The 71,144-nt window shown below is 43.7% G+C and overlaps 3 protein-coding genes across 4 annotated transcripts in view; 1 reads left to right on the forward strand and 2 right to left on the reverse strand.

Moving 5' to 3' along the window:
• Positions 1 to 11,790: 11,790 nt before the first annotated feature.
• LOC124326052 (discoidin domain-containing receptor 2-like) lies at positions 11,791 to 45,189 on the forward strand. Its single transcript, XM_046784649.1, has 16 exons — positions 11,791 to 12,649; positions 29,121 to 29,326; positions 30,264 to 30,369; positions 31,885 to 32,006; positions 32,271 to 32,380; positions 37,291 to 37,433; positions 37,633 to 37,817; positions 37,930 to 38,057; positions 38,253 to 38,619; positions 39,882 to 40,370; positions 40,591 to 40,892; positions 43,177 to 43,406; positions 43,502 to 43,738; positions 43,805 to 43,897; positions 43,968 to 44,112; positions 44,198 to 45,189. Exons 2-16 carry the CDS (start codon positions 29,203 to 29,205, stop codon positions 44,507 to 44,509), a joined length of 3,093 nt encoding a protein of 1,030 aa, XP_046640605.1. The 5' UTR covers positions 11,791 to 12,649; positions 29,121 to 29,202; the 3' UTR covers positions 44,510 to 45,189.
• Positions 45,190 to 45,528: 339 nt separating this feature from the next.
• On the reverse strand, positions 45,529 to 47,539 carry LOC124326540 (mpv17-like protein 2). The gene is made up of 5 exons (XM_046785441.1): positions 47,369 to 47,539; positions 47,127 to 47,231; positions 46,801 to 47,039; positions 45,736 to 45,864; positions 45,529 to 45,656 (listed from the first exon to the last, which is right to left on the reverse strand). The coding sequence occupies exons 1-5, from the start codon at positions 47,439 to 47,441 to the stop codon at positions 45,600 to 45,602; spliced, it is 603 nt and encodes a 200-aa protein (XP_046641397.1). The 5' UTR covers positions 47,442 to 47,539; the 3' UTR covers positions 45,529 to 45,599.
• Positions 47,540 to 49,759: 2,220 nt separating this feature from the next.
• LOC124326053 (discoidin domain-containing receptor 2-like) overlaps positions 49,760 to 71,144 on the reverse strand; it is a 33,187-nt gene continuing 11,802 nt past the window's right edge. Inside the window, exons 2-16 of one of the 2 annotated variants that reach the window (XM_046784650.1) lie at positions 65,481 to 65,686; positions 64,437 to 64,542; positions 62,795 to 62,916; positions 62,422 to 62,531; positions 57,433 to 57,575; positions 57,049 to 57,233; positions 56,809 to 56,936; positions 56,247 to 56,613; positions 54,472 to 54,960; positions 53,951 to 54,252; positions 51,469 to 51,698; positions 51,140 to 51,376; positions 50,981 to 51,073; positions 50,767 to 50,911; positions 49,760 to 50,681 (exon numbers count right to left, since the gene is read on the reverse strand). In XM_046784650.1, the coding sequence (XP_046640606.1) occupies positions 50,370 to 50,681; positions 50,767 to 50,911; positions 50,981 to 51,073; positions 51,140 to 51,376; positions 51,469 to 51,698; positions 53,951 to 54,252; positions 54,472 to 54,960; positions 56,247 to 56,613; positions 56,809 to 56,936; positions 57,049 to 57,233; positions 57,433 to 57,575; positions 62,422 to 62,531; positions 62,795 to 62,916; positions 64,437 to 64,542; positions 65,481 to 65,604 (3,093 nt within the window). In that variant the 5' untranslated portion in view covers positions 65,605 to 65,686 and the 3' untranslated portion in view covers positions 49,760 to 50,369. Of the gene's footprint in view, positions 50,682 to 50,766; positions 50,912 to 50,980; positions 51,074 to 51,139; positions 51,377 to 51,468; positions 51,699 to 53,950; positions 54,253 to 54,471; positions 54,961 to 56,246; positions 56,614 to 56,808; positions 56,937 to 57,048; positions 57,234 to 57,432; positions 57,576 to 62,421; positions 62,532 to 62,794; positions 62,917 to 64,436; positions 64,543 to 65,480; positions 65,695 to 71,144 lie in introns of both variants that reach the window. The other variant, XM_046784652.1, reaches the window with a different exon arrangement.

Raw genomic sequence — 71,144 nt, forward strand, 5'->3', positions numbered from 1 at the left:
AGCAAAAGGCAAAAGAGAAAAGGTTTCCCATTTTCTATTTCATCAAATAACAAATGACCGGGATCATCTCCAGTCTGAACTTTGGACTGGAATGACAAGAAGCTGATGCCTGCCACGTCAACCGAAAGAAAAAAGGGAAGCAAATTCTTTTCTTCCCAGATACAAAAACAAAAGACAAAGACAAAAGAAATAAAAAATTCAATATCCCAACTGCCTTTCAGACTAAAGAATATCATTCTGCTTTGCATATATAGGACGCGCCTTATCCAAACAAAGTAGAATATCAAATTACCGCTTATGGGAAAACAATCAATAGCATTATTATCTGTAAATGTGTTGCATTAGAATGACAATTTATTAGATGCACTTCTTTTAGGCACAAATAAAGTACGGTATGCGAGTTCTGTTCAGCAGAAAACAACGAAATAAGTAAACTTTCATTTTATCAACGATGAATATTTTATTTCGGAAAACGGGCCTGTCTTCTTACTGGGCTTGCAGCTTGCACGACGGACATAAGTTTTTAATGGGAAAAGAGACGGAAATAACTGGCGCTCGACTTTGGGAAAAGAGAAGAGCGTCGAGACTTTTGTGACGTGCGAGGCTGCGGGATCATTTCTGACTTCCAGGACACACTAGTCTTTCCCCTACTTCTCCTCTTTCTCTTTTCCTCCCATCATCTTTCTTGTCATTTCTTGTTGTCGTCTCTCTGCTGTTTGTTTGCGTTCATTCTTTCAATGCAGATGATGTGTGTCAAGTCGCTACTTATCCTGTGGGGTCAAACACCCTTTAACTTGTAACCTCCCCAGCAGCAGCTATACTCTTTCAATTTCGTGACAGACCCCGCCGGTTGTATCGGAGCTCTTCCTCTTTTCTGGTCGGAATGCCGGCAAAACATTTGGATTCAATTCACCGTTTCGTGATTCTGAATCATCTGTTCAACGTGAGCGGCATGACTTGTATTACAGTCTGAATATGCCGTATACGTCGAGTGAAAATGCACGTACTGATATTATACGATGCTGCCGCCATGAATAAATCAGCCAGAAGTGAAGCATATGGTCGCCGTCAACATCTCGTCTCGCTCGGCTGTTGCTTATTTCCTTTTTTCTTTTTCTCCCGACAGGTTTTGATGAAATAAAGAACTTGACACCTCATTGAATTCACGGCGTCGTTAGCCTCCAACACCTTACGAGTATTATGTACTATAGTCTGCTGGGCTATTACTGTATTATAAATTTCGTCAATTGACATAAATCAGATCAAGTTGAGACAACAGGATTTCCGCCTTTTGCTCCCGCCACGTAACTTTACACAGAACTGGCACCAGGTGAGAGATATTTCCCTCCCACCGTCTTCTTTTCTTGCTCCCTTCTTTCAAAATACTTGGTCGATGTTAATGACTCGTACACGGGGCTGGCAACGTCAAAATAAAGAATCATAAATTATACAACAACACGCAGAACTGACATCCATTTGGACGGGGAGGAACATCAAAACCTAAAAAACCCTCGTCGCTGCCACAAGATTCTTCTAATGGCCGCACACGATTTTCGTCATCTTCATCTTCTTCATTCTCTTCATTTTCGTCAGCCCAAATTGGCCAGCACCAGGTGGCACTGACATATTTCGTTTCGCCCATATGCAAAAAAAAAAAAGGCGTCGCCGTTGCGGCTAACGTCCGCGGGAAATTGTCACAGTCGGTTAACAACAACCGGCAACAGCCAACAATAACAAGAAAATAACAACAGACCAGTCTCAGTAGCTAGGCTCGGTTCGACAGAAACGGCCGGCCGGCAGCTGTGGCGAGGTGTGTGTTCTCTTCTCGAAAAGACTTGATGGGGTTTTACTATGTAGCGTTATTGTACACGCGTGAAAAGTGCGTCTAGCGTGTTCTCAGCTTCGCTCATTCAACGTCGTTATGAGGGATCCTCAAAATGTTCAGGGGATGCGTTCATCGAACTTTGTAGGGCCACCCAAAACTGGGTAGCTATTCTATTGGCAATAACCCGAAGCGTTCCGTGATTCGTTACATTCCAAAAAAAGAGTTTGGCGTTGATGGTCATTTCGTTTTTTTCCATCGAAAAACTTTTCAAAAATCCTTTCCTTCCATTTGTCAAAGTGAAGGAGAAGAGGGCGCATAGTTTTCTCTTTTTAGCTTTTCTTTCTTTCCCTCAGTTTTTGTTTTTCTTATTTATTTATTCCTCCACTTCTCATTCCGTTCTTCTCCCTTTTCTTTAATGGCGCACGGAAACATCAGACACCTTGGCGGCTCTGTTGGCTGTTGCTGCCGCTGATGCACCGGGATTCCTCTTCATCTCCTTCCTTTCTTTCACGCTTCACGCCACGTTACGACATCCTCAATTGCATGTCGGGCACGGAAAATGGAAGGCCACAAAAAACGAAAACAAAACCCAAAAACTCCAAAAAGAATGGGGGAACCTTTTTTGGGGTGGACGGAGATCACGGAGGTTATGATCCAATACGACGACCACACAGCGCGTCGTACACGTTGAAAATATTTTTGGGCCGCCTAGGCCGTTTCAATTGTGTTTTCCACTTGGAAACAACATTCTTTCGCGGCCTCTTTTTCCATTCTCCATTCAGTCGACCAACACAACAAAATGAAATGATATTTATTCCCTTTTATTTTGAAAGTTATAGCCGCCGTCGCTCGTGGAACTAACTGGCCGCTGAGGAAAGTGGAAGAAGAAGAAGAAGAGGATGAACAAGTCGTTGAACATGCGAGTCCCATATCCAAGTGCTTCTCAACTGTTCCAGTAGGACAACAACAAGAAGAAGTAGCCGAGGTTCCATCCTCTTATCGCATTAGTCGCCGAACGCGGTCAGTGGTTAGCGTCAGTCTTGTTGGCTCACCTGTACCCACACGAGGCGGCAGGGGCATTTCATTGTTCTTTATGAGCCGATTCCAATTACGCAAGGCGAGAGTCTTTTTTTCTTTCTTTCTTTTATATCGGGGACGCGGGGCATTCATTTTCGGTCGGCGCTTTTTTCGTGGTCGATGCCGTTGCCCCTCAACTTCTTCTGTTTTATAAATAAACGAACCGGCGGATATTTTATGTTTCCTGGCACCGCCACCGCGGCCGTTATTACATTGCAACGACCAACTAAAAATGCCGCCATTCCAAAACACTTTGGTCCGTTCTATATTGGACGTGTATGTCTTATCGGTACTGTAGAATTATTTTCGTGTACATGCCGTCGTCGTAACTGCGCACGGCAACAATTAACCGCTGCGAACGTTCAAGTTGGGCCATATCCCTGCATGGGTTCCATTCGTCCTAGTTATTGGGTAGACTCTTTTCTTTTCGTTTGGTGCTGCTGGTCCACAGGATCGACGATAGTCAAGGAAAACATTGGAGCTGCTGCTGTTGCTGCTGCTGGGGAATCTGTTGAGAGAAAGGCGCCACCGTTTGATGATATCGAAATCCACCGCATCGGGGGAAAAACGTTCAACTGGAAAAGATCAAAGAGATTTACGTTGGGGAAAACTCGGCAGCACAGCGACGGAACAAAGAAGAAGAGGAGCGGCTTCATATCTCGACACGAGTCGACGCGGCCGTGATGAAACGGCCACACACACGGGAAAAGGTTCAAGAGGAATAAGAGGAAAAAGAGGGAAACGTTGGGTTTCAATATCTTATTTCCTCTCGAGTCTCTAACTCTCTACATGCGATAACCCTCTAATGTCTAATCGATGTTTATTGAACGTATCGGGTCTCATCTCGAATTCTCCAGGTCCAAGGTGGACTAGACTGCCATGGGCCGGAGTAATCGGACCCTCGTCAAGTTCCGTCTCGTAACTCGTATAGTTCCTTTTCTCTATGCGTCAATCCTGGTTCTCCAGGTCGATTGAAACGAGCGGCCTGAGAGCTGCAGGCCGCCCGGCAGCAGAGTGCCGAATGCTGTCGACGTATATATATAGTCACGCTTCGCCTCTTTTGCTTTCCATCACCGTCGAGTTCAAGTCGCATAGAGTCTCCCTTCCATTTTCTATTCTCTCTCTCCCTCCTTTTTTATGCAACTTTAGTCGATTCAATCTATCCTTCTTTTTCGACTCTTATTTTTTTATTATTATTTTTTCCTCATAGTGGCAGATAGAGGGGCAGCCGTTTGAGTCAGATTGATAACAGCCCAAAACTCATTTAGTTTCGGATCGGTTCTATTCAATCTGCGTTTGTGTGCGTTCGCGCGTGCGACCGTCGTGTGCGGAGTCGGCCATTGTGACGCAACGCGAATTCAAGTCGATGCCTTTTGTATGGAAACTGTCAATAGTTTCCGATTGGACTCCCATTTCGACACTCACAAAAGGAAACATTGGCGTTGGGTGGGGTCGCTGATCCCACGGTTTTCACCCCCTCCCAGCATCTCCTCTTTCCCCATCGCCCCTCCCTCTTTGTGATGTGAGTTATATCATCAGAATAAAACCGACGACAACGGCAACGGTAACATTTCTACGTTCTCACGATGATGGAAACGTCAGTTCTGAAACTCTTCAATGCCTGACATTTATCGCCCAAACGGAATCAACGTGAAATGTTGATACAGTCCAAGCCGCTTTGATCTGCGCTGGACTTTTTCAAAGAAGAAAAATAAAATTCAAAGAAGGCGCCCGAATTTGTTTGTGTTGGGGGACTCTTACTGTACGGCCTAGGCACCGGTCAATTGTTTATTTTAGTGAATAATCCTGAAAGAATGTGCGGTATGAGACGTGCTCGGGTGTAAAAGTATGAGACTTGTGTGGATAAACACGAAACCTCTTACGGCCTTATCTACCTGATGGACAATGACGAAGGGAAAAAAAGAATAAGGACAACCATTTGTTGATTTTAAGTCTCCACGCATGTTGGGATTGTGAATCACCAGAGTAGTGTATGTTTTCATTTCATCGGTATCTATACTTCATTTTCTACTCGGAAATTGAAATGAATGGATGCGATTTCGTGAAATGGCGTGGGAAAACGCAGAGAATTCGCGGCTCCATCATTAAAAAGAGACAAGTCAGAGCGGCTATATTGGCCTTATTTGGCAAACAAGCAGAGAGCAGAGAGCACAGCACGCAGCAAAGAAGTGGCCGAAAAAAGAAGAAAGATAAACAGAATCTAACAGACAGACAGCGACAGACAGACAGTAGTAAGTCGATGACCAAACATGGACCTACCTGTGATTTAATAGGAAAAGGGTTCTTTTGACCGCCTTCGTCCCGTCTCTTTGGCTTTTCCACCGAGAGCTTTTTTCTTTTCTTGAATCAAATGTCAACTCGGCCAGTGTTTCTCCTTTTTCTTCCTTCTGTCCTTATTTTATTTGGTATTTTTTGTATTTTTTGTCTCCCCTTTTTCTTTTGGGTCGCCCCGTTCGGCTTTTCTTGGATGCTGGACAAGTTTCTGTTGAGAGGAATTCCCGTTGATGTGAATTCAGTTCCATCCACGAGTCCCGCCCTTCTGTCGTCCCCTTGTATACATTTAATATTTTTGTATAGGAAAAGTAAGAGCGGCAGCAGTGCAGTCGCAGTGATGAATGACTTTGAAGTTGCCTGGCGTGCATGGCCGGTAGCCAGTCGACTGGTCGTCCAGCTCCTGCATGCTCATCGGTTTCCATGTTTGGAACTTGTTGTCGGGGATAACTGGGGATAACAGAAACGTCTTTTTGCTTTTCATTCTCTCCTGCGTGTCCCCTATCTATGCCTAAAGTTCTTTTTACTTCACCACACTCGTCTTCTTCTAGCTGTTACACATGCAGCACTCTCCATCTCCATCTCTCTCGTCGTCGTCGTCGTCGTCGTCCCTGATTTCTTTTCTTCGTCTTTTCACGGGGGAGGGGCTGGACGTGGACAAATGTCTCGCCATCATCTAGCTGACAATACCTAGCTCATCCCATCTGTAGACTACTCACAATACACACTCCTGTTCTTGTGTAATAATAAAACCAATGTCAATCTGTTCTGCTTTTCTAAATACATTTTCACTCGGTAGAGAATTTCTCTCCATCTTATCTCAGGCTGTTGCATTTCTCCTTTTTTGTTTGATTGCAATTAATTATTGCGGCACATCAAAATTTAAAAAACCGACACCAAGAATAAGGCAGAAAAAGGTGGTTAGACAGACACGGAGAAAAGGCATCGCTATTTCCGCTCCGTCACCAAAAATATTCAAACGAAATTACAGCTGTTTTCCTCTGACATTTCCCTTATGCTTGTAAAATAAATTTATAATTCCCTGCTGCTGATCTGCCCGTATTTGGTCAAGAGTCAAGTGCTTCTGCAGTGGCTGTCGTGTATTTTGTAACGACACGCCGTATAAATACCTCGGTAAATGTTTGATACACGCGTCCCGTTTGCGCTCTGTGCCGAGATTCTTTTTTCTTCTTCTCGATTCTTTTTCATTTCGTTTTTACGATCAAACATCTCGTTCCGTAGATTTTTCTCTCTGTATAGCGCGTACTTTTATTATTCTTCCTCCGGGCGTCCTCGTGACGGACGTAACAAATTGACCAAGTTATGTGCAATGACAAGCTCATCAAAAGAATGTCAGAGTTAAATTGTAAAATGCATTTTGATATTCTCTCCTAAGAACGAGGAAAAGAGAGACTCGCTCGGACTTGTTTTTAAAAGAGATTTCAAACTAGCAACTTTCGATTCAAATAAGCCAACTCGCAACAAGCGCCGTCGGTCGTTTGCGGTACAGTTGAATGGTCCCTGATAACAGGCGTCACACCGGCGCTGCTAACGAGTCGTTTACTCGTTGCCATTTCTAAACCTGAAATGAGCCGACCACCAAACTTTACAACCATTTTTAATATTCAAATTTTTTGAAGTAAGAGGGGGAAATGATACGGCAACTGGTGGTCGATATGAAACTAACTCGTAAACTTGTCTAAAAGACGAAAAATATTCTTCTTCGTTCATTTTTATGTTGGAAAATATAAAGTGGCAGAGTAAATTGATTCGACCTCGTCCAAGTCCTAGCCCGTCACCGCCAATTCTTCTCGCTGGTAAAAAGAAGAAGAGTGTAATCGGGTAATCCAGGTAGTCTTGCCCATCAAGCCCAAATATGGTCAGACTATATGCTAATGCGAACAAACGCACAAGTTCGTCTCCTTCTCTTTCATGCGGTTTAAAATTTAGCATCGGAGCGGAAGCCATCCAAGGAATCCCGTTACCAGTTGATGAAAAAAGGGTCCTTGTCTTATTCCCGCAAGAAGAAGAGAAAACAAACCCGAAATGATGGAGTCGTGCTGGGTCATCGTCGGACATTACCTTTATACAATGTCAAGACTTTGTTTTTCTCATTTCTCTGTCGTCTCTACAAGGAACTGGATTTTATTTTAATTTCGATATCCCAACTTTCAAAAATGTACGACGTGCTGTGGCATACGTAACAAGATCGGCTGCGCTCACCATGCACCATTCTGCTGATGTCGGAAGGTGTTGCTTTTCATGCCAAGTAATTCCTCCGACTTGGAACTAATCCATTTTTTATTATACGAACGAGTGAGCGAGCGAGTGACTGAGTGAGGGGAATAAAAGGTTGAAGAAGAAAAAGAAGAAGAAGAAGAAAGAAAAAAGAAGAAAGAATATAAGAAACACGCGTTTCATTTTGTTTTTGTTTTTTTTAGAGACGTGTTTCGAGGGGGGAATTAAGTTTTGGATGTCTCACAGGTGCTGACTGTTGGGGTCCTGCTGGCTTGCGTTCCAGCTCCTTTTGCTGGACAGGCGGACGATGGGAATGAAGTACAAGGTACGAAGGAGAAAGATTTCTTCTTTCACCCCTCTCATTTTTCTCGTGAATAAATTATGTATGAGCCATCAGGCAGCCAGGGTTGAAAAGTGAGCTTGATGTATGCCAATGTCGGCCGGCCGGCCAGTAATATTCTATATACTCGTGTGGCAGACTGGTAGTCAGTGAAAAGGAGTCGACGAGGTGCCCCATCTTGCGCGTGTCAGAATGCATGAACGCCCGAGCGCGTTCAGTCGGATAGATTTTTTTTTCTTTTTCTTGCCTTTGCCCCGTTACACCGGTACCTCCCCAAATGACTAGTGATTCATATAAGCAGTTGATTAATAGATATATGCAGCTGTATAAACATTTATTTCCTTGGCCTTAGTCCGCCTTAGTCTCTTTAGGTGGCTCGAGGGCTGGCTGACTGGGCAACAGCAACACACTCGTACACGCACAGTGAAGCCGACACGCACAGACGCGCGCGGAACTCATCAGACGGCAACCCAAAAGACTCGAGTCAAAATTTCTGATCAGTCAGAAACCAAACCGATGGTCTGAGCTCTGAGGGTACAAAGAAACTATGCAAATGTCATTCATTCCCATTCGGGGTTCGGTTCTTCTTGGCTGCAGAGGAACGTTGTATCATTTCCCCGACGAAATGAACATTCGTAAGCTGACATGATTGTTGCCTTGAACGGCGAATCGCAATGAATATTCAGCAGCGCATACAGGAAATCGGTGAAGACCCAAATTATGGATAAATTTTTAAAGATACCTGATTTCTGTAACCCCAAATTATTTTTAAAATATCGAAATTTTATTCAGTATTTTTTTTGGGGGGGGGGTCAGAATTAAATTTCGTTAAAACCTCGTCAGTTGAAAATTGTCAAACAATTCCCTTTGCAACATAGATAAAACTCGATGACCAAATTACAATAATACAACAAAGAAAGGATAAGTAAAGAACATGTCGAACACACGTACGGTGGAAGTGCTGCACTTGCCATCGACCAGGCATGGCGCGAGCCGATACACTCAGCCTCACTCGCCTCACCGACCAGCTGCTGGGCACGGGAGAAATGAAGGAGAGCGGAGCACTGCACTGCTTCCATCAAGTGATGGGAGACATCAGTCAAGTCGATGGAACAACATCCTGAGTGGAGATTTCTTGCGGGAGACCAGCACAGCCACCGCTCTGTCTCTTGTTCTTCCTTTTTGGCACGAGAGATGAGGAGAGAAGCGATGGACCGAAACGGTCGGCGGTCTCTTGCCAGTCAGTGCCGTGTAGCGGGGGCTAGACGCCCCGTCGACCCATCAACGAGGTCCCTGCCAAAAGTTTTGTTTTCTTTTTTTTCCAGTTTGGGAAGGAAAGAATATGAAAGAATGGTGAGTAGAAATGAGCAGAAGAAGAAGACTGGCTGCTGTCAAGACATTTTCTTTCGTATAAGGGAGGAAAACGAAACCGCGCCCCACCCAATATGGTTTGCCTTTTGCCTTCGCTTTTTTAAACGAAGGAGCGAGAAGATCTCCTTTTTTTCCGACCTGTCACAGCAGCACCGCAGCGGAGAGCCAAGCCGCAGCCCAAGAGAAACCCAAAAGACCCCCAAGTTAGACAAGAACTCTGCCGTGCAACACCTAACCGGCATATGCCCTGTAGTACGTGGCAGAACGGCAGATCGAATCGGGCAAGTCTTCGGGGGTGAGGGCCAGCAGCGAGTGTCAAGTGAACGAGGAAAGAAAGAAAAGAAAAATCCGCAGGGAAGCCATCAACACCTTCCGAGAAAGCAATAACATTCTTTTGACTTTTTCTCTTTTTATTCCATTCATTCCTCATTCTCTTTTTCCCTTTTTCCTTTTAACATTTACCCACCAGCAACTAACCCTCCGCCCCCCCACTTCCAACCAGAAATTTCGTTTCGTGGTGGTTCGTGGCAATGGGAGGACATTACACTTGAAAAAATTTCAGCATAACTTATACACAATATACACCTGCTGGTCTTGTCAGGTACTGTAAGAAGACGTACGTGACTGTACAACAGATCCCCCTCCCTCCCCCGAAAAAAAATGCATAAAAAGTCAAAATGGAAATAGGAATGAAAAGTAAAGGAGAGAAAATGACTTAAAGAACACAATAGGTTGAAAAACGGTCGTTGGACTAAATGGGCTATGTAACCCATCCATTGACGGGCACAAAACCACAGCAAGTGTGGCGTTGATTAGAGTTGCGGCAGAGGTTCACTTCATTCTCCGATTCTTCTTGACCCCCCGTGAAGGCGAAATATTGGGTCCTGGGTGATGAATGTCGTCGGTCTATCCCTGGTCCCTTCTTTTAGCACACGTGCCCTTATTGCGTCAGCCGGGCGCTTTGTCTCGTTGAAGGGCAGCACCTTCTCCCTTTCTTTTCCTTGGCTCTTTGCGATATGGAACCACGTCAATCGTCTCTTTTACGGAGAAATAAAAAAGAATGGGGTCGAAACCAAAAAAGAAAATAGGAAAAAGGGGGGCGAGAATTATTGGGGGAGAAGCCCGTCATTAATCAGCCGCGATGTCTCGGGCTCTCAGCGTCCACACCGAAATCTACTCACCTAATGAAAGCATTTGGCTGCAAATGGTTCGATCGTTGTTATTCTTTCCCCCTACAGTCTCGGTAACCGAAAGAAATGAAGATCGCCTCGATGGTTGGCTCGTTTCGGTTAGCGGCTCGGTGAGGCAGTCGATCACCGCTGATCCACGGCAGCAAACAGCGACGGACGCGGACCAAACGCCGAGGGGAGTCGTCGTCGATTACGAGCCCAAAATCACCGTGGCTCACCGAGTTCCAGCAGAAAGCCAAAGAAGAAGCAGAGGAAGAATCAAGCAACTCTTTTTCTCCATATGCTAGGCCGATTTTTTTGGTGTTGCACGATATCTATAATCGATCGGGCATGTCCTTTTTGTTTTTCTTGTATATAAGAGACGAGGCGAACAGCCGAGTCCACAAGTAAAGGAATCTGCCGTTATACCTGCTGCCTTTACCTGATAAAGGAAATAAAACGTTTGGTGGAGATGCCCAGGTATTTATATCGCCGTCTGACGTATTAAATCTACTGGGCCCCGACAGGTTTTATACACTTTGACTGTCAGTCATGTTTGCGTCGTCCAATGTTTCTCTTCTCCGCTTCTTTATTTGCGCCATGTTTAGATTTATTCCCCGACTGTATACATGCGAGCTTATAGTCGTCGAGGCATAAGGTTTACACAATCAACGGGAAGTTTTGGACATGAGCCCAATGCCCACAACACATGTGCAACTGGCCGTCTCTCTTATTTTCTTGTTTTCTTATTTTCTTATTTTCGGATCGCTTTGGGTTTCGGTCGTCCGTTCTGTTTGTTGTTCTTCTCTTCTTTTTTTCTTTCTTTCCTTTTTCTTATTGTTTTTTTCATTTCCTTTTGTTGTGAGTGGTGTCGTTTCCTTGACTTTTCATTCCCCCCCAATCGAACCGCTTCTGCTGGTAGACGTTGTACCAAGAGTCGGATCGAGTCCATCACATCGTCCATATCTGTACATCATCCAATAACGTTTAGGCGGGTAGACGTTATTTCTTTACGTGTAGGCCTATACATAACAAATGAAGAAGAAAGGAAGTCAAGAAGAGAACGAGAGAGAGAAAACTCGCCCGGTCTATGATGGCCGTCCAACCCACCCGGTGCAATCGATATCGAATAATACTTTTGCCCTTCTTTTCTTGTCTTGATATTTTCCCATAAGATTCCCTTACTCTTCTCTCGTCTCTCGGCGTCTCCCCGCTTATTCTCTCCCGGTCGTTTCGCTTTTCTCCGATGAGCTGCGCCCACTCTGGCGCACACAACGCGAGTCAACGACGGCGATATTTCTCCTCGATTATTATTATTATTATTATTTATATTTCTGGATTTTTTACGGGGCTCACTCGCTCATCGCTGCGGGCCATTGACGAAGGAGAGAAAACGACTCGAGCCCATGGCTTCCCTCTTCGACTATGCGAGTCCCGAGTCGATGCTGTGCGCGCACACACACAACACACACACAGGAGGCGCCCTCTCGTGTTGTTAACCCAACCGTCTGCACAGCAAAGGACGTCAGTAGGGCGGCAGCAGTCGAGCTGTTTACAACGTACGTCTCACGTCTCTCTGCTCGTATCTCGTCGTTTGCAAAGTTTTCCAAGTTTCGGGTTTTTTGGGGCCAAAACAAACAAAACAGACAGTCACTTTCTTTTTCTGTTGTCTTCGCGTTGAATATTTCGCCGTGTTTTGTGCCGTTTCGTATCAAAGTGCCGATCCGAGTGAGTGAAATCCGCCAGTGCAAATTGAAAAATTGGAAAGAGTTGCGCGACGGCTGTTGTGAGAAGAGAAAACCGAAAATCAAGGAAAGATAAAGAGAGTGTCCAAGTGACCCCGACTATCAATTAAATTTGATTGAATGGCTGATTTCGCAGCATGAAGAGAGAGAGTCCAAGTCAACTGTCAAACCAATTGAATCCTTTCCACTTGGCAGTCCAAGTTGAATGATCAATTGACAATCAATTCGAATTAAGGACACAGTCGAAAAAAGGGAAAACGAAGGTCTTGTTGTCCTTTTCCCGGTCTCTTGGCGGATCAATTTCGACCATCGTGTCGTTTTCCTGTTTCCCGCCCGTGTTTTTGCCCGTGTCCGGTTCCTCGCCAAATTGGTTCGTCGGTGCATCGACAGATCGGATTAACTAACATCAGTGTGTGTCGGACGTGATCTCTGGTTGGATTTACTGTCATCGAGTCTCCGGACCGGTCGACCGTCACACCCATCGTGATCACCTTGGTTTCCTTTTTGATTTGCCAAAAGACGTTGGAAATAATCGTCTCCAACTTCGGAACCAAATCAACTAGAACAACCGACTTAAGATTTTGAATAAAAGGTGAGTCACCAGGACTATTTTGTTACGTCGTCTTTCATTGTCAACTACAATGCTACGTGCTTAGAGAGAGAGAGAGAGTTGATGCAGCAGTCCCTGTCAGCTGATTTTCTAAATAAAAAAAACTAAAAATTCCAAGTGAAAACGAAAGAAACGAAAATGAGCTCAACAGTGTGATGGATTGTATAATGACCGTTTTGGTCAGTTGGGTTGTGTCCTGTTTTGTCCTTTTGTGGTTCTTGCCTGGAAAACAATTGCGCTGTCCGGCTCTGTCCAAATTTTTTATGATTTCCACTTTTCCAGGGACGCAACAAAAAATCGCTAATCTCTGCGTTAGGCAGTCGAAGGACTTTTAACCCAAGGAATTGTGTAGCCAACAACTTGCAACAATAAGAAGACCGACAATAGCAAACAAATGTCCCGCATTCTGTGGGAATGAAAGTATCCGATTTCTGATTGAGAGATGTCGCGGCCACGCGAAGGGCGCGCATGTGAAATGTAATGGCCATCGTCGGCTTCATTCTCTTCATCTTTTGTTTTCTTTGACGACGAGGTGTTAGTGCGACATAAAACCAAGAGACTGTCGTAAAAGCCGTGCGACTATGCAGCTGTCATGGCATTTGCTTCACAAAATAAAAAAAACTGAAAAGAGAGAAAAGACCGTGACACGTCGGAAAGGAGAAAAGGTGAGACTGTGAGAGGTACACTGGGAGGGAACCCTGTTTGTTGTACAAGAACCCAGGTAGTCTGTGGTGTTCCTCTTCTTCCAAATGAAAGGCGAGAGACCGTGCGAGGAGTAGGTTAGGGATTCGTACGAGTCAGAGGGTTACACCACCAATTTTAGAACCCATCGTCGTCTTCTACTTCTCATTCTAATAAGGAAAATCACATGAATTACGAGCTGGGGTGGGGGGCTGCGACTTGTGACGACATCGTCCGTATTTCTAGTTAAAACTTTGTAAATCAAAGTCAGCTTTCCATCGGCTGACACTTTTAAACCGTTTTCTTTTCCAAAAAAGCTGAAACATAAAACACAAAAAGAAACTGACGGAAAGAATCTGCTGTAAGCGCGGTTCGCCCTTGCGAGGCTCTGACGCCATCGGGACATGTGCTCCACATATTATCACTAGCCTTGTCGTCTGATTAGTCAGTCCTCCCCCCCCCCCCTCTCGCGTCAATGTGACTTGAGGATCTTTTCAAGAAAAGAGAAAGGGACAGCGCGTCTACATGCCTCGTTCAATTTTTATTTTTGAACCATTTTTTGAGAGCAACGAATTTTTTTCGTTTTGACTGGTTGTATAATTAATTTCCGTTCGCCGTCTTTCCCCGAGACTCTGGTGATTCCATGGTTTGTCGTGGCAGCGCCAACTACTTGCTTTTTTTTCTTGGTTGCAGCCATGCAGCCCAACTGCTTTGGTCTCCGTTCATTAAGGGCTCATCATCGCTTTCCTAATTCCCTTCTCTCGGTAACGAGCCCAAGACTGGGTCCCCAGCAGCACCGCTGATTGGAAATGAATGACCTTTTCTTCTTTTTCTCTTTTTTTATTTTCCCTTTCAAGTTTTTCTCTTTTCATCTTTTTTGTCTCCTAGCTGCTCTTGTTCTCTCGCTCCCCTTGACTTTTCTTTTGTTTAGTCGACTCGGGGTCGTTTCGTTGTCTGGTGATGATGGCCTTCCTATGCAATTGGTTACATCATCACCTACACAATCGCGGCAGTGTGTAAAAGACTTTTAGTTATATGTTATTCTATTCAACGAAAACTCAATAGAAATGCTTCGAAATTAATTAAATACAATTTTCTAGCTCATCCACAGAAAGGGAAATCTCCTGCGGTCAACAAGAAACGATGTGAATAATTAGCAGATAATAAAATTGTCTCTTATAAGTTTCCCCCTGTACATCAAAGAGGATTTTATGTCAGGGTCGACAATCGGTTAACTCATCTGATGTTGTTTGAAACGAACGAGCGGACAAAAGAAAAATATAAAGAAAAAAGTTTTGAAACCAAAACAAAAGAACAAAAATACGGAACCCATCTCGCACTCGGAGCTCACACTTTCTATATCCACAACAATTGTTGTTGTTGTTGCTGTTTGTCGTTTATATTTATATCTGCCATACGCGTTCCACACAGACAAAGTACAGACGGGCTCAGCGATGCCTGACCGCCAGAGCCGAGAGAGAAAAAGAGATGCGGTACACTGCGGGTCATTTCCAGTCGACTGATGGGCGATGGATGGTGTGTATATTGGTACACATGGTAGTTTTGTAGTACTAGTAGTAGTCAAAGTACCACTCTCTACTCTACCCTCTAGTCAGGGCTAGAAAAGAATTAGATTCCACAGCGAGGAGAAAAACAGAGAGAATGGGGGTTGTAGTGGGACAGACATTTCGCCGACCGACAGAGAAGAGGAACGTCAGGAACCGAAAAGAGGGAAAAAAGCCGATCCATCTTCGTCTTTTTTTCTTTTTCGTCTTCTATTCCACCGTGCCGACCGCGCGCGCCCGATGAACCTCTCGCTCTGTCCGTGTTTTCTCTTTTATTCTTTGATTCTTTGATTCTTTTTCCCCTCATCTTTCAGTCAAACTCCGATCTCGTGAGAGTGGGACCCTGGTGAGGAGAAATCAGTGCCCCATCAGACTCGACACATCACCGAAACAAGCTCTCCTCCTCCTCCTTCTCTTCTTCTTCTTTTTGAATCTTCTTTCATGAACACCCTCACACACAAGTACACGAAAATACTGGGAAATTCATTTCAACCTGAAAAGAAAGGAAGGAAGGAGAGGAAAAAAACAAATAGGGAAAACGAATGAAAATGCTGCGTGCAGTAAATGCACGTACGTATTGAGTCGGTGCAATGGAGGAGAAGAAGAAGAACCCGCCGTGTTTGTAACAAGATCCGATGAAAAACTTCCCCTTTTGCTTTTCTTTCTTTTCCTTTTGATTTGATGATGAAGGGAATTTTGTTTTTCAGTCTATGGAATTCAGGAGGGCCAGTTAGAAGCGGGTCGGAATCCATTACACCCACTACACACATTGGAATTGTATATGCGCGTTGTGAAATTAGATGAGTTTGACGCTGAGATCGTCACGTCTCGGAGAAAATATTTTCTTAGCATTTTGAAAAGCGGACGGAACATTTCATCTTTTAGTGTTTGGTTGAAATTAGCTGGAAGCTTTTGTTCTTTTCCCTTCGCCTTTGTTGGTTTTCCTTTTTCATGCAATCCGTGTTGATGTTTTTCGGTGGTGGAGCGGTCGTGTATTAATAGGCAGGAAGTAGCAGCAGCTTATGGATCTGCTGCACTCACACGGCGAGGGGAGACGAGAACTCCTCAAAAAGGAGAGACCCGCTGTTCTCTTATTTGATGTTTTACAGCTCGAAAGGTCCACTGTTCCGTCTAGCTGCTGCTGGTCTGTCGAGAGATGATGGAAAAATATCTTTTTTCATCGTTTTCTTCACCTCGCATTCATATTATTTCTCGCAATTTATTTGTTTTCGTGAGGATACGTTTTCCACACGGTCGTAATATATCTTCACATTTCCGAAAAATTTTAGTTTATTTTTATTTAAAAAAAAATATTAATTATTTAAATTTCAAAACGTTGATTTCGTTACTTTCATTCGGCCTATCAAACCGTTCCATAACGAAACCCAACCATTGCCGTGTAAAATCCAAGTCGATAATTTACACGACAAAATAATCACACAAAATGAAAATGTTTCCAAGTTACGATTTTACGGGGCTAAACCGCTAGAGAAATATCCCGTTGGTCCAAGCGTTGGTCGTCATCAACTTCTCCAGTCAAATGTATCAGCATCGAAACGCAGTGTCTCATTTCTTCCTTTATTGAATTTTCTTAAAAGTAACCAAAAGAATACAAAAAGAAATAAAAGAAAAGAACATGACGTCAAAGGGGTGACTGATCCTTCTCGAATAGCTCACGATAAAACAAATTTCTTTAAAAAAAAAAAAACCTTTTGTAACCGTGGCTCTCTGTTGAAACTCCAACGCGGGAATTTTAAAAACATTCTGAAAAAAAAAGAAAAAAGTAAAAGAAGAACTTTGGTGAAAGAGAACAGATATCGCAGAAGACATTCTTGGTTGGTTAGTCTCATAGCTCAACGGGTTCCAGAACGTCGACTTCAAACCGAAAAAATCTCCAACTGCAGCAGCCAGGCGCACTTGGCGGTACGAGCGACGCCACACGACGCCAATGTATTTAGTAAAGACTAAGGAACGAAAAACAAAAGAATAAGAGAAAAACCTGACCAAAAAAGTTGGCTAACGATAATACAATCTGAGATCTGACACACATGGTCAGCGTGTGTCCGTTTGTATGTGTTTAGCACAGGACACAACAGAGCGAGCCGAGGGATGGAAGCTGGAACTTGGAAGGGCGAAGAAGATCATGTCACTTTGGCTGGGCCATATGTGACTCCTCCCAGCAGTAGCTCTCCTCTTCCTTATTCCATTTCTCCTTTTCTTTGCCCCTCTGTTTCTCTCTTGAGCCTCGCCGTTGGTTTCGCGTGTCAAGTCGCCATGTAGTACGTGGATTGTCACAAGAAATGGAAAGAGGCGCGCAACCAAACAAACCGAAAAAGGGAAAGAAATAAAGAGAACCCATCTCCTACTCTATGGCTTGCACATGTTACGCGCATTCACCACCGCACACAGACAACACGACAACACGAATGCAAAGGCAGAGGCAAAAAAGTGGATGGAAGGAACAAAACCACAACGAGGTGGTCGACCGTTAATCCCGAAACCGCCCGACCGCTGCGCAATCATCACCGGCACAATGCAACAATCAAATATGGAAGAAAAAGAAACGAATCTGCTTGTACACACATTCAAGTACATCCGAGTACATCCATTAACAAAGGGGGAATATGAATAACGACACAACACGCATACGCCGCTCAGGTTCTTTCTGCTATTTTGCTCCTTTTCTACCTGAAATCGCATTCATCTTTGAACGGAACACAAACAGCGCGCCTGTGGCGGGGTTAGTCCAACCTTCTCATTTCGTTCGTTCGTTCTTTTTGTTGGCCGTGATGGACCTTTTCCATCTCTTGCGTTCAGTTGCTCTACTGTAATTTCCTCCTTGCTTCGTATAATTGAAACGGTTCAAATTAGAGGGTCTCTCCTTCTCCCTTTGACTCTTCTTATTTCTGGCTGGGATGTTCATTTTAATTGAGTGCGGTTGAATCACGAAGGAAAGAAACTCAAAATATTCACAAGACAATTTGATTACCGGTCTAGATATAGGATTTCTTGGTAGAACCAGCGGCCATTGGGAAACCGTTTGTCTTCATGTCAAATTCCAAATTGTGAACGAAGTGGGTCGACTGGGTGTTTCCTTTAATTTATTTTATATCGCGTTCACGCTAACCGCTAAAGAGCAACGTCCAGAGAGAAGCGTAAATAAATAATTCAGAGGAACTCAAAATCAGGTGAAACTCGTATTTCAGATCAATGGAATACGGAAAGTCATTAGCTCGAATTTGTGGATGGAGCAGTTGACCGCCCCGGTGAAGCGAAAACAAAAGAAAGAAAGAAAAAAACAACAAATAAAATAAAATCAATGAAAATCAAAGTCGATGGACACGTCACATCAGCCCTGGTGTGCCTGAAGAGGTTTCGTTTGGGTTCCTCCGCCCGTTCGTTAGCACTACCACGTGAGCGAGTCGTCCTGTGTGAATAGCGGCAATCAGGGCCGTGCCGAATTCGTCATCCCGTACTTGATCACGGCCAACCGCACGACAGATCCATCTGTGCGATAGCCATGTGAGGGGGAAACTGCCGTTGTCGTGGTGAACGGCCCGACTGTGTGATCATCCATCAGTCAACGGGTGAACGGTCACGGTGGCGTGAGCGGCGCAGAAAAAAACCCCAAAAACTCCGAGCGGCTATCATAAATCAAATTTCATCCATCTCTTTTCTTTCTTTCTCTTTCTCTTTCTCACTGTCTCATATCCCATTCCAATTCCATCTATCTCTCATTCCTTCATTCTTTGCCTCTCAAAACAGCTAGGCGTTAGGTGCGTAGAATAATGGATTTTTACATCTTGTTCGTGACATTGTCTTGTTTTTTGTTTGTCTGAGTGCCGTTTCTTTCTCCTTTCGGAATTTAATAAAAATAAAGTAAAAGCCGGTTCAAACATTTTTATCCATTTTACCTAGTAGTAGTAGTAGATGACGTTTTATAGGGAACGCCTCTAATGATAACAAAAATGGCAGATTTTTAAATCACTTTTTTTTTAAGGCTAAAGAGCAAAGGGATTTACATAATCCCTGCGCCACTTTACTCCGAGATTGACTTCGACGCAATCACTTTGCCTTAAAGAGCTCAATGTGCGCATCATAGATGAAGGCCGTCATGGCAGGGCCGTCAGATTGTCGCTGTCGTCGCTTGTTTCTTAAGAATAAGAGATCCATCGGCTATCCGGGGAGCAGATGGTACGTCTTTTTTGCTTTCAGATGCTGTGTCCTCTTTAGCGTCACATAGCCTCTTCTCTGTTCCCAGCAGCGAGACTCTACACGCCAGTCGTCTCTCATCAGTTAAATTCCGCCGCCCATCTTTGCGTCCTCTACCATTACCGTTAGGGACCCCTCGTTCTGATTTCTGACGTTGTTCTCTGTACTCTGGGGCGGCTGTTTGTGTTGTTGTTGTCTCACACGAACGGAGGCCACCGACATCGCCTCGTTCACCCCTCCAGTCTTCTGATACAACCGATTGGAATTGTTTACTAAATAATCCAATACCTCCCCAGAGTTTCAAAAGTCGTTGGATGGTAACTCGCAAGCCACAATCCAGTCACAAATATTTACACTACTTTTCCTGAACTCGGTTCAGAAACGCGGCAGGAATGATTATTTTTAAATGATCAAGAATTATTTTCATTTCCAGTCGGTTTTAATATAAGACCCCACTACTCTGGAACAAGAGAAGCCCATTTACCATAATTCTCATAGCAGGGCAGGTATAATAGAATGCAGCATAATTTTAAGTGTTATTCAATACCGTTTTCCCATTTTTTCTCCTTGTTTCACTTCTTCTCCCCGTTCTCCCCCCCCCCCTTTCACTTCATTATCCCTCGACCCCACCGACTATCGCCTCTCTCTCGTATGTGTTTGTGTGCGGGTCGGATGACGAGAGAGGATTCTCCGCTGTGGCTTTTATTGTTCGTCCGGTGCAACGTGAAGGTTTTGTCTCTGTGCTCCCTCACACCGACCAGACAGGCAGACACACAAACATCCTGCTGGTGTTGCCTTGTCTGGTCCCCCTTCTTCTTATTCTCTGTCCACTTTGAAACTGCAACACTAAGAAGGAGGAGTAGCCCAGCAGAGCCCCGAAAAGGTTTCCGAATATATGATTACTTTTTATCTGGTATTTCTGGTTCTCTTATAATTCCTCCTATATGGCTGGTTCGAACAACAACAACAAAAAACGACCTGCTGGTGAGGGTGGACATTTCATTTTGTATGGCTGCTTAATAAAATCCCACCTACGCAACCCATCAACTCCCTTCGTCCGCCATCGCTCTTGTGTTGCGCCTCGTCCTGTCCCGATGCGCACGTTCGTGACGCTCGTCGGTGCAAAATAACAAACACACGACGGGCAATGCCGGCAATGATTGTGAAGCCCAAACAGACAGAGATAGCGAAGGCAATATAATGTAGACAGAAAAAAAGACCCCACAAGAAGTTAACACCACCACCGAATGGGCAACGCGTTTAACACGATAATAATGTCCGAAGTTTGAAACTCTCCAACCCTACTGGATAGGAGGTCACTGCGCTTCTGGTCCGCTCCTTCTCGATTCTCATGTACACACTACACACACACAAGACACAGAAGACCGCCGAGGAGGTAAAACAAACATAACAAAAGAGAGATGATGAAGTTTCTGGGTGCAACCGCACCTTTAACGACTTTGCCTTCTCTTCTTTTCCCTCTGCAAGGAAAAAAGAAAAGATAAAAGTTGTCCTCTCTTATTTCGTCTCAAGACTCACTTGACTCCCCTTGGTGGACTAATCTCAAAAGTCCGGAAAAGTCGCAAGAAGCTGAGAGACACTATGCAAGAGAGGAATTTCCAGAGGAAGCGCAGCAGCAGCAGAAATGAGGACGTGGGTGTTTGTTTCATTCACCAACCTTAATTCTAAACTGAGCCTCGTCTTCTTTTGTTTTTGGAAACTTCAAACTCTCCTTCCCTTTCTTCAAACTTTCCTCTTCTTGATTTCAATTTTTTTCAAAAAGTAAAAACGTCCTCGACAATGAAAAGCTTTTGAATATTATTAATAGGTCTAAATTTGGGTTCGAATAAGTGTTCGCTCTATTCTGAGACTGTTGAAATATTAGGCCGCTCACGAGAAGGCGATCAATAGCGACTGCATCAATTAAAAAAAAGGCCTGAAAAAAGGAACTGAAGTCTTTAAAATGACGCAAGGTAGAAACAGCATTAAAAAGAATTAAAAGCGGATCTTTGCCTCCTGCATACTTATTAATGAGACTCGGTTGCATTTCCCCCCTCCCGGGTAGAAGCTTAATGAACCCTAAGCGAACTTCACTAGGGAAGAAGAGATGGACACACAATAGATTTAGAAAATTCATTCCAGCCGATGAAAAATGGGTCGTGGACCTTTTCTCCTTTATTTTATTTTTTGTGGGGGTTTTTCTCGCTCGGTTTCTGTTCGTTGGCTTCAGATCGACTCCGCCCCTTCGTTGTCTCCTGTTTCTATGTGTCGATCATTGCCGCCGCTCCTGCTGTTGCCGCCTCTTTCTCGATAGCAGTTGAAAACAGGAAAAGACCCAAAACTCGTCCGTGTACTATAAGCTTCTCTCCATCCATACCCGATCCTTTCCATAGACGGTACGGTATCATGCTACACACTGGATGGAATAATATATCGTTCCAGTTCCAGTTGCCTAATGAACCCTCTACGCCTTTTTGTTTCTGCCTCTCGCTCTCTTACGAAAAACAAAATCTTTTATTTATTTTTCCTTAAAGGAGGATATTACCAGGTCGTTGAGGAGGTTGTTCCATTTCTCCCTCTCTTGTTCGCTCCTTCTCGACTCGCAGTCGAATCAAAGTCTAATAAATTTCGATATGGACGTCATAAATCCTCACATTGAGAGAACCCCAAAAAGCCAAACATTTCTCTCTCTCTCTCAGTTTCACTTGCTCTCTGCTGAGTCTCCTCCCTCCCCCTTTTTTTCTTTTCCGTCTTCTTCCCGGCCAGAGCTGCTGTGTGTCTCCATCTCCTAGCACTTATACACGAAGAAACAACTCCCTTTCCATCTCTCATCTTGGCGACCTTAAAAGCTCTCTCTTCTCTTATTCTCTTTTCTTCCATGTCTCTGCCCTCTTCTGCTCTCTTATTTATTTCCCTACCAGCACCACAACATGGCCAGCGATGGCCAAGACTCTGCAGTCAGTCCACATAAAGCGCCCACGAAAGGTCGTGTATATTATTTCAAGACTTGTCTCTTCGTAGGGTCGGAATATAATATCTCATCGTTGGGGTCGGCTATTATCTCTCCTCTCCCAGAGTCTCCGCGTTGTTGTTACACGCTCCATTAAGCGACAGCCACATACCAGCAGCAGCACCACCGTCAATTCTTTTCTCCTCTTGGGTCTCTTGCTGGACAAGGGGGGAGCGGAGCTAGCCAGGATGACCATCATCTCTTCCCTAGTTCCCTGTGAAACTTATTTGAACCCCGCAGTTGTCGTGGTGACTTTGATTCATCAGGAGAAACAATGGCTCGATATGAAACTCGCTGACCGCCCCGTCTAGCAAACGACAACCCCAAATAGGGTGGCAGACTGACAGAAGAACTTGAGGATTCTAGGGCTGAAGTTTGTCACGACGTGGAATTGTGTATTAGACGGGCGCAGCTCCATCAACGTTTTCATCGCTCCAGCGATGTGGATGTATAACTGCCACCGGCCGGCGACTGTGATTTTAATACGGCGGTCGACGACGACAACATTCTCCGTTCGTTTTCAGGGGGCAACTGAGTATAAGGAAATTCAAACAAACAAAAATTGTCATAAAGGGAATCAATCGTGGCCGCGTCGGCGTTGAGTGGTGCCATCGAACCTTTTTAGGAGCGACCCCCTAATACTTACTCCGTTCTCTATACGCACACGTAAATGTTCTCTCTCTCTCCATGTGACTTTTTGTCGCATTGATCAATTTTCCAGTCGACTCGACACCATAAAGGATAATTTCAAAGAGAGTAGGAAAAAAAGGGGGAAAATAAAAAAGAGTCACAAAAACGCAGCAGATGTTAAACTCGTGATGACTCTTTACTTCTCTTTTCTCTTCTCTTTGACTCGAATCATGATGCCATATACACCGGAATACAATATCAAATGGGTTTTGAATGTTGAGATTCGTTTCCCGGCTGTCATTCGAGACCCATTCGACAGAGAAAATGGTGACGTTGATATGCGCTGCGCTGCGTGCACGTCAACCGAAACATCAAGTCTTGGCATCCGCACAGGCATCTCACAATTCTTATCAGCCGAATCAATCGCGACGAGTGCTGAGCCTCATGCGCGTGTGGCTTTCTCCTGATTTGATCCATCGCCGCTCTTTGTGGAAAGATAAAAATCAAGTAAAAGTTGAGAGACAGAGATTGACTTCAACCAAGTCTCGCATAACTGCTAAATTTGGCATTGGAGTGTAAATAAGATAGCTACAACGGCCAATGCACCAGTGCGAAGCTGACTTTTTCACAAAAAATACAAATATACGTGAAAGTGATAACTGCGGCAGGGGGGACTGAAGTAACTAAAAACCGCATGGGCCCGGTTCAATGTTGGTAATTTTCTATTCATTTATATTCTTGACGCATCCATTCATGGACCTATTGGACCCCTCAGTTTCTGTCTGCCGCACGTCCGAGTCCGCCAGTTCATCCGCGCTCGTCTGCCATGTGTGGGACTATGTGAACTGTGGAGGTATTTAATGTCGCGCTATAGATCTCTCTGAGAGGTTATATAGCGAGGCGAGAAGCGCACAGAAAAGACTCTAGAGGGAAATGTGGGGGCTGCAGCGCTCAAACAACTGGGAACTGCAATGGGAAGAGACGAGAAAAGGGAGAAAGGACGTCGACGAAATCATACGTGGAGGGAGACGAAGAGTCTTCCACTCTATTCCTCCATACAACAGCTAAAAGCATAAAAGTAGTCGTAGTATGTGTACATATATCTCATGTCTACGTGAATTATGATTCGAGTCAAAGGACTGAGAGTCCATCCGGGTTGAAATAGAGAAATTGTAGATTCAGTTAGACTGTGGGACTCGTGTGTGTGAGGGGCTTGAAAGAAAAATGAAATGGTTTTCACTCCTTTTCTTCTTTTTCTATTCCTTTCAGCTTCTCCTTTTTGTTGTGTTTGTGTCTGTGCATATTTTTACCTTTGCTCGTCGACACGAAAGGAAAAGAAAACGGGCCAGAAAAAGTCGTCGAGGGGGGAGCCAAAGTCAGTCGGAGAGAAAAGCGGAGAAAAGAAGAAGAGACTAGGCGATGAAAACGGAACAGAACAGAACGCTCTTGAAGCTCAATGCTGTTGTAGCCTGTCTACCCCGTCCGCCACTCTCTTTTCTGCCTCTCTATGGCCTATGCATATCCATATAAATAAATGGTGGATGTTGAAGGATGCGTCCATTTCTTTTGCTTCCGTCTCTCTCAAGAGAGTGAGAGAGGAAAAGGCGGAGAATGACAATTTCGCACTCGATGGACTCGATGGCTGCTGCTTCGGTGCCCTTTCGAAAATGGAATTGACGGAATAACAGCAGGGCAGAGTGGACGACCAGAACTTTTTTCAGGCCGAATAAATAAACGAGTACGCGCTTTCGTATTATTTTTTACCCTTTTCACCGCTTTTCACTGCTGCGCGTTTAATAGAGAAATGTTTCATACGATTAAAGCTGACCGCATCCAGCTCTTAACATCGTCAAACGGTTCGCGATAGGAGAGAGCGGAAGACAGCCGGAATACTTTGATGCTCTTGCGGATGCACAGACTCCCGGTGGGAAAACTTTGTTGCGCATTCATTAGTCGCTTGGTTTAACGACCTATTAAAATGAGGGAGGCTCGACTGTATAAGCGAAGGGAATAAAGGGCCACAGTGGAGCAAAGTTGCTGTACGTCTGTCCGGTACACGTCGGAGCGAAGGAGGGAAGGAGGGATGGAGGGAGCGGTTTTGAATCGACCATCTCTCTTCAGTCTCTTGACATCATGTCGATCAAGTTTAACGTCAAATGAGAGAGAAAACGACCGTCGTCGAGTGTTTCGACTGCGGGGGTTACGGAAAATGGGAACTGGAGACGCAGGGGGAAAACGGCCCAGGAGTAATAGCGACTGGCCGGTCATAGGCCAGGATCTAAACAGCCCAGGGAGGAAAGAAAAAAAGGGGGAATAACTTTACCGATTATGTAAAAAGTTTATGTATAAATGCTGGAATATTCATTGGCACGTCATCGAAAGATACGACGACACATGGTGGAAAAGTCGGACAAAAACCAAATAAAAATAAAATACCTCGCGGGTCACGGATCCATGGAGACGACCATGGCCCTCCTCTCCGTCTCTCCCTCGACCGCAAAAAGGGGTCCAGCCTCAGGAATGAAAGGAGAAAAGACGAGAAAAGACTAAGAAGACACGGCGACTATTTATCCCGACTGCATCTTTTAGCTGACACGGGTCGCGCGCGTTTCAATTTCCATCGACCGCCACCAAGGGCCGGCCAGGTAACAGCAACCGACGACGAAAATGAGGGGGGACAGATGCACCACCACCACCACCACCAAAAGGAGGGAGACTCTTTCTGGTCGAAGGTGCACAACACAAGGCCGTGCATAGACTTATAGATGCATATACGTGGAATAAATTATGAGAAGTCAGCCAAGGGAAACGATGAACAGGGACAGGCGATAGAAATCTCCGGCGACGTTCTCTTGTTCGGATTTTTCCAGGATTTTTCTTTCCCCTTTTCCCACTTTTATTGAAAAAAAAAGGGGCGATTGTGAGTTTCTGTGTGTTAAGGTGCGCGCGCGCGCGCATGGATCAATCAAGGGAGGCTCGACTCGTCCGAGTAACACGAGAATGTCCATCGTCTCTCCGCCTTGGCGTCAATAAATAATGACCAGCCAGAAAATTCTTGGCCCGTTGATGTTTTTCCAGAAAAGATTTTCAGAGATGACGAGGAATTTCAGAGAGAAACTGGACAATTACAATCGTGAAATCCGACCGCCGACAAGTTGTCGTTATTTGACAAAAAAAAAATTCCTCCTCCAATTCTTTGCCGAAATGATTAGGTTCATCTTATCGAAACTTATTCGTCTTTTTCTTTTCATTTCTTGAGTCGACTGATCCGCTCTCCCGCGGCTCTCACATTCTCCTTCGGCTAGAAATCGGATGTTATAGCCCATAATAGAAATAAGAAGGATCCCGTTGCTCCTTTGTACTATTCTAGTGAAACTACGTGAATAGGATTCCAACTAGTTTGGATTTTTTCTTCTATTCGTTTTTCATCTTTTTCTCGTGGTCGTCGGTTTGTTGTCGAGGATAAATGGCGAGATTCAGCACCTCGGGGATGGCTGTCGGTTGGGCAGCCCACTGTTATTTATTATGTCTGTGCTGTATTAGATCGCAAGAAACTCTCGTCCATTCCACGCACTGCATCCAGCGCGGCATAGTCGGTCCACCGTCACGTGGATGGCGCAATTGGTGCATATCCAGGGGGTGGGTGGGGGGATGGATGGAAAGGGACGTGGCGACAATAAGAGAATAAGCGGAGGGATTGCTGCTCTGCTGCTGTACGATCCATCTATAAAAATCGGGCTTTCCGCTTTCCCTGGCACGTCAGATGTCGTGGATCCCATGCGGGCTCTTTGGATTCTCGCCTCTTTATTTCCTTTCGTATTTTCTTATTTCTTTAACGCGAATGGATACGACCATACCCTATACATACGCACGTCTACTATCCAGAAATATACGGCACCTAAATCCATCCTCTCGAATAACACACGCAAGTAAACGTGCTGCGACGTATAGATCCAGGCAAAGGCCGTGCGATGAGGGGGGAGAGTACTACTGAACGGAGAACCTTTACACTCGTCTCTATTCAGCACAGTTCCCGTGTGTAACGAGGGATCAGTTCTTTTCGTCTTTTTCTCTACTTATTTTCAGAGAGGGAAAGATATCCTCGCGTTTCACCCATCAAGCCTCGTCGTATCTCTCATTTAAAATCGTAAAAAAGAGAAACCATAGACGCAAATTGTCAGCTGAAACAGACGGGGAAATTCAAGCCATAACCAACCGACGTCTGCTCCCCCGTTTCTCGAGTCTATCTGGATTCGATTGCGGCGGCGGATTCAATAATACACTCCGCCGCATATCTCTTTATCCGAAAACACACGGGCAATTAAAAGTTTGTTGGTCGCTGCTTCATCTTGGTTCTGTACAGGAAATACTAGTGCTTTTCATACTGGCTAATGACCTGGATGAATAGAAGACGAGACTAGTAGCGGACGGGTACTAGATGTAATCCGCTTCCTCCGTGGCCTCTTTCAGCGCTGCTACTCCGTGCTGTATGTGTTTGTTCACCGCCACCACAGTGCACATATATACATCGGCGGATGCATAATATATATGTAATTACGCATACATGTACCAGAAACGATCCAACCGTGTGCACACATCTCTCTCTCTCTCTCTTGAGAGGGAGCCCTTCTGCACCGCTTCTCTTTTCTTCTCTGGTGTACAAGTACAGAAGGTTCTTTGCGCCAGCGCACTATTGAAACGGACTTGTATCTTTGTGAATTCCCCTCTGCATCCGTCCGCATCTGCGACGACGAGAAAAAGCTGCTGCCATGTACATTGAGCTGTGCATCAGCCCCTTCAATTCTCCTTCAACTCTCGATCCTATTCAAAAGTCAGCGGTCCGCGTTTTCATGCAACCCGTTAAATGACCCGGTTGAGATGAAACCCTCTACACTTTTTTCTCCCGTTTAAGAGAATAGCCTAGGCGCCTTCTCCCCTCCGATTTTTTCCCCATTGATATTCTCCAAACTCAGCGCGATGAGAGTTTTGAAGTTCTCGTTCAGGCGTTCGCCCCCGTCCGTGATGGCGGTTCGATATAACACAAGGACTTGGGGACGGGAGTCAGGTCCTGTTCGTCTCGCTCTTGATATCGATATCAAAGTATAAATCAAAAGTGGAAAACTTCCAACTTGGCATAGGAGCCCTTCTGACAAAGTTGTTCTGTTCTGATGGAAGTTCTCCAACAAAAGAGACCCGAGAGAAAGACACAGCGAGAGGGTCTCAACAATACAGAATAAACACATCTGCCAGGCTGCGCTGCATGTGTGGTAGCACAAGGACACGAGTCCCAGCATCCAACTCCTATGGCAAACCCGACAGAGGCCAGTACCAACGAGTTTCTCTTGTGGTATTGTTTTACATGCAAACTGTGTGTAGTATATCAGACAGTGTAGGGATATTCCATTATTGATCCCGCCATGGGGTATATAACGACTATGTATTCCCGTCTTTCCTTTTTTTGATTCTAAATATTTTGTCTTAGCATAGACCTACCTAGTTTATTTGCATATGCAGAAAATCCAACGATGATTTCGTTTTTTTTTCCATTTCAAAATTGTATTATCATTTTCCTTTCTTTGTTCTGTGTCTTCTTCATTGTACGTTCCGAACCCGATGTAACTATCCGTTGTGATTGGGTCATAGCTGCAGGAGGAAGAAGGAGTCTGGGGGCTCCGGCTCCCCCATTGTGATTAGGATCGATTGTTCTGATGATGGTTGTAGCCCAGCAGCGGCAGCACATTGTTAGCTCAGCGGTGCGACGGGCAACTTGAGACCGGAGTTGACTATATAGGAAGAAGACGAAACGGCCAAAAGCAGCGGAAGCTGTGCGTGGCCCATCGACCAACAGGAGCGGCGATCTCACAGACTCACTTTTTTTTCCGCTTTTTCATATTCGTGTTTCTGTAGAACCCTGTTCATCTTTCTCACGGGCAGTACCTCTGCCAGCTGAGTCGTCTCTGCTCTATCTCGTCATCTGACTTTCTGTTTATTCTCTGTAAAGGCGCGCACTTTGAATTTCGATTCAGATCCGACTGCAAATCAGACGTGCACCGCCAACTTGATAATGAATGTCGTGGCATATAAATAGATCGTATTTGAAGTTAACGGCGGGAAACTCATTCTCGATTGCTCCGTCGGGCGGTTCCATCATAAAGCTCCTCCTATTCAAAGAAAAGATCAGAGGAGAGAGTTCCTTTTGCATACCGATTGCCTTTTGCGTTCGTTATGAATATACCTCTCGACGACTGCGATGGGCCTTCCTTTGCAAAGTTCATCCTGTTTGATGGAAACAACGGGACTAGCGTGCAGTAATTAATCTCAAAATCTTTTGTTCTCTTTTGTTTTAAATTTCCAGAAGCCGTTTGGGGCAGGAGAGACGTGCTCTGTCTACTTCGAGACTGACGACGGAAGAAAGTCGGTAGGCGTCGGACCAAGACATGGAGTGCGCCGCACCAACATCACGGCGTCGTCGAGATTGCAGAGTGGGAAGCGTCGCAGCGCTCGCCATAGTCGTAATGATGGCCACGACCGTCGTCCTTCCAGCAGCCGCACTCGACACGAGTACGTACAACACTTTGCAATTCAGACTCAACAAAGGATCCTCATTTTCGAAATTTGTTTAAATCTTATTATTTGATGCGTCAGTTGACTCGTCATGTAACACGGCAATTTACTTGTTAAAAGACCGTTTTTAAATGGCGCTTTGCCCTAATTTACTCGTGGAATCAGGAGAAGTTGGACGTGACAACTCAGTTTGACTTACGTCAAAGATTCAAGAGCAAGAAAAGATGAGGGGCTGTGTACAAAAACATATGCGACGAAGAAGAAAATAAAGAAGGGAAATAAAACACGTAAGAGAATGCAATGTGCTGTTGGATGGGTGTCTTTTTCATTAGATGAGGCGCTGTGTGTTGCCCATCTCTTGGGTGTCGATTAATTTGTACTCGGATCTTGACTCTCGAGTGCCGGACGAAGAGCCCGAGGAGGTCCAGTTGTACAACAGCGCAGACTCTCTCCCTTGTAGGCTGACAGACTCTTCTTGATGCTGGCTGTTGTATCAAGCTTTTTCAATTAACATTGATTGCGTTTTCCCTTGGACTATTTCGAGTGTGCCCCCGAGTGCCGGTACTCGACTCGACGAAAGAAATTTAATGAAATAGACACAACAAAATTTTGGAAAACAAAAGAAAAGCAACAACTACGTTCTATTGTGAGCGGAGGCTGAATTCTTAATGGGGCAGAATCCGGCTTTTGTTTTCATAAAAGAAAATGTGTCGGCCGCCTTTCTTTATGACACAAACTGTATAAAACATATCCACTAGTAAATTAGACTAGACTATACAATTTCTTCTTTAAACATTTGTTATTTCATGTTTCTTTTTCCTCTCTCTCTAGTCTCTACAGCGTCATAAATTTATTAATTCACTTCTTTTGTCTTTTGGTTGTCGTCGGGTTCCTGTCGTCTCCTTTTCGCATCTCGCACGAACGACTCAATTAGGTCAATGCGTCGGCGCCTTGGGCATGGAATCGGGAGCCATACGCGACGAAGACATCGCCGCCAGCTCGTCGTTTGACGGCGCCAGCGTCGGACCGCACAACGCCAGGTACTACATTTCACTTTTCAATGTGTGAATTTCTCCCTCTGCTGAATTGTTCATGGATCGGCCAAGTATCCTCCGAAGCTGAATGAATGAAATTCGCTAAGAGATGAGAGTGGAAAGATTTCAGATTTCAAATCTGTTTGAAATAAGACGAAAACGTTAGTAACTGGTCGAGTGAACGCGAATCTCATCTTACAATATTTCGTCTTCCATTTTGTCTTCAATACTGGTGACAGGATTCGTTCTGCTAGGAAATAAGCTCAAGCTGGAAAAAGTTGATGGGTGACAAGTAACTTCTTCGCTGTCATTTGAAGTCATCTCTCGAAGATTTGGAGGTTATTGGAATCGATCAAAACCGGAAGAATAAACAAGTAGAAGCAGTGTAGCGTTGCACATTCCACTACAGCCATGACAACATGTCAAACTCAATATCGTTCGACAGCGACCCACTCTCTACTTCATTCGACGCTGACGTTCAAGCTGTGAACAGATAGAGAAACGCTAATTTTGTATGACTATTCCAAAATTTCCGTTTTGACTCCATTTCCAACATTCAACTTTGAAAGACTCTTCTATATCTTCTTCGATATCATCTCGGTTTTTGCAAAGCTTTTACTCACTTTAAAATCGATTCTTGAAAAGGACGACGCTATTTATCGCTAATTGGCAGCTCACACTAACCAGATGTTGTGGGTCGAATAGTGAGTCTCGAGTTACGATCCTGCTCCAGGGACAAGAGCGACACAAACAAGCAAACATGTAACTCAGCCCCGTTGGAAGAAAACCGCTAAATTTAGTTTTCTCCTTTTCTTTTGAATGGAATTAAATTTAAAAAAATATATTTAACCAATTTTGTGGAAAAGGAAAATAACCCAAGTCGGAAAATTGTATAAAAGTAAACAATCAGCATGAGAGGAAAGCAGAAAAACTGGGAATGAACCGAGTCATGTAGCTAAAACCAACATCAGAGACACGTCGATGAAGAAGACGGGAATTCCAACAGAATTAATTCCATTGGCCTCCTGGTTTTTCTTGTCGCCATCGCATTCAACACCATCAGAATCAAGTGATGTTGCCCTTGCCGGTCTCACGATTCCATTCTATGGTCAAGCCAGCGCCTTTATTCCCGATCCTTTTATTCTTTCTCGAGTTTCGGCTGACTCGGCGCAATTTTCATCTGTGAACGATCACGAAAATGAAGTCATCGAAGCAGACCCCATTTTTTGTGTTGTACACATCATCGTGTAGACACGACGAAAGGACCAGAAAGTCTTGATAAATCGAGTGCATAGTGGTGGACCAGTGACTGGCGTCCATCAACAGGCAGAAATAAACTAGGAGGAATTCGTTAGACTGTTGGGCCGCCAACTGTTTTGATTTGCGATGATTCCCGTCACGATCAGTCGGCCATCACATGAAATAAATATCCAACAAAATATAAACAAACAAACACGACTAATGCCAATAATTTGTTTCTTTTTTCTCTTCTTTTCTTGTTGATTTCCTTATTATGTGCAGAGTGCGCGTGGAGAGGAACGGAGGCGCGTGGTGTCCTCGCCAACAGGCCACTCATCAGCCACGAGACTGGCTCGAGATCGACTTGAAGACGGACCACGTCATCACGGCTGTCGAGACCCAAGGTAAGGGCAAGGAGGGAATAATTAGAAGCTGCTGCTGGGAACTAGTAAACCTGAAAAGTTGGTTTGTACGAGTTTGTAATTTTGCAATGGGGCCACTGTTTTATTTTTACGGCAGCAGAACAATCACGAAAATCAAGGTATAGTGACTAAGTAGAGAAAGAGAGTAGGTGAAGGGGAAACAATCCTCACACAAATGAATGTTTGACGAGTCTTCTTTTTTTTATGTGGTTCCTTATTTAATTCGGTTTTCCTTTCTTTCGATAGGACGATTCGGCAACGGCCAAGGACAAGAATTCGCTGAACACTTTCTACTTGAATATTGGAGGGAATCGTTGGCCAAATGGGTTCGCTACAAGGACATTAAAGGCGAAGAGGTATGTTTCTTATTGCGCAGTCTGCTTTCCATTACTTTGCAGCCGTTCCTATTCTATTTCTTCTTTATTGCCAACCAACTTCCAAAGTCTGAACCAGGAGAGAAGTATAGGGGGGAAATTCAATTGAATTCAATGGAATATCAGACTATAAACTGATTTTTTAATAATCATTTATTATATACGGTACTAGCTTAAGTGCTGTAACATAAGGGCACGATATTCCCCGGCCACGCAGTGTCTAGATCGCAATCTATTTTTCTATATTTTATCTATAAATTTATTTTTGATCGTTACGGTCTGTATGTAAAGGGCCGCGTGGAACTTCCCCCCTCTCTCTTTACCGTCACATCTCCTCCCATTTCCTCTTTGACTAGTGGCAGTGGCACAGTACTCCGCCGAAACGGCCCTTTCTCCTTCCCGGCTGCTGCAACTCTCACAGACTGTGAGATGATAAAGGTCCACGATGACATAGAAGGACACAGAAGAAAGAAAAAAAAACGAATGAAAGAAAAGAAGAAATAGAAAGAGGAAAAGAGCAGAGAATCAGAATGGAGCACGAAGCCGCTACGTGATTATATAGATGAGAAGTCACGTCAAGTCAACACTACACAACACATGATGAGGGTGTGAGGAAATCTCGATTGGGAAGAGCCAAAAGGGCACCAACTCCTTTCTTTTCCATTTTCTCGCACAGACTCTCCTTCCGCCGTCGTATTCGTCGCCCTTTACTTGATTCTTCTTCTGCAATCTTGATTGTTATCCCTCGGCTCTCTCCCATTCGCGTGGAAAGAAAGAAAAGTTGGATGTCCTCGTTTGACTTCTTTGATTTCCAACGGATGACGCACAGAAGCAGCTGGCCCGAGTCCCTTCTTTATACGCCCGCTCTCTACGTATAACAACCCGTAATTATCTCACGCGGATTACACTGCAGACGCCGGGAGGAGATTGAAGATCGACGGGGGGGTTGCGAGTTAAACGGATGATGGTTTATCTACGTCCGTTGCAAGTTTGCCGGCACTTGCGTGTTCCATCGTCGCCATCCCATGGATTGCGTTCGTGCTTTCCCAACTTTTGATGGTTGTCTTGTTTTTCTTTCCAGTGTTGGGTTGTTAACTTGTTTTGTCTTTTATCTAAAGAGCCGATCCCTACGCTACTAAAAAAAGAGAGAAAAGTAGGGCGGGATCAGGAGCGGAAATGATTCCATTAAAGGGCGATCATCTTCTTCTTATATCCAGGCGGCACAATCTCTTCTTGAAGCCACCCCTTTTTTTTTAGGTTGACACTCCTAACCCTCATCTTCTAACTACAAGTAAATTATTAGAACTTTAAAAAAATTTGTCCAGCCGAATATTGCCGTTAAATGCGGTAATCATCGCGAGACTATTTTATTTTCTAAAATGGAATAATATTCCAGATAAGTAATCGATAATTGGGAAGGACGCCGTTCAAAACCGCACCTTCAACTCTCGCACGGGATTCCTTGTTCAACGTGCGAGTCCAGTATCTCTCGTGAGAACTGCTTCTCCTGCACTGTATTGTGACAGTTGGCAGTAGGACACAGAAACGACAGCTCTTTATTGTTGTCGTCTCTTATTATGCGGTGTGCAGCTCTGACTGAATCACAGTTTCTCTAACCGAAAAAGAATATAATGGAAAAAGAAAATGTTAATAACAGCATGGATGTGTACGGTTGTTGTCGGTCGGACGTTCATGCAGCGTTTCGTTCCCTCATTCTCACCGTCGAAACGGGCAATCAGAATCAGTTCATTTCCTTTTTCTGATTTTCTCACAACTGATTGAGGTGCCTATGATAGCGTGAGGAATTGGGAAATAGTTTAAAATCAAATCGCCCGGTCATGTCTCAAACTGCTTTGGCTTGTTCACTTCATCGTGTGGATTTCTTAACAAAATTTTCATAGTCCCGTAAATTATTAAAAATTCAAAACTAAAAATAGAGACGTCCAAACATAGTTCAAGATGAAGTGGACAAACTAGCGCAAGAGCCCATCCTCGACGCTAAATCGTTTAGACATTTCACTGTTGACTGTCTAATGTATTGGCCTTCAGTCCGTCGCATCCCGCTGGACATCATCGATCACAGCAGTCCCAACGTCACCGTCTGTTTTCCACTTGTCTTATCATGACCGTTGGTGGATGACTCGACTGATCGAGTAGATGCCCTTAACAAGCAAGTAGCTCTTTCCCGTCTCGGCTGCCATTGTGCACCAAAATCTAACCACTGCACCGACTGTCCGCCCTCTTCACCGTCTACTGTTCCACACCTGGCTTGATCGTATTAGTCATTCTGCTCTCACCATGACGGTCGTGAAATCTTTTCAGGTAGCCAAGCACGTCTAATTACCTTTTTCGGTCGCTTGAACATGCGAATGTTTCGACTTTTGGCCAAGCTCAGCCAAGCTCAGCCAAGGATGTACACAGGGTAGAAAGAATATTTTTAAAAATATTGAAAAAGGTTCAAGTGGAGAAAAGGAAGTTGAAGGTTGTTGATGAGCTTCACTTTCCTGCTGCAGTCATTATCAGCAGGTGGGTTAGTAACCATCACTTGTGTGCGCGGGTCTTTCAAGTAGCCACGCACAGTCGTACACGTTAGACTCTCAATTATTTCTCGTGTCTTCCCAAACACGATGGAAAGGAAGGGAAAAAGAAACAAACAAAAAAAGAAAACAACAACAGAAAAGAATACCAAAGTGATTCCGGGGTGTTTTTTTTATTTTTTAAACAAGACGATGGAGACAACTAGAGGAAGAGGGAAAACTACCGGAAGCTTCAAATCATTCTCCATTCTATTCTGGTGGGGTGTAGAAAATATAGTACTGTGAGTTTGAAGGGGGGAAACAACAACAACCACAATGTCACCTCGAAATTGTTTCCACGATGACAAAAGATGAACAAAAAAAGGGACAGAATAAACCCCCAGGAAATAACAGGGAATCAAAATGTGATTTAGAAAAATTGGATAATGAATCATGCAATTCAGAAGTTCCTTTTCACTCATGTTATTTTTCCATATCAACTTCAGCGCGCAGTTATTTCTGTTTTTCCAAGAAGACCAAGAACTAATAAAATCTAATGATGAGAATGGGGCATTTGGCTATTAGCTGATTACAATTATGCGTCTTACAAAATTGTTTGAAGAGGAAAAGGTTGACGTACAGAAAAAAAAGAAAAAAAACTTTTCCCAAACAATATAGTTGTGTTGAAAACATTGACACGAGTCGTGAAATTCGGTGAAATTGAAATCCCTCTTGGGGTTCGTTGAGCATTTGAGAGTTTCAAAGGTTTTGAATGACGCAGCAATGCAGCCGTCCTTTTCTTGCACGACGACTAATCTATTCCGCGATTCCCGCCGAGCGTTCACCGAGAAGTGGCTGCTCGATGCCAGCCGCAGCGAGATCAATTAGGGATTGCTGCCGTTCCTTTTACATCGCATAGATGTGTTTACAGTCAAACTCTAGTCGGGAATAGTTAGAAGTGACGGGACGTCAACGACGAATGTCTCGCACTCTCGCTCTTTCTGACTTTCTCCTTCTCCGACTCTGCCATCCAGCCATCCAGCCATCCAGAAGAATGAGAGCTGGATGACAGGGTGACTGGCAGAGCGAGGGGATTGCGGATAGCCCACATGTGTATGGGGACGTTTATTATATGGAGGGGGGGGGGGGGGGGCAAGACAAGCTGGCTAATGAATCAAAAGAACGGCCTTCATTTCTCTCCCTGGACGTATGTGCTGCATAGATGGCCAATCAACTCTGTCGGAATTCCCAACGCTCGCCGGAGCCAACGTGGAAGAAAGGAGAGGGGAATTCTGCGTTGAACAGACCAAAACGGACGGAGAAATACGAGGCAGGGAGCGAGAGAAAAGCTGCGCTCTGTATGAGCGACACGTCATCCCTCCATCCCTTAAACCGACGCTCTAGATTATTAACGAAATACTCGGCGGCGCCCTGGTACCGAGGTTCACGGGAATAAGTTGCCCGCCATCGATCCTACCAAGAAAACACGGACTTCTTCCACCACCGAAATCCATCACGAAAACCTGGAACTCCTATAAAAAAAGAAACAGAAAATGTCGACATGAACCTGAAAATGCGACAACCAAAAATTCCACAGGATCTCACTGGGCGCGGCGGGTAGGATTTGATGGAAGGAACAATGAACTTTTTCTCCCGTCCCCCCGTCGCTCCTCGACTTTCCAACGTCGCCAACTTTTTTCTCACCGGCCTTACTAGATTGATGACGGAAGAGTTGCGTGTGACTCGGTCCTAACTCAAGTGGCGTCGTATACCCAAACTTTGGCCGAGATTCACGGGATAGTAATCCCAAATATCATCAACAACGAACAAAGTTGACTTTGATGGCGTCGTGCCTTTTCGACGGCGATGACGACGTCGATTGTTGTTCTCGTATACGTGTACAACACTCAACTTGGACGGTGGTAGGTATACACACAAAAAGGATGAGCTGGAATTGAGGGTGAGGGATAAGTGTATATTGCCGCTAATCAACAGAATAGAACGAGGCAAACTATAGCACGATTCGTGTACAACAATCGGCTCTAGTCTGAGCAGAGCCCAACAATCCACGATCAATAATCCTACACAGCCTTGTTTTCCTTTCTCCAACGTCAACACGCCACTGCCTAAAGGCAAGTGGCTCAGGGAAGTTTCCCGAACGAAAAGCACACGGGAATTCTGCGTCAGAACTCATCGGCGTTTGATTTTCTTTCTTTTCTCTTGAGAAATTTTTTGAAACAAAGATGAAATATTGAAAATTGTATATTTCCCCCCTATACATTTTCCCATTAAACGATTTAAACTGTTTTACAATAGAGCATATTGGTTTAGAGAATAATAACTTTAAAATATTATGGTATTGGTTTAATTTAACAGGTAATTGCTGGAAATACAAACACGTACGTGGCCGAGAAACGCGAATTGGACCCGGTGCTGATCGCCCGCAAGTTGCGCTTCTTCCCTTACAGCCATCACCGACGGACCGTCTGCATGCGAGTCGAGATTTACGGATGCCCTTGGTTCGTAATATTTCCCTGTCGTCTCGCACGATATGCATTCGTTTTCGTTTTTTTATTTTATTTTATTTTTCTCCAAGTTTTGAGTGTCTCCTTTAACTGCGCCATATAACATACCGTGCAGAATATACATCTAGCCTTCTCTCGTTTGTATATTCATGGCGTTTAATGTTTCATTTTGTTGTCGTTTTCCCCAATGAAGGTCTGAGGGAATTGCCAGCTATTTGATGCCGCAGGGAGACCAGCGAGGAGCCGGCTGGCAATTCTACGACGCTTCTTACGACGGCATCTGGGACGGCTCTTTATTGCGCCAAGGACTCGGTCAACTGACTGACGGCAAACTCGGTCCCGATAACTTCAAAGCCAGCTACTACGACCAAGATCGAGGTAAAGATAAGCGCAAAGTACCAGTTTACTTTCCCCGTCGTCCCCGTCGTCCCCGTCATCTTTGACTCTTCGCTGTCGTCGTTTTAACTTTTATGATTCGGCCGTTGTATAGGTTGGGTTGGATGGCGTAATGACTCGCGCAACGGACAGCCCGTTGAGATCGTCTTCGAGTTCGACACGGTCCGCGACTTTACGTCGCTCAGTATCTTCGCCAATAATCAGTTTACCAAAGACGTTCAGGTAATAATTTTTTGTTTTTCGGTTGGTCTTTTCGTATCAGCCAAATAAATAACGGGACACTTTCAACACCATTTCTGGCCGTATCAGTTTCAAATCAATGTCAAATCAGTCACCATTATAGAAACGGCCATCAAAATGAATCACGACACTTGAACCCAACTGGAAACTATAATCCACTCATTTAAATGTTATTAGATCTTTTCCGAGATGCAAGTGCATTTCAGCGTTGGGGGACAAGTCTACCCTGGTGAGCCAATCATCTACCGCCCTCCCGAGGATCGCATATTCGAGAATTCACGCAACATCAGCGTCAAGTTGCACCACCGAGTCGGTCGCTACGTGAAATTGCGCTTGTCCTTTGCGGCTCCTCCGGCTCGTTGGATTCTCATCAGTGAGGTGTCGTTCCGCTCCGAAATTGCCGCCAGGAATTACACGACTGAAGTGGACGGCAGTCCCGTCACTCCGCCAGCCGCCGCTCCCAATCCGCCCGTGTCAAATTTGCCACTCCCACCAACCGGTCACGATGTCGGGATCAACGCCGGATCATCTGATCAAACCAACGGTAACGAAAATATTTTATGAGTAAACATCAAACAAGGCGTGGTCTGGTTTTACGGCATTTAGCGTTGATTTCACGATATTTGAATTAAATGAATTAGCTTACAATTGAGAAATTATTTTTTAATATTCCGCCATCGTAACGGGAAAAATTATTGACAAAAAGATATTACTGATGTCCATATTCTGGCGATTGATGTGTTCACAACAAAGTAGACAGAAGAAATCCATGAATATTGAACGAAAGTAAACGATCCATTTTCTACCCTCTCGTGCCAAGCTTAGCTCCTTTTCCCCATTTTTTCTTTCTTAGTTTGAAATTGGTAAACACAGAGCGCGTGAACGGTAACGAAACAACCCTCCTCCACTCCCTCACTCCCTCCTAGTCATTTAAAGAACCATAACCGTTGGAAAAGTTTCCCTCGCATATGAATACGAGCCTCTACGTCAGAGAGCGGAACATTCATTTTTCGGGAAGGCGACATCCGGCCGCTTAGACTTTCTTTCTCATTCTCGCCAAGGCAAAAGAATCCATCCCCGATGAGTTCACATCTGGGTCCCCATCTCTTTCTTGGCGCTGCTATTAAATCATCTCTGTGTTCATGACATTCCCGACTCGGTAAAAACCTTGCGGGAGCAGTAAAGAAAAAAAGAATTTCAACATAAATATGCGTGCAAGCGCAAACTACGGTATAGCAAAGGGTTTCTTTCTCTCTTTTATGTCAGCCAAGTTTTCACGAAAAACAGACGGAACTCGAAGACGACGATGAAGTTCATGAAAGTTCAAAGAGGCATATTTTCTCCGTCCGACCACCACCACCACCGTCAACTTTTGGTTTTTCTTTGTTTTGTTTTGTGGGTTTTTCACAAGCAATAACTCGGCCGGGTCTCTTTTCGAATATTATTGCCAATATAATAAGGAAAGGGGAAAAATGAGAAACAGTTTTGAATGGGTCGTTAAAGGAATAACAAAAAAGAAAAAACGGAAAACGCATGTAAGATCTGAAATAGTCCAAAGATCCAGAACAAAACCTAATGAAGCAGGCAGGGTCAGCGCATTGTTATTGCTGGTGACGTAAAACATAAACTGTTTTCTTTCTTCAGAGGACTGTTAAATTTTTGAACAAAATTTCCCAGCAGAGCTCTTGACTCCACCGATGTTCCTTTTAAAGGGTCAAAAGATTTTTTCAAAGTTTTAATGCAATAAATTGTTATAAAGCAATTAAATTTCACAAAGTCTAATTTTTTTTTGTTTTCGATTGACAGAGACGAGTCCGCCGACCAGAGAAAATCAAACGTACATGGCCATCATCGTTGGTGTTCTGGTGGCCGTCAGTTTCTTGCTGGCAGCGGCCATCCTCTTCATGATGATGCGGCGTCGTCAACGCAAAAGTCTCTCCGGCAGTCCGTTACCGGACAAGGCGAATTGGGCCTCCCAGGTCGGCAGTCAGCCCAGTCCGCGGCTATTGGACGGATCGGTCGGTGAACACCACGAGGATCAATTGCTGCAACATCATCGGGGAAAGATCTACAACAAGAACAATTCTCTTCCGTATGGGAACATTGGCGCCGACTTGTCGCGCTCGGACGCCGCCTCGCAGTACTTGCTGCCTCACTCGCCGGCCAGCGCCCATTTGACAAGAACCGAATATCAGGAGCCTTATCACGCCCTGCGCTTCTCGCCCTATTATAGTTACAGCACTCTGTTGCTGGCCGGAACTGAGGGTCCAATGAAAAAGACCAACACATCCGCAGGTAATGACAAGAAAACAAAAGAACTCGGCGACTCAGAAAAGCCAAAGTTGCGTCATAAATCAAAAGCGCTGCTCTTTTATGAGTGCTCGGCATTTCTAATAAATGGGCCAGCAGCAGTATAACCATTTGGTCGTGAGTCCGACCGACGACGTCCGAAACTATTCTACGGACCCATTAATCTTACTTTGGAATAACCCGATGATCGATTTATGGTTTATAGTCTCAGACACGTACGACTACGCCGTGCCGGATATTAGCGGGATTAGCAGCTGCAGCGCCGCCCATCAGCCCCTACTGATCCAGCCAGCTTTACAGAAACAACAGCATCCGCATCAGCCCAAATTGCCTACCGCTTCCCCTCCATCGATGGCGATCGAAATCGACACTTTGGCCTCATCGTCTCATTCGACCACCACTAACGGCTCGGCGTCCTCGGCGTCGGTCCGCCTCGGATCCGGCAAGAACAATAATCAGCAGATCGGGCACTATAACGGAATCAGCGAATCCAGCCCATTGAAAAAGGTGAGAGAGAAACAACAGGGCAACATTGCAGACTCCCTCATTCCCAATGGCCGGGTCTCTTCGGCGGTATAATCCTCGTCCGATTCAGTCGATACAGAGTGTATAGTATAAGGTGGGGTTGCTGGGCCACATCCGGAGAATGAACGAATGAGCCGTCTAGATTTATAGAGAGAGTTTAATGTCTTTCCTGTGCTTAGAGAGACAGCCACAGTCTCCCACTCTCTCAATATTGATTGACGGAAGCCCCACTGCTGATGGGTCTACATCCAAGTCACGCGATGCAGCACTCCACCTTCCATTCCCTGCTTCTAGGCACATAGCCGCATTATCAGCATAATAAATCGATTATCGTAATGGACTTTAAGAAGAAGAAAAAAGTGGCCACTACTGGAATCGTTTCTTTTAATGTTTTCGACGGTTTTCCAGTTGTGTTGGATTATTGACGAGAGACTCTCGGGGCTGGCGCTGGGTCTGCGTCAACTAAAGCGTCAATGCACGTGAAATTGGAATCCAACGGGCTTGGAATGAAATTTAAAAGAAAAAAACGTCAAGGCCTCAACTTGTGGTTTAAAATTCAATTTTTGAATTACAAAATCCTAGAAAAATACGGTAGAAAATGAAAAAAAAAAAATTACAAGCTGCTAGTTGATTGAATCAAGAAGACCACGAGATTCCATGTCTGTCATGCACTGAAGAGTTTTCAGATCAATCGGGAAGGAAAGTCGACAGTTGCGGGAACATTTTTGATGTCCTTTTCAAAGTTTGCGGCTGCTGTCTATGATCTACTAGGCATATGGGGAATGGGATTTTAGTTTTTGAAATAAAAACAACTCGTTAAGTTATTTGGTTTAACGTTGACTCGTTTAGCGATTTCATTTGATTGCCTCTAACTTCTAACTCTTACTCTCTAACTTTTAACGAATTCAATGAACAAAGTGGCCACACTTTTGTTTAAGTTGAAAGAAAATTTAAAAGGTAATTCAAAGAATTTTCAAAAGAAACGAAATTCGAAACCAAAGCTGTAAACATTACTTCAAAAAATGAAATAAAAATTTAGTCGTTAATGGGAGTAAAATCGCGACAACAGTGATGAAGATGCGAGTTTAACGAACAGACAGAGAGGTGAGATTTTTGCCATTCAGTGTCAGAACCAAGTCGTTGCGGACAGTTTCGAATCTTTCGGTCAAAAGATCGGCGCCATTGATCGACAAGAAGAAATAACGACACTCTTCTCACTCGGACGTTTACAACCCCGTAAAATAGAAAAGGAGAAAAACTGGTTTTGAGTTTTTGACCCACCCTCTTTGCAACTTAAAAGATTCTCGGCATTCACAGCTGTGCGGCGCGTAAGAAAATCATCCAATCGCGCCTCGGTTGTTTTTCACGACGGCGTATACTTTTTTTAACGATTCATTGGCTTCGTTATTGTATATTTTGAACTTGGCATCAGTCGACTCGGAAATTACCGCATCAATAAAGAGAAATGTTAGTAATGTGCACCGAATCACTCTTTACCGGAAGAACCAATCGTGAGTGACGTGCTCTAGTTTCATAACGCACGGTTGACGATGGCGCCCTCAAAAGTCCTTTTCTTCGACACCTCTTCGCCTCAATTCTCTTTCTTGGGGTTGTTTGTTTTTCCAATGAAATTTTAATATCGTTCCGCTAGTTTTACAAATGTGGCTTCATTTTTGCCTCACTAAACCAGCCATTCTGATGTGCCTTTAATTTCCCCAGTTTTTATTTTATCCGTTTGGGTGTCGTTACGAACGACCACGATCTGCATCAGCGGTTTGTTGTTGATTGGAAACCGCGACTCTGTGGCGTCATTTTTATTTCCACAGAGGTCTCGGTCAACCGTTGGGTTCTGGTTACGTTAGACGTCTAGTTTGCCTTTCTGACTGGAACATTTTTTATTGGCAAAAGCTAAGAAAGTCAAGTCACTTTGCCAACAACTGGAGAACCAAGTAACTGGGCCGGTAACGAAATAGTTCTCCCTTTTAATTGCATTACCGTCTAGACTCTAAACAAATCTGCGCTTTTTACAGCCCCTTCAGGGCCCACCTCCCAGTGTTATTCCGTGAAAAGTAAACAAATGGCTCATTTCAATGCAAATTGTAGCCAAAAAAACTGGAAGTGTATCATCCCAATTTTGGAATTTCTCCTGAATCCGCACCCTTTGAATAAAGCTTATTATTTCCCTGTTTCCATTTCTAGAAACAAATCTAATACCTAATTATATATGTCCGAAAATTAATCCAATAATTTATTTTTTTTATTACAGCCAGCGGACCGGGCAGAATTATTATCCGCCCTGAAATCGAGAGCCGAATCACTGATTATCCCAGAATTATCTCTCAGCAAACTGCATCTGGTCCAGCGGATCGCCAATGGGGCGTTCGGCACGGTGTACAAAGCCGAAGCCGAGCACATCCCCGACTACGGAAGTGCCGTCTACACTTCACGGCGACTGGTGGCCGCTAAATATCTTCCCAATACGTCGGAAAAAGACAAGTAAATCTTATCTGTTTCCGTTTGATCAATTCGTTCTCACATCGTCGTTTAACCAATCATTTCTACTTTTTCCCTTCTCTCGCACAAATAATCAGGTCGGGATTCTACCAGGAAGTGAGGCTACTGGCCGCCTTGGACGATCCTCATTTATCGCGTGTTCTGGCCGTCTGCACGACGGAAGAGCCATTCTGTGTCGTCCTTGAGTATTTGGACTACGGCGATTTGAACCAATTCTTGAAGCTGCACCGATTCCGCCCGGATCACCAAATCAATTTGTCCGATAGTCGCAACAACATTTCGAAAACGTTTTCTACTCCGGACGAAACATTAACGTACGAACAATCGCATTGGAGTTAAAATTCATTTCCCACTTAATTTACAAATTTTTTTCCCAATAGGATGGGAAGTCTGATATTTATTGCCAGTCAAATTGCATCTGGAATGCGCTACCTCGAGTCGCTAAATTTCGTTCATCGCGATTTGGCCGCCAGGTAATTTCATTCGAATGTTATAAAAATGCTGCAAATTATAACCTAATGTTTTCAATAACAAAACAAACAGGAACTGCCTGGTAGGCAAAGGGCTTCAGATCAAAATCTGCGATTTTGGGACCGACAGTGACATATATGGATTGGATTATTATCGCTCCGAGGATCAAGCACTCGGCTTACCAGTCCGCTGGATGGCATGGGAATCCGTCATACAGGTATACCAAATAACAACAACAAATAACGCAACAAACATGTTATGTGGTTTCAATCCTAACGTCTGGAAATTATGGTGTGATCCAGGGGAAATATACGACCAAGAGTGACGTGTGGTCGTTTGCCGTCACCCTGTGGGAGATCCTCGTTCTTGCCCGTCAGCGTCCCTATCAAGAACTCAGCGACGAGGTCGTCGTCGAAAATCTGCAACGGTTCGCGCAGGGGACTATCGCCAGCGCCCCACCGTGCGTTTCCCTGGCGAGACCACAGCACTGCCCTCGCGATATCTACGACCTGATGTGCGAATGCTGGCGGCGACTGCCCACCGAACGGCCTTCCTTCCGTGAAATCCACCTTTTCCTCCAGCGCAAGAACCTTGGCTACTCTCCCACTGCGTAGAAAAACCTTGTGCTACTGAAGCCATGAAAAAATGTATTTTATACTCTAACTACGAGCGTTTAGTTCATCATCTTTAGTTTTCGTCAACACGTATACAAGAAAATATTCAATTCCTGCATATCAACAGCGTCACAAATTCTTGGTGAGAAATGTAACGGTTGCTTCTGCTGTGATATGTTCCAATTTTGAATCGACCATTGACATATTTATGTATTATACATATATTCTAATATCTATCGTGTACAAAACCTTTTGCTGTTAGTTATTAGCTATTTCATTAATATTGTTCGGATAAGCTAGTCAATATTCGGCGCTTCAATTTTCTTTTGTTCAATGATTACTTAAAATGTGTCTTATTATAGTCTGAAACGATGGGGTAAATCTGGTTCGTTGGATTCTTTGGATATAGTATACACTGCTGGTATTCAATTGAGAAGTAATCAAGTTAACGTGTAAATGGTGATCAAATAACTTCTCACATTCACTTAATATTGTATTATTTCACTCTGTCCGTCGAAATTCTTTTGTATAAATAACCATTATTGCTGGCCGCTTTATGAATGTAGTGTTAATACATTGGCCATAAATCGCTCTGTAAAATCTTACCGTTGTTATTATCACTCACTTTTATCTTTCACTTACTTACGTAGGGTTATAGCCTACATTAATTTATGGTTTATACACAGTAAACCTTTGGTTTATCCACAGTAAAAAAAATGGTGGAAATCTGTTTTTTTTTTTTGCGACGGAAAAATTCGACTTGTCATATGGAATGACCCTCTGGTAACAGTCTTTGGGAACAGAATACCCATGTTACTCATGTTACTGGGCGATAATCGTCGACAATGAGTTGATTAGAAATATTATTCTGTCATTTTCCAGTAAAAATATTTTATTAAACAAAGAAAAACTAAATAATTTTCCGAATATTGTGAACTATAAATATCATCCCAATTTATATAATAACGAATTTCGCAATTTTTCGTAATTTTAAGTGTTGCAAGAGATATGAAAGACTATGAAGTATGAAGTGCCGTGTTTCAATGTGATCTGAAAAAAAAATACAAATAAAGAAAAATGTATTATAACACTAAAGCACTAGCGCTGGAACTGGAAGTTCTTTTTCAATCCGGATGTTAGCTTTATCCTGAAAATTAATGAAGGTAATTATTATTGATATCTCAAAGAATCATATGCATCATGTCTCATAGGCTTTAATAACTCACGAAGTATTTGGCGTAGGAAAGGAAGACGTTCCAACCCACAGTCACAACGTTAACGTACATCACCCGATAGACAGGCGACACGTAAAAAAAATTGATGAATTGCGCAGGTGGCCATACCGAACAGTCGGTCTGAATTAAAAGACAAATTTTTCGTTAGATAAAAAAAAAATTCTGGGAATGTGACGAATTAAGGGGGATCGCAATGTCAACTGGAACTGATGATGGAATAAAAGATATATTAATGCGTGATAGTGGTGGAAGTGAGTGATTGTGAAATATTAAATGAAAGAATATGAAACAAATACAGAAAGTCGGAAATTTTCCGAAATTTTCCTCGTTTTCGTTTCTGTAGAGCTGTTGAATAAGTTTTGCAACTCTCGTTAAAAATTTTTGAATATTTTAGATATACCTCTGAATGTTGAGACATGTTCTTTTGAGAACAGGTTCAAGTCGGAATCTAAACTTCCCTTTTGAAGGTAACAAATAAATTTCAACGTGCTTTTAAATAATGAAGCAAAAAAAAATTTCTAAATTTCAGCGTGTTTAAAATTTAAACTCAAAATGAATTCTGCAGAATTACTTTCGTCCTGTTAGAATAAAAATGCGATCATAGTTTTGCTCGGTTTTGCTGTTTCACAATTCACATGCTTAAGATTAATGGCATTTAAACTTCGGATGGCCTGTTGATCAGTCATTTTTAAGAAAAGAATGAGCATTAAATGGATGGCAACCACAACATTTTTTTGAGTTGGCTAATAGATAAAAAAAAAAGACAAACGTCATCCGTCTGACTATCAACTATTGATACAGTTATCGATCCTTAATGTTACGACAAACAAAAGCCTTATTGCACAATAGCACTGTAGCTATAGGTCAACATCCCCAAAACGATGGCAACCTAATGTATTGATTCTCTTCATGGATTTTTCTTAATTTATATGGTAGAATTTCTACACCTTTGCTTGATTATAGCTATGTGCAATAACATTTGAGGATCAAGAGAATTCCGATCGTGATAAAAGTTATGTTCTATATCCACTTTGTTAAGCATAAAATGTGAAATACCTTATAAACCATTACGAATTTGGCTCTTAACTCATCCCACGATTGCCTAACCGTGTTTCCTTCCAGGAGACCAGCTCCCATGAAAAAGGAGACATTGTTAAATGGAGAAAAGATTGTCTGGTCGAGCAGGATCTTTTTGCCGACACTAAGGAGCGCCGCCCCTGGGATCACGCGATCCAGAAACTTGTACCAGAAGTGATGAGGAAGGCCCAAAGTTAAGCCGATGGCCATCATCCGACCTGATTCGTTTTACACACATAAAGATAAATTTGGGTTAGTTACAAAGATTTCACATAGACATTCCTCATAGCTGACTATCGTGTCACCTGATCGTTTCCAGTCATATGGCTCTGCATTTGTTTTCTTGTGACCACCTTTCTTTGAGTGTTCAATAGTCTGTTGAATAAGATCTCCGGCCGATAAAAGTAGACCTGAATAACAAAAATAATTCGACATCAATTACAAAGACTCGCTTTTTTTCCTAACATCTCTGTGATGCCATTCGCATTGTACTTAGTGTAGCCGAAAAAATGTATTATTAGATTAAAATGTTGTTTTCAGATCTTACCACCGCTTAGAGTGTTGGTTACCCATAGATAACGACCAAATAAAATCCCTTTCAGTTTTGATATAACGGCCATTTGTCGGTTTGGTGACTTTGTTCATCACGCGTCGAGGGTTTTTTAAGAAGGAAGGGTATACCTTATTGCTTAGCTGAAAATGTTGTGCGTGGGACTGAGCAATCGATCGCTCTTTATATATCCGCGTCTGGCGTTTGGTATTCCGCCTGGTCTGACACGCAATCTGTGGACGTTTTATTTGTTGACTGATAAGAGCATTTTTTTATCGTACCACCAAAAAAATAAGTCCACTGACGAGATCAAATAATCACTGTTGTTTCAAAAGCATATTTAATCACGCCATTTTTCATATCGGTGCGAGTCTACTTGAGTCCAATATATACTTTACGAGCTAAAAATGCACTTGTACGGAACAGTAATCCAGTAAATATTTGAAAAAGTTTTTACGTTTAAATGTTCATTAATTGGAATTAATAAATGGAATTAATAACCGAATAAAACGATAACGATCCATTTCTAAAATGTTTCGACAAGGTCCGTGTACAGCGATACAAAGATCGACTTTTTTAAATGATACGAATTAATATGCCAAGTGATATGCGTTAATGCGTATAATTGAATTTGCTATTGCACGTACCGGTATATAACCTAATATCAATATTTTTCTAATTTTTTTCTTCGCTGTTGATGATTTTGTTTCCCTTCCGCATATATCGTTTCAAACGTGTTGTTTTGAAACGATTGAAACTTGAAAGTATCGCTTTTATTTGTTGTTTGATTATATTTTTGATGATAAAATTTATAATCGATAATCGATATCAAATTGTTTTCCAACTTGGGGCACGGTTCACATACTACGTAGTAGAGTTTTTTGATTTCGACCCCCTCCCTCCCCCCTGTATTAGATTGAAGTACTAAACCCCCCTCCCCCATAATTTAAATAAAATTCTCTAAATAATTTTTTTCTGAGGGGATGGGGTGCTTACTGCTTAAACTCAGTTCCTTTTTCCTTAATGGAAAAAACCACAGAAAAAAAAAGTTTAAACAAGAGCAGCAATGCATTGCCAAATTATACGAAATTGTCACCAAATTTCCTTTTTTTTCTAAATTAATGTATTTTTTAATTCTTTTTATGTCAGATTGAATTTTTTTATTTACTACGTATCAATCCGTCGGACTCCCCCCTCCCCTCCCCACGTAGTACTTTGAAGTGATTAGGCTGACCCCCTCCCTCCCCTAGCTCTACTACGTAGTATGTGAACGTCCCCTTGTTGCAAATTAGAACCAATACAGTTGATATACTATATGTTGATGAAATGCCACAAATATTCTATACCCAAATTGGTTTGCTGGAACACAACAAATGTTTACTATTCAGAAACAGAAACAACAACATATTTATCGTATATACAATTTTCGGGACGAATTATTAATTAAACGAATATTTTATTACAGTATAGTTTTTGCCCTCACGGTAGAAATGTGTTTTGTCAATAATACAAAACAAATATAAATAGGGTTCTATATAGACCAACACCTGAGTATCAAGACCTTATAGAAAATTTATTGCGTCTCAATTATTTGGGAATACCAACATAGTTCGTGTTCAAAGTCGATAGCGTCACTGCGTTTATAATTGACAAGAAGCAAATCTTGTTATTCGACTATGGCAACGGTTTAAATCAAATATCAGTCCTATCAGACTATCTCGTCGCGCTACATTAGCGCGCCAAGTCTCCGATCTAAGGACAAAGTTCAGTTTATAACTGCGTATCACTGCGTATATACTGTATGCACGATCTATATTTACATCCTTATTCGAAGATTTTGACTAGACGCAGCTTAGTTGGTGCAAATATGTAAGGAGATGAAAATATTGATGTCCGTTGTAATTATTAAAAAATCAAGAGCGTAACGGATATACATGTGCCAGTAATTGCTCATTAATAGAAGTTAGTAATTAAACGGAAATCTCTAAATTCAATCACTAGCGAAAAGGAAAGTTTTTGTTATAAAAATGCGACATGGTTAGATAAATCGAGAGGGTAACAGCTATTTCGTAATAGAACTACAGATAGCACTATCTCAAGTTAGCTTAGTGAGCATGTTTAGGTTTCGGTTCGATGTTTTCCACTACTATAGTGATTTTTTTTAAATTTAGTTATAAAGAATGATTTCACACCTACAATCGTTTGCTTTTGGTTAATATTATACTGTAATCTGTTGTTGATTACAAAAAAATCCATTTTAATTTATTTATAACCGCGTAATGAAACAAACAAAACTGCAACTAATAATCTATGTATAAATATAAACCTATAGGCCTAACCTACGTAAGTATAAGTGAAAGATAAAAATGAGTGAGAATAACAACGGTTGGATTCCACAGAGCGATTTATGGCCAATGTATTAACACTACATTCATAAAGCGGCCAGCATTCATGGTTATTTATACAAAAGAATTTCGACGGACAGAGTGAAATAATACAAAATTAAGTGAATGTGAAAAATTATTTGATCACCATTTATACACGTTAACTTGATTACTTCTCAATTGAATACCAGCAGTGTAGCCTATACTATATCCAAAGAATCAAACGAACCAGATTTACCCCATCGTTCCAGACTATAATAAGACACATTTTAAGTAATCATTGAACAAAAGAAAATTGAAGCGCCGAATATTGACTAGCTTATCCGAACAATATTAATGAAATAGCTAATAACTAACAGCAAAAGGTTTTGTACACGATAGATATTAGAATATATGTATAATACATAAATGTGTCAGTGGTCGATTCAAAATTGGAACATATCACAGCAGAAGCAACCGTTACGTTTCTCACCAAGAATTTGTGACGCTGTTGATATGCAGGAATTGAATATTTTCTTGTATACGTGTTGACGTAAACTAAAGATGATGAACTAAACGCTCGTCGTTAGAGTATACAATACATTTTTGCATGGCTTCAGTAGCACAAGGTTTTTCTACGCAGTGGGAGAGTAGCCAAGGTTCTTGCGCTGGAGGAAAAGGTGGATTTCACGGAAGGAAGGCCGTTCGGTGGGCAGTCGCCGCCAGCATTCGCACATCAGGTCGTAGATATCGCGAGGGCAGTGCTGTGGTCTCGCCAGGGAAACGCACGGTGGGGCGCTGGCGATAGTCCCCTGCGCGAACCGTTGCAGATTTTCGACGACGGCCTCGTCGCTGAGTTCTTGATAGGGACGCTGACGGGCAAGAACGAGGATCTCCCACAGGGTGACGGCAAACGACCACACGTCACTCTTGGTCGTATATTTCCCCTGATTCACACCATAATTTCCAGACGTTAGGATTGAAACCACATAACATGTTTGTTGCGTTATTTGTTGTTGTTATTTGATATACCTGTATGACGGATTCCCATGCCATCCAGCGGACTGGTAAGCCGAGTGCTTGATCCTCGGAGCGATAATAATCCAATCCATATATGTCACTGTCAGTCCCAAAATCGCAGATTTTGATCTGAAGCCCTTTGCCTACCAGGCAGTTCCTGTTTGTTTTGTTATTGAAAACATTAGGTTATAATTTGCAGAATTTTTATACATTGGAATGAAATTACCTGGCGGCCAAATCACGATGAACGAAATTTAGCGACTCGAGATAGCGCATCCCAGAAGCGATTTGACTGGCAATAAATATCAGACTTCCCATCCTATTGGGAAAAAAATGTGTAAATTAAGTGGGAAATGAATTTTAAATCCAATGTGATTGTTCGTACGTTAATGTTTCGTCCGGAGTAGAAAACGTTTTCGAAATGTTGTTGCGACTATCAGACAAATTAATTTGCTGATCCGGACGGAATCGGTGCAGCTTCAAGAATTGGTTCAAATCGCCGTAGTCCAAATACTCAAGGACGACACAGAATGGCTCTTCCGTCGTGCAGACGGCCAGAACACGCGATAAATGAGGATCGTCCAAGGCGGCCAGTAGCCTCACTTCCTGGTAGAATCCCGACCTGATTATTTGTGCGAGAGAAGGGAAAAAGTAGAAATGATCGGTTAGACGATGTGAGAACGAATTGGTCAAACGGAAACAGATATGATTTACTTGTCTTTTTCCGACGTATTGGGAAGATATTTAGCGGCCACCAGTCGCCGTGAAGTGTAGACGGCACTTCCGTACTCAGGGATGTGCTCAGCTTCGGCTTTGTACACCGTGCCGAACGCCCCATTGGCGATTCGCTGGACCAGATGCAGTTTGCTGAGAGATAATTCTGGGATAATCAGTGATTCGGCCCTCGATTTCAAGGCGGATAATAATTCTGCCCGGTCCGCCGGCTGTAATAAAAAAAAAAAAAATTATTGGATTAACTTTCGAACATATATAATTAGGTATTAGATTTGGTGCTAGAAATGGAAACAGGGAGATAATAAGCTTTATTCAAATGGTGCGGATTCAGCAGAAATTCAAAAATTGAAATGATACACTTCCAGTTTTATTGGCTACAATTTGCATTGAAATGAGCCGTTTGTTTACTTTTCACGGAATAACGCAGGGAGGTGGGCTCTGAAGGGGACGTAAAAAAGCGGATTTGTTTAGAGTTTAGACGGTAATGCAATTAAAAGGGAGAACTATTTCGTTACCGGCCCAGTTACTTGGTTCTCCAGTTGGTGGCAAAGTGACTTGACTTTCATAGCTTTTGCCAATAAAAAATGTTCCAGTCAGAAAGGCAAACTAGGCGTCTAACGTAACCAGAACCCAACGGTTGACCGAGACCTCTGTGGAAATAAAAAAGGACGCCACAGAGTCGCGGTTTCCAATCAACAACAAACCGCTGATGCAGATCGTAGCCGTTCGTAACGACACCCTCAAACGGATAAAATAAAAACTGGGGAAATTAAAGGCGCATTGGAATGGCTGGTTTATTGAGGCAAAAACGAAACCACATTTTTAAAAAATGGTGAAACGATATTAAAATTTCATTGGAAAAACAAAGAACCCCAAGAAAGAGAATTGAGGCGAAGAGGTGTGAAGGGCGCCATCGTCAACCGTGCGTTATGAAACTAGAGCACGTCACTCACGATTGGTTCTTCCTGTCAAGGGTGATTCGGTGCACATTACTAACATTTCTCTTTATTGATGCGGTTATTCCCGAGTCGACTGATGCCAAATTCAAAGTATATAATAATGAAGCCTATGAATCGTTAGCAAAAGTATACGCCGTCATGAAAAACATCAACCGAGGCGAGTGGAGGTTTTCTTACGCGCCGCACAGCTGTGAATGCCGAGAATCTTTTAAGTTGCAAAGAGGGTGGGTCAAAAACTCAAAACCAGTTTTTCTCTTTTTCTATTTTACGGGGTTGTAAACGTCCAAGTGAGAAGAGTGTCGTTATTTCTTCTTGTCGATCAATGGCGCCGATCTTTTGACCACGAGATTCAAAACTGTCCGCAACGACTTGGTTCCGACACTGAATGGCAAAAATCTCACCTCTCTGTCTGTTCGTTAAACTCGCATCTTCATCACTGTTGTCGCGATTTTACTCCCATTTACGACTACATTTTTATTTCATTTTTTGAAGTAATGTTTACAGCTTTGGTTTCGAATTTCGTTTCTTTTGAAAATTCTTTGAATTTTCTTTTAAATTTTCTTTCAACTTAAACAAAAGTGTGGCCACTTTGTTCATTGAACTCTATACGAAGTTAGAGGCAATCAAATGAAATCGCTAAACGAGTCAACGTTAAACCAACTAACTTAACGAGTTTTTTTTTTATTTCAAAAACTAAAATCCCATTCCCCATATGCCTAGTAGATAGACAGCAGCCGCAAACTTTGAAAAGGACATCAAAAATGTTCCCGCAACTGTCGACCATCCATCCCGATTGAACTGAAAACTCTTCAGTGCATGACATAACATGGAATCTCGTGGTTTTCTTGATTCAATCAACTAGCAGCTCGTAATTTTTTTTTTCATTTTCTACCGTATTTTCCTAGGATTTTGTAATTCAAAAATTGAATTTTAAACACAAGTTGAGGCCTTGAAGTATTTTTCTTTTATATTTCGTTCCAAGCCCGTTGGATTCCAATTTCACGTGCATTGACGCTTTAGTTGACGCAGACCCAGCGCCAGCCCCGAGAGTCTCTCGTCAATAATCCAACACAACTGGAAAACAGCGTCGAAAACATTAAAAGAAACGATTCCAGTAGTGGCCACTTTTTTCTTCTTCTTAAAGTCCATTACGATAATCGATTTATTATGCTGATAATGCGGCTATGTGCCTAGAAGCAGGGAATGGAAGGTGGAGTGCTGCATCGCGTGACTTGGATGTAGACCCATCAGCAGTGGGGCTTCCGTCAATCAATATTGAGAGAGTGGGAGACTGTGGCTGTCTCTCTAAGCACAGGAAAGACATTAAACTCTCTCTATAAAGCTAGACGGCTCATTCGTTCATTCTCCGGATGTGGCCCAGCAACCCCACCTTATACTATACACTCTGTATCGACTGAATCGGACGAGGATTATACCGCCGAAGAGACCCGGCCATTGGGAATGAGGGAGTCTGCAATGTTGCCCTGTTGTTTCTCTCTCACCTTTTTCAATGGGCTGGATTCGCTGATTCCGTTATAGTGCCCGATCTGCTGATTATTGTTCTTGCCGGATCCGAGGCGGACCGACGCCGAGGACGCCGAGCCGTTAGTGGTGGTCGAATGAGACGATGAGGCCAAAGTGTCGATTTCGATCGCCATCGATGGAGGGGAAGCGGTAGGCAATTTGAGCTGATGCGGATGCTGCTGTTTCTGTAAAGCTGGCTGGATCAGTAGGGGCTGATGGGCGGCGCTGCAGCTGCTAATCCCGCTAATATCCGGCACGGCGTAGTCGTACGTGTCTGAGACTATAAACCATAAATCGATCATCGGGTTATTCCAAAGTAAGATTAATGGGTCCGTAGAATAGTTTCGGACGTCGTCGGTTGGACTCACGGCCAAATGGTTATACTGCTGCTGGCCCATTTAGAAATGCCGCGAGCACTCATAAAAGAGCAGCGCTTTTGATTTATGACGCAACTTTGACTTTTCTGAGTCGCCGAGTTCTTTTGTTTTCTTGTCATTACCTGCGGATGTGTTGGTCTTTTTCATTGGCCCCTCAGTTCCGGCCAGCAACAGAGTGCTGTAACTATAATAGGGCGAGAAGCGCAGGGCGTGATAAGGCTCCTGATATTCGGTTCTTGTCAAATGGGCGCTGGCCGGCGAGTGAGGCAGCAAGTACTGCGAGGCGGCGTCCGAGCGCGACAAGTCGGCGCCAATGTTCCCATACGGAAGAGAATTGTTCTTGTTGTAGATCTTTCCCCGATGATGTTGCAGCAATTGATCCTCGTGGTGTTCACCGACCGATCCGTCCAATAGCCGCGGACTGGGCTGACTGCCGACCTGGGAGGCCCAATTCGCCTTGTCCGGTAACGGACTGCCGGAGAGACTTTTGCGTTGACGACGCCGCATCATCATGAAGAGGATGGCCGCTGCCAGCAAGAAACTGACGGCCACCAGAACACCAACGATGATGGCCATGTACGTTTGGTTTTCTCTGGTCGGCGGACTCGTCTCTGTCAATCGAAAACAAAAGAAAATTAGACTTTGTGAAATTTGATTGCTTTATAAATTATAACATTATTGCATTAAAATTTTGAAAAAAATCTGTTGACCCTTTAAAAGGAACATTGGTGGAGTCAAGAGCACTGATGGAAATTTTGTTCAAAAATTTAACAGTCCTCTGAAGAAAGAAAACAGTTTATGTTTTACGTCACCAGCTAGCAATAACAATGCGCTGACCCTGCCTGCTTCGTTAGGTTTTGTTCTGGATCTTTGGACTATTTCAGATCTTACATGCGTTTTCCGTTTTTTCTTTTTTGTTATTCCTTTAACGACCCATTCAAAACTGTTTCTCATTTTTCCCCTTTCCTTATTATATTGGCAATAATATTCGAAAAGAGACCCGGCCGAGTTATTGCTTGTGAAAAACCCACAAAACAAAACAAAGAAAAACCAAAAGTTGACGGTGGTGGTGGTGGTCGGACGGAGAAAATATAATGGCTCTTTGAACTTTCCATGAACTTCAACGTCGTCTTCGAGTTCCGTCTGTTTTTCGTGAAAACTTGGCTGACATAAAATAGAGAAAGAAACCCTTTGCTATACCGTAGTTTGCGCTTGCACGCATTTATGTTGAAATTCTTTTTTTCTTTACTGCGCTCCCGCAAGGTTTTTACCGAGTCGGGAATGTCATGAACACAGAGATGATTTAATAGCAGCGCCAAGAAAGAGATGGGAACCCAGATGTGAACTCATCGGGGATGGATTCTTTTGCCTTGGCGAGAATGAGAAAGAAAGTCTTAGCGGCCGGATGTCGCCTTCCCGAAAAATGAATGTTCCGCTCTCCGCCGCTCTCTGACGTAGAGGCTCGTATTCATATGCGAGGGAAACTTTTCCAACGGTTATGGTTTTTTAAATGACTAGGAGGGAGGAAGGGAGTGGAGGAGGGTTGTTTCGTTACCGTTCACGCGCTCTGTGTTTACCAATTTCAAACTAAGAAAGAAAAAATGGGGAAAAGGAGCCAAGCTTGGCACGAGAGGGTAGAAAATTGATCGTTTACTTTCGTTCCATATTCATGGATTTCCTCTGTCTACTTTGTTGTGAACACATCAATTGCCAGAATATGGAAATCAGTAATATCTTTTTGTCAATAATTTTTCCCGTTATGATGGCGGAATATTAAAAAATAATTTCTCATTTTGTAAGCTAATTCATTTAATTCAAATATCGTGAAATCAACGCTAAATGGCGTAAAACCAGACCACGCCTTGTTGGATGTTTGCTCATAAAATATTTTCGTTACCGTTGGTTTGATCAGATGATCCGGCGTTGATCCCGACATCGTGACCGGTTGGTGGGAGTGGCAAATTTGACACGGGCGGATTGGGAGCGGCGGCTGGTGGAGTGACGGGACTGCCGTCCACTTCAGTCGTGTAATTCCTGGCGGCAATTTCGGAGCGGAACGACACCTCACTGATGAGAATCCAACGAGCCGGAGGAGCCGCAAAGGACAAGCGCAATTTCACGTAGCGACCGACTCGGTGGTGCAACTTGACGCTGATGTTGCGTGAATTCTCGAATATGCGATCCTCGGGAGGGCGGTAGATGATTGGCTCACCAGGGTAGACTTGTCCCCCAACGCTGAAATGCACTTGCATCTCGGAAAAGATCTAATAACATTTAAATGAGTGGATTATAGTTTCCAGTTGGGTTCAAGTGTCGTGATTCATTTTGATGGCCGTTTCTATAATGGTGACTGATTTGACATTGATTTGAAACTGATACGGCCAGAAATGGTGTTGAAAGTGTCCCGTTATTTATTTGGCTGATACGAAAAGACCAACCGAAAAACAAAAAATTATTACCTGAACGTCTTTGGTAAACTGATTATTGGCGAAGATACTGAGCGACGTAAAGTCGCGGACCGTGTCGAACTCGAAGACGATCTCAACGGGCTGTCCGTTGCGCGAGTCATTACGCCATCCAACCCAACCTATACAACGGCCGAATCATAAAAGTTAAAACGACGACAGCGAAGAGTCAAAGATGACGGGGACGACGGGGACGACGGGGAAAGTAAACTGGTACTTTGCGCTTATCTTTACCTCGATCTTGGTCGTAGTAGCTGGCTTTGAAGTTATCGGGACCGAGTTTGCCGTCAGTCAGTTGACCGAGTCCTTGGCGCAATAAAGAGCCGTCCCAGATGCCGTCGTAAGAAGCGTCGTAGAATTGCCAGCCGGCTCCTCGCTGGTCTCCCTGCGGCATCAAATAGCTGGCAATTCCCTCAGACCTTCATTGGGGAAAACGACAACAAAATGAAACATTAAACGCCATGAATATACAAACGAGAGAAGGCTAGATGTATATTCTGCACGGTATGTTATATGGCGCAGTTAAAGGAGACACTCAAAACTTGGAGAAAAATAAAATAAAATAAAAAAACGAAAACGAATGCATATCGTGCGAGACGACAGGGAAATATTACGAACCAAGGGCATCCGTAAATCTCGACTCGCATGCAGACGGTCCGTCGGTGATGGCTGTAAGGGAAGAAGCGCAACTTGCGGGCGATCAGCACCGGGTCCAATTCGCGTTTCTCGGCCACGTACGTGTTTGTATTTCCAGCAATTACCTGTTAAATTAAACCAATACCATAATATTTAAAAATTATTATTCTCCAAATCAACATGTTTTATTGTCAGACAGTTTGAATCGTTCGTATAGGGGGAAAATATACTATTTTCAATATTTCATCTTTGTTTCAAAAAATTTCTCAAGAGAAAAGAAAGAAAATCAAACGCCGATGAGTTCTGACGCAGAATTCCCGTGTGCTTTTCGTTCGGGAAACTTCCCTGAGCCATTTGCCTTTAGGCAATGGCGTGTTGACGTTGGAGAAAGGAAAACAAGGCTGTGTACGATTATTGATCGTGGATTCATGGATTGTTGGGCTCTGCTCAGACTAGATCCAATTGTTGTACACGAATCGTGCTATAGTTTGCCTCGTTCTATTCTGTTGATTAGCGGCAATATACACTTATCCTTCACCCTCAATTCCAGCTCATCCTTTTTGTGTGTATACCTACCACCGTCCAAGTTGAGTGTTGTACACGTATACGAGAACAACAATCGACGTCGTCATCGCCGTCGAAAAGGCACGACGCCATCAAAGTCAACTTTGTTCGTTGTTGATGATATTTGGGATTACTATCCCGTGAATCTCGGCCAAAGTTTGGGTATACGACGCCACTTGAGTTAGGACCGAGTCACACGCAACTCTTCCGTCATCAATCTAGTAAGGCCGGTGAGAAAAAAGTTGGCGACGTTGGAAAGTCGAGGAGCGACGGGGGGACGGGAGAAAAAGTTCATTGTTCCTTCCATCAAATTCTCTCCGCCGCGCCCGCTGAGATCCAGTGGCATTTTCAGGTTCATGTCGACATTTTCTGTTTCTTTTTTTATAGGAGTTCCAGGTTTTCGTGATGGATTTCGGTGGTGGAAGTAGTCCGTGTTTTCTTGGTAGGATCGATGGCGGGCAACTTATTCCCGTGAACCTCGGTACCAGGGCGCGCGCCGAGTATTTCGTTAATAATCTAGAGCGTCGGTTTAAGGGATGGAGGGATGACGTGTCGCTCATACAGAGCGCAGCTTTTCTCTCGCTCCCTGCGCCTCGTATTTCTCCGTCCGTCTTGGTCTGTTAAACGCAGAATTCCCCTCTCCTTTCTTCCACGTTGGCTCCGGCGAGCGTTGGGAATTCCGACAGAGTTGATTGGCCATCTATGCAGCACATACGTCCAGGGAGAGAAATGAAGGCCGTTCTTTTGATTCATTAGCCAGCTTGTCTTGCCCCCCTCCATATAATAAACGTCCCCATACACATGTGGGTTATCCACAATCCCCTCGCTCTGCCAGTCACCCTGTCATCCAGCTCTCATTCCTCTGGATGGCTGGATGGCTGGATGGCAGAGTCGGAGAAGGAGAATTTCAGAAAGAGCGAGAGTGCGAGACATTCGTCGTTGACGTCCCGTCACTTCTAACTATTCCCGACTAGAGTTTGACTGTAAACACATCTATGCGATGTAAAAGGAACGGCAGCAATCCCTAATTGATCTCGCTGCGGCTGGCATCGAGCAGCCACTTCTCGATGAACGCTCGGCGGGAATCGCGGAATAGATTAGTCGTCGTGCAAGAAAAGGACGGCTGCATTGCTGCGTCATTCAAAACCTTTGAAACACTCAAATGCTCAACGAACCCCAAGAGGGATTTCAATTTCACCGAATTTCACGACTCGTGTCAATGTTTTCAACACAACTATTGTTTGGCTAAAGTTTTCTTTTTTTTCTGTACGTCAACCTCTCCTTCTCAAATAATTTTGTAAGACGCATAATTGTAATCAGCTAATAGTCAAATGCCCCATTTTCATCATTAGATTTTATTAGTTCTTGGTCTTCTTGGAAAAACAGAAATAACTGCGCGCTGAAGTTGATATGGAAAAATAACATGAGTGAAAAGGAACTTCTGAATTGCATGATTCATTATCCAATTTTTCTAAATCACATTTTGATTCCCTGTTATTTCCTGGGGGTTTATTCTGTCCCTTTTTTTGTTCATCTTTTGTCATCGTGGAAACAATTTCGAGGTGACATTGTGGTTGTTGTTGTTTCCCCCCTTCAAACTCACAGTACTATTTTTTCTACACCCCACCAGAATAGAATGGAGAATGATTTGAAGCTTCCGGTAGTTTTCTCTCTTCCTCTAGTTGTCTGCATCGTCTTGTTTAAAAAATAAAAAAAACACCCCGGAATCACTTTGGTATTCTTTTCTGTTGTTGTTTTCTTTTTGTGTTTGTTTCTTTTTCCCTTCCTTTCCATCGTGTTTGGGAAGACACGAGAAATAATTGAGAGTCTAACGTGTACGACTGTGCGTGGCTACTTGAAAGACCCGCGCACACAAGTGATGGTTACTAACCCACCTGCTGATAATGACTGCAGCAGGAAAGTAAAGCTCATCAACAACCTTCAACTTCCTTTTCTCCACTTGAACCTTTTTCAATATTTTTAAAAATATTCTTTCTACCCTGTGTAGATCCTTGGCTGAGCTTGGCTGAGCTTGGCCAAAAGTCGAAACATTCGCATGTTCAAGCGACCGAAAAAGGTAATTAGACGTGCTTGGCTACCTGAAAAGATTTCACGACCGTCATGGTGAGAGCAGAATGACTAATACGATCAAGCCAGGTGTGGAACAGTAGACGGTGAAGAGGGCGGACAGTCGGTGCAGTGGTTAGATTTTGGTGCACAATGGCAGCGGAGACGGGAAAGAGCTACTTGCTTGTTAAGGGCATCTACTCGATCAGTCGAGTCATCCACCAACGGTCATGATAAGACAAGTGGAAAACAGACGGTGACGTTGGGACTGCTGTGATCGATGATGTCCAGCGGGATGCGACGGACTGAAGGCCAATACATTAGACAGTCAACAGTGAAATGTCTAAACGATTTAGCGTCGAGGATGGGCTCTTGCGCTAGTTTGTCCACTTCATCTTTAACATGTTTGGACGTCTATAATTTTAGTTTTGAACTTTTAATAATTTAAGGGACTGAAAATTTGGTTAAAAAATCCAAAAGTGAACAAGCCAAAGCAGTTTGAGACATGACCGGGCAATTTGATTTTAAACTATTTCCCAATTCCTCACGCTATAATAGGCACCTCAATCAGTTGTGAGAAAATCAGAAAAAGGAAATGAACTGATTGCCCGTTTCGACGGTGAGAATGAGGGAACGAAACGCTGCATGAACGTCCGACCGACAACAACCGTACACATCCATGCTGTTATTAACATTTTCTTTTTCCATTATATTCTTTTTCGGTTAGAGAAACTGTGATTCAGTCAGAGCTGCACACCGCATAATAAGAGACGACAACAATAAAGAGCTGTCGTTTCTGTGTCCTACTGCCAACTGTCACAATACAGTGCAGGAGAAGCAGTTCTCACGAGAGATACTGGACTCGCACGTTGAACAAGGAATCCCGTGCGAGAGTTGAAGGTGCGGTTTTGAACGGCGTCCTTCCCAATTATCGATTACTTATCTGGAATATTATTCCATTTTAGAAAATAAAATAGTCTCGCGATGATTACCGCATTTAACGGCAATATTCGGCTGGACAAATTTTTTTAAAGTTCTAATAATTTACTTGTAGTTAGAAGATGAGGGTTAGGAGTGTCAACCTAAAAAAAAAGGGGTGGCTTCAAGAAGAGATTGCCGTCTGGATATAAGAAGAAGATGATCGCCCTTTAATCATTTCCGCTCCTGATCCCGCCCTACTTTTCTCTCTTTTTTTAGTAGCGTAGGGATCGGCTCTTTAGATAAAAGACTAAACAAGTTAACAACCCAACACTAGAAAGAAAAACAAGACAACCATCAAAAGTTGGGAAAGCACGAACGCAATCCATGGGATGGCGACGATGGAACACGCAAGTGCCGGCAAACTTGCAACGGACGTAGATAAACCATCATCCGTTTAACTCGCAACCCCCCCGTCGATCTTCAATCTCCTCCCGGCGTCTGCAGTGTAATCCGCGTGAGATAATTACGGGTTGTTATACGTAGAGAGCGGGCGTATAAAGAAGGGACTCGGGCCAGCTGCTTCTGTGCGTCATCCGTTGGAAATCAAAGAAGTCAAACGAGGACATCCAACTTTTTATTTCTTTCCACGCGAATGGGAGAGAGCAGAGGGATAACAATCAAGATTGCAGAAGAAGAATCAAGTAAAGGGCGACGAATACGACGGCGGAAGGAGAGACTGTGCGAGAAAATGGAAAAGAAAGGAGTTGGTGCCCTTTTGGCTCTTCCCAATCGAGATTTCCTCACACCCTCATCATGTGTTGTGTAGTGTTGACTTGACGTGACTTCTCATCTATATAATCACGTAGCGGCTTCGTGCTCCATTCTGATTCTCTGCTCTTTTCCTCTTTCTATTCCTTCTTTTCTTTCATTCGCTTTTTTTTTCTTTCTTCTCTGTCCTTCTATGTCATCGTGGACCTTTATCATCTCACAGTCTGTGAGAGTTGCAGCAGCCGGGAAGGAGAAAGGGCCGTTTCGGCGGAGTACTGTGCCACTGCCACTAGTCAAAGAGGAAATGGGAGGAGATGTGACGGTAAAGAGAGAGGGGGGAAGTTCCACGGCCCTTTACATACGGACCGTAACGATCAAAAATAAATTTATAGATAAAATATAAAAAAATAGATTGGGATCTACACACTGCGTGGCCGGGGAATATCGTGCCCTTATGTTACAGCACTTAAGCCAGTACCACCGTATATAATAAATGATTATTAAAAAATCAGTTTATAGTCTGATATTCAATTGAATTTCCCCCCTATACTTCTCTCCTGGTTCAGACTTTGGAAGTTGGATGGCAATAAAGAAATAGAATAGGAACGGCTGCAAAGTAATGGAAAGCAGACTGCGCAATAAGAAACATACCTCTTCGCCTTTAATGTCCTTGTAGCGAACCCATTTGGCCAACGATTCCCTCCAATATTCAAGTAGAAAGTGTTCAGCGAATTCTTGTCCTTGGCCGTTGCCGAATCGTCCTATCGAAAGAAAGGAAAACCGAATTAAATAAGGAACCACATAAAAAAAAGAAGACTCGTCAAACATTCATTTGTGTGAGGATTGTTTCCCCTTCACCTACTCTCTTTCTCTACTTAGTCACTATACCTTGATTTTCGTGATTGTTCTGCTGCCGTTAAAATAAATAGTGGCCCCATTGCAAAATTACAAACTCGTACAAACCAACTTTTCAGGTTTACTAGTTCCCAGCAGCAGCTTCTAATTATTCCCTCCTTGCCCTTACCTTGGGTCTCGACAGCCGTGATGACGTGGTCCGTCTTCAAGTCGATCTCGAGCCAGTCTCGTGGCTGATGAGTGGCCTGTTGGCGAGGACACCACGCGCCTCCGTTCCTCTCCACGCGCACTCTGCACATAATAAGGAAATCAACAAGAAAAGAAGAGAAAAAAGAAACAAATTATTGGCATTAGTCGTGTTTGTTTGTTTATATTTTGTTGGATATTTATTTCATGTGATGGCCGACTGATCGTGACGGGAATCATCGCAAATCAAAACAGTTGGCGGCCCAACAGTCTAACGAATTCCTCCTAGTTTATTTCTGCCTGTTGATGGACGCCAGTCACTGGTCCACCACTATGCACTCGATTTATCAAGACTTTCTGGTCCTTTCGTCGTGTCTACACGATGATGTGTACAACACAAAAAATGGGGTCTGCTTCGATGACTTCATTTTCGTGATCGTTCACAGATGAAAATTGCGCCGAGTCAGCCGAAACTCGAGAAAGAATAAAAGGATCGGGAATAAAGGCGCTGGCTTGACCATAGAATGGAATCGTGAGACCGGCAAGGGCAACATCACTTGATTCTGATGGTGTTGAATGCGATGGCGACACGAAAAACCAGGAGGCCAATGGCATTAATTCTGTTGGAATTCCCGTCTTCTTCATCGACGTGTCTCTGATGTTGGTTTTAGCTACATGACTCGGTTCATTTCATTCCCAGTTTTTCTGCTTTCCTCTCATGCTGATTGTTTACTTTTATACAATTTTCCGACTTGGGTTATTTTCCTTTTCCACAAAATTGGTTAAATATTTTTTTTTAAATTTAATTCTATTCAAAAGAAAAGGAGAAAACTAAATTTAGCGGTTTTCTTCCACCGGGGCTGAGTTACATGTTTGCTTGTTTGTGTCGCTCTTGTCCCTGGAGCAGGATCGTAACTCGAGACTCACTATTCGACCCACAACATCTGGTTAGTGTGAGCTGCCAATTAGCGATAAATAGCGTCGTCCTTTTCAAGAATCGATTTTAAAGTGAGTAAAAGCTTTGCAAAAACCGAGATGATATCGAAGAAGATATAGAAGAGTCTTTCAAAGTTGAATGTTGGAAATGGAGTCAAAACGGAAATTTTGGAATAGTCATACAAAATTAGCGTTTCTCTATCTGTTCACAGCTTGAACGTCAGCGTCGAATGAAGTAGAGAGTGGGTCGCTGTCGAACGATATTGAGTTTGACATGTTGTCATGGCTGTAGTGGAATGTGCAACGCTACACTGCTTCTACTTGTTTATTCTTCCGGTTTTGATCGATTCCAATAACCTCCAAATCTTCGAGAGATGACTTCAAATGACAGCGAAGAAGTTACCCGTCACCCATCAACTTTTTCCAGCTTGAGCTTATTTCCTAGCAGAACGAATCCTGTCACCAGTATTGAAGACAAAATGGAAGACGAAATATTGTAAGATGAGATTCGCGTTCACTCGACCAGTTACTAACGTTTTCGTCTTATTTCAAACAGATTTGAAATCTGAAATCTTTCCACTCTCATCTCTTAGCGAATTTCATTCATTCAGCTTCGGAGGATACTTGGCCGATCCATGAACAATTCAGCAGAGGGAGAAATTCACACATTGAAAAGTGAAATGTAGTACCTGGCGTTGTGCGGTCCGACGCTGGCGCCGTCAAACGACGAGCTGGCGGCGATGTCTTCGTCGCGTATGGCTCCCGATTCCATGCCCAAGGCGCCGACGCATTGACCTAATTGAGTCGTTCGTGCGAGATGCGAAAAGGAGACGACAGGAACCCGACGACAACCAAAAGACAAAAGAAGTGAATTAATAAATTTATGACGCTGTAGAGACTAGAGAGAGAGGAAAAAGAAACATGAAATAACAAATGTTTAAAGAAGAAATTGTATAGTCTAGTCTAATTTACTAGTGGATATGTTTTATACAGTTTGTGTCATAAAGAAAGGCGGCCGACACATTTTCTTTTATGAAAACAAAAGCCGGATTCTGCCCCATTAAGAATTCAGCCTCCGCTCACAATAGAACGTAGTTGTTGCTTTTCTTTTGTTTTCCAAAATTTTGTTGTGTCTATTTCATTAAATTTCTTTCGTCGAGTCGAGTACCGGCACTCGGGGGCACACTCGAAATAGTCCAAGGGAAAACGCAATCAATGTTAATTGAAAAAGCTTGATACAACAGCCAGCATCAAGAAGAGTCTGTCAGCCTACAAGGGAGAGAGTCTGCGCTGTTGTACAACTGGACCTCCTCGGGCTCTTCGTCCGGCACTCGAGAGTCAAGATCCGAGTACAAATTAATCGACACCCAAGAGATGGGCAACACACAGCGCCTCATCTAATGAAAAAGACACCCATCCAACAGCACATTGCATTCTCTTACGTGTTTTATTTCCTTTCTTTATTTTCTTCTTCGTCGCCATATTTTTTTGTACACAGCCCCTCATCTTTTCTTGCTCTTGAATCTTTGACGTAAGTCAAACTGAGTTGTCACGTCCAACTTCTCCTGATTCCACGAGTAAATTAGGGCAAAGCGCCATTTAAAAACGGTCTTTTAACAAGTAAATTGCCGTGTTACATGACGAGTCAACTGACGCATCAAATAATAAGATTTAAACAAATTTCGAAAATGAGGATCCTTTGTTGAGTCTGAATTGCAAAGTGTTGTACGTACTCGTGTCGAGTGCGGCTGCTGGAAGGACGACGGTCGTGGCCATCATTACGACTATGGCGAGCGCTGCGACGCTTCCCACTCTGCAATCTCGACGACGCCGTGATGTTGGTGCGGCGCACTCCATGTCTTGGTCCGACGCCTACCGACTTTCTTCCGTCGTCAGTCTCGAAGTAGACAGAGCACGTCTCTCCTGCCCCAAACGGCTTCTGGAAATTTAAAACAAAAGAGAACAAAAGATTTTGAGATTAATTACTGCACGCTAGTCCCGTTGTTTCCATCAAACAGGATGAACTTTGCAAAGGAAGGCCCATCGCAGTCGTCGAGAGGTATATTCATAACGAACGCAAAAGGCAATCGGTATGCAAAAGGAACTCTCTCCTCTGATCTTTTCTTTGAATAGGAGGAGCTTTATGATGGAACCGCCCGACGGAGCAATCGAGAATGAGTTTCCCGCCGTTAACTTCAAATACGATCTATTTATATGCCACGACATTCATTATCAAGTTGGCGGTGCACGTCTGATTTGCAGTCGGATCTGAATCGAAATTCAAAGTGCGCGCCTTTACAGAGAATAAACAGAAAGTCAGATGACGAGATAGAGCAGAGACGACTCAGCTGGCAGAGGTACTGCCCGTGAGAAAGATGAACAGGGTTCTACAGAAACACGAATATGAAAAAGCGGAAAAAAAAGTGAGTCTGTGAGATCGCCGCTCCTGTTGGTCGATGGGCCACGCACAGCTTCCGCTGCTTTTGGCCGTTTCGTCTTCTTCCTATATAGTCAACTCCGGTCTCAAGTTGCCCGTCGCACCGCTGAGCTAACAATGTGCTGCCGCTGCTGGGCTACAACCATCATCAGAACAATCGATCCTAATCACAATGGGGGAGCCGGAGCCCCCAGACTCCTTCTTCCTCCTGCAGCTATGACCCAATCACAACGGATAGTTACATCGGGTTCGGAACGTACAATGAAGAAGACACAGAACAAAGAAAGGAAAATGATAATACAATTTTGAAATGGAAAAAAAAACGAAATCATCGTTGGATTTTCTGCATATGCAAATAAACTAGGTAGGTCTATGCTAAGACAAAATATTTAGAATCAAAAAAAGGAAAGACGGGAATACATAGTCGTTATATACCCCATGGCGGGATCAATAATGGAATATCCCTACACTGTCTGATATACTACACACAGTTTGCATGTAAAACAATACCACAAGAGAAACTCGTTGGTACTGGCCTCTGTCGGGTTTGCCATAGGAGTTGGATGCTGGGACTCGTGTCCTTGTGCTACCACACATGCAGCGCAGCCTGGCAGATGTGTTTATTCTGTATTGTTGAGACCCTCTCGCTGTGTCTTTCTCTCGGGTCTCTTTTGTTGGAGAACTTCCATCAGAACAGAACAACTTTGTCAGAAGGGCTCCTATGCCAAGTTGGAAGTTTTCCACTTTTGATTTATACTTTGATATCGATATCAAGAGCGAGACGAACAGGACCTGACTCCCGTCCCCAAGTCCTTGTGTTATATCGAACCGCCATCACGGACGGGGGCGAACGCCTGAACGAGAACTTCAAAACTCTCATCGCGCTGAGTTTGGAGAATATCAATGGGGAAAAAATCGGAGGGGAGAAGGCGCCTAGGCTATTCTCTTAAACGGGAGAAAAAAGTGTAGAGGGTTTCATCTCAACCGGGTCATTTAACGGGTTGCATGAAAACGCGGACCGCTGACTTTTGAATAGGATCGAGAGTTGAAGGAGAATTGAAGGGGCTGATGCACAGCTCAATGTACATGGCAGCAGCTTTTTCTCGTCGTCGCAGATGCGGACGGATGCAGAGGGGAATTCACAAAGATACAAGTCCGTTTCAATAGTGCGCTGGCGCAAAGAACCTTCTGTACTTGTACACCAGAGAAGAAAAGAGAAGCGGTGCAGAAGGGCTCCCTCTCAAGAGAGAGAGAGAGAGATGTGTGCACACGGTTGGATCGTTTCTGGTACATGTATGCGTAATTACATATATATTATGCATCCGCCGATGTATATATGTGCACTGTGGTGGCGGTGAACAAACACATACAGCACGGAGTAGCAGCGCTGAAAGAGGCCACGGAGGAAGCGGATTACATCTAGTACCCGTCCGCTACTAGTCTCGTCTTCTATTCATCCAGGTCATTAGCCAGTATGAAAAGCACTAGTATTTCCTGTACAGAACCAAGATGAAGCAGCGACCAACAAACTTTTAATTGCCCGTGTGTTTTCGGATAAAGAGATATGCGGCGGAGTGTATTATTGAATCCGCCGCCGCAATCGAATCCAGATAGACTCGAGAAACGGGGGAGCAGACGTCGGTTGGTTATGGCTTGAATTTCCCCGTCTGTTTCAGCTGACAATTTGCGTCTATGGTTTCTCTTTTTTACGATTTTAAATGAGAGATACGACGAGGCTTGATGGGTGAAACGCGAGGATATCTTTCCCTCTCTGAAAATAAGTAGAGAAAAAGACGAAAAGAACTGATCCCTCGTTACACACGGGAACTGTGCTGAATAGAGACGAGTGTAAAGGTTCTCCGTTCAGTAGTACTCTCCCCCCTCATCGCACGGCCTTTGCCTGGATCTATACGTCGCAGCACGTTTACTTGCGTGTGTTATTCGAGAGGATGGATTTAGGTGCCGTATATTTCTGGATAGTAGACGTGCGTATGTATAGGGTATGGTCGTATCCATTCGCGTTAAAGAAATAAGAAAATACGAAAGGAAATAAAGAGGCGAGAATCCAAAGAGCCCGCATGGGATCCACGACATCTGACGTGCCAGGGAAAGCGGAAAGCCCGATTTTTATAGATGGATCGCACAGCAGCAATCCCTCTGCTTATTCTCTTATTGTCGCCGCGTCCCTTTCCATCCACCCACCCACCCCCTGGATATGCACCAATTGCGCCATCCACGTGACGGTGGACCGACTATGCCGCGCTGGATGCAGTGCGTGGAATGGACGCGAGTTTCCCGCGATCTAATACAGCACAGACATAATAAATAACAGTGGGCTGCCCAACCGACAGCCATCCCCGAGGTGCTGAATCTCGCCATTTATCCTCGACAACAAACCGACGACCACGAGAAAAAGATGAAAAACGAATAGAAGAAAAAATCCAAACTAGTTGGAATCCTATTCACGTAGTTTCACTAGAATAGTACAAAGGAGCAACGGGATCCTTCTTATTTCTATTATGGGCTATAACATCCGATTTCTAGCCGAAGGAGAATGTGAGAGCCGCGGGAGAGCGGATCAGTCGGCTCAAGAAATGAAAAGAAAAAGACGAATAAGTTTCGATAAGATGAACCTAATCATTTCGGCAAAGAATTGGAGGAGAAATTTTTTTTTTTTTTTTGTCAAATAACGACACAACTTGGCGGCGGTCGGATTTCACGATTGTAATTGTCCAGTTTCTCTCTGAAATTCCTCGTCATCTCTGAAAATCTTTTCTGGAAAAATATCAACGGGCCAAGAATTTTCTGGCTGGTCATTATTTATTGACGCCAAGGCGGAGAGACGATGGACATTCTCGTGTTACTCGGACGAGTCGAGCCTCCCTTGATTGATCCATGCGCGCGCGCGCGCACCTTAACACACAGAAACTCACAATCGCCCCTTTTTTTTCAATAAAAGTGGGAAAAGGGGAAAGAAAAATCCTGGAAAAATCCGAACAAGAGAACGTCGCCGGAGATTTCTATCGCCTGTCCCTGTTCATCGTTTCCCTTGGCTGACTTCTCATAATTTATTCCACGTATATGCATCTATAAGTCTATGCACGGCCTTGTGTTGTGCACCTTCGACCAGAAAGAGTCTCCCTCCTTTTGGTGGTGGTGGTGGTGCATCTGTCCCCCCTCATTTTCGTCGTCGGTTGCTGTTACCTGGCCGGCCCTTGGTGGCGGTCGATGGAAATTGAAACGCGCGCGACCCGTGTCAGCTAAAAGATGCAGTCGGGATAAATAGTCGCCGTGTCCTCTTAGTCTTTTCTCGTCTTTTCTCCTTTCATTCCTGAGGCTGGACCCCTTTTTGCGGTCGAGGGAGAGACGGAGAGGAGGGCCATGGTCGTCTACATGGATCCGTGACCCGCGAGGTATTTTATTTTTATTTGGTTTTTGTCCGACTTTTCCACCATGTGTCGTCGTATCTTTCGATGACGTGCCAATGAATATTCCAGCATTTATACATAAACTTTTTACATAATCGGTAAAGTTATTCCCCCTTTTTTTCTTTCCTCCCTGGGCTGTTTAGATCCTGGCCTATGACCGGCCAGTCGCTATTACTCCTGGGCCGTTTTCCCCCTGCGTCTCCGGTTCCCATTTTCCGTAACCCCCGCAGTCGAAACACTCGACGACGGTCGTTTTCTCTCTCATTTGACGTTAAACTTGATCGACATGATGTCAAGAGACTGAAGAGAGATGGTCGATTCAAAACCGCTCCCTCCTTTCCTCCTTCCCTCCTTCGCTCCGACGTGTACCGGACAGACGTACAGCAACTTTGCTCCACTGTGGCCCTTTATTCCCTTCGCTTATACAGTCGAGCCTCCCTCATTTTAATAGGTCGTTAAACCAAGCGACTAATGAATGCGCAACAAAGTTTTCCCACCGGGACTCTGTGCATCCGCAAGAGCATCAAAGTATTCCGGCTGTCTTCCGCTCTCTCCTATCGCGAACCATTTGACGATGTTTAGGCTGGATGCGGCCAGCTTTAATCGTATGAAACATTTCTCCATTAAACGCGCAGTGAAAAGCGGTGAAAAGGGTAAAAAATAATACGAAAGCGCGTACTCGTTTATTTATTCGGCCTGAAAAAAGTTCTGGTCGTCCACTCTGCCCTGCTGTTATTCCGTCAATTCCATTTTCGAAAGGGCACCGAAGCAGCAGCCGAGTCCATCGAGTGCGAAATTGTCATTCTCCGCCTTTTCCTCTCTCACTCTCTTGAGAGAGACGGAAGCAAAAGAAATGGACGCATCCTTCAACATCCACCATTTATTTATATGGATACGCATAGGACATAGAGAGGCAGAAAAGAGAGTGGCGACCGGGGTAGACAGGCTACAACAGCATTGAGCTTCAAGAGCGTTCTGTTCTGTTCCGTTTTCATCGCCTAGTCTCTTCTTCTTTTCTCCGCTTTTCTCTCCGACTGACTTTGGCTCCCCCCTCGACGACTTTTTCTGGCCCGTTTTCTTTTCCTTTCGTGTCGACGAGCAAAGGTAAAAATATGCACAGACACAAACACAACAAAAAGGAGAAGCTGAAAGGAATAGAAAAAGAAGAAAAGGAGTGAAAACCATTTCATTTTTTTTTTCCAGCCCCTCACACCGCCTCACACAGACGAGTCCCACAGTCTAACTGAATCTACAATTTCTCTATTTCAACCCGGATGGACTCTCAGTCCTTTGACTCGAATCATAATTCACGTAGACATGAGATATATGTACACATACTACGACTACTTTTATGCTTTTAGCTGTTGTATGGAGGAATAGAGTGGAAAACTCTTCGTCTCCCTCCACGTATGATTTCGTCGACGTCCTTTCTCCCTTTTCTCGTCTCTTCCCATTGCAGTTCCCAGTAGTTTGAGCGCTGTAGCCCCCACATTTCCCTCTAGAGTCTTTTCTGTGCGCTCCTCGCCTCGCTA

Source organism: Daphnia pulicaria, chromosome 2 (assembly GCF_021234035.1).
Source record: "Daphnia pulicaria isolate SC F1-1A chromosome 2, SC_F0-13Bv2, whole genome shotgun sequence".
NCBI lineage: Eukaryota > Metazoa > Arthropoda > Branchiopoda > Diplostraca > Daphniidae > Daphnia > Daphnia pulicaria.

Coding starts and splice junctions, on each gene's coding strand:
- LOC124326052 (XM_046784649.1), top strand. CDS start 29,203: ATGGAGTGCGCCGCACCAACATCACGGCGTCGTCGAGATTGCAGAGTG. Junction 30,370..31,884: donor GTCGGACCGCACAACGCCAG/GTACTACATTTC, acceptor TATTATGTGCAG/AGTGCGCGTGGAGAGGAACG. Junction 32,381..37,290: donor AGGACATTAAAGGCGAAGAG/GTATGTTTCTTA, acceptor TTAATTTAACAG/GTAATTGCTGGAAATACAAA.
- LOC124326540 (XM_046785441.1), bottom strand. CDS start 47,441: ATGGCCGTTATATCAAAACTGAAAGGGATTTTATTTGGTCGTTATCTA. Junction 47,040..47,126: donor ATATGACTGGAAACGATCAG/GTGACACGATAG, acceptor AAAACGAATCAG/GTCGGATGATGGCCATCGGC. Junction 45,865..46,800: donor AATTCGTAATGGTTTATAAG/GTATTTCACATT, acceptor CTTTTAATTCAG/ACCGACTGTTCGGTATGGCC.